Raw genomic sequence first — 60,948 nt, forward strand, 5'->3', positions numbered from 1 at the left:
CTCGTTTAATAACGGCTCTGGCACAGCCGGTCACATGGGAACAACCTCGCCAGGGCTGGGCTGGACCCAATGCCCTAGAGCAGGGCTCGCACCCCGGGGGGCATGAACTCGGAGGAGGGCCGGGCTAGATGGAAGGGAGCAGCAGGGTGGAGGTCCCAGTAAGGAAAAGGAGGCCACAGTCTGGAAATGGTGAAGACTCACAGTCCTGGAGGTACCATGACCAGTCTCCAGAGCCCTGCACCCCCTTTCAGCCCTGACATTAAGATATGTACCACAGGCTGGGCAGATGGGGGGAGAGAAGGTTCCAGGCCCCATACGGAAACAGCTCCGGTGTGATTGTCTGGTGAGAATCTGCCCCGTCCAACTCTCCCCACCTGGGTTTCCTGACATCAGGGCAGGGCAGGCCCCCGGCGACCCCCATGGTGGCATCAGCCCCTCAACTGCAGCAGACTCCACTGCGGGGAGCGAAGAGGCAGAACCAATCCTCTCCCTGCTGGCAGAGCACTGGGGGTGGACCCCGCCCGCCGGAGTGCATCGTGAGATCTCTAGTGGGACGGCAGCATCCTTTGTGCAGCTGAACGGTGCCGTCCTCACAGCACAGCCGCAGGGCAACATGCTCTCGCCCCACCTCCTGAGGCCCCCCTCAACCCAGGGACTGGCAGCGCGGCCAGAAAAGAGCCCTCCCATGGGCTGAGAAACCACCTGCACAGGGGGCGTTATCGGGGGCCGTTTGAAGGCTCCTTCTGCACAGCCAGAGAACTATAAATGGGCCTTGGTGTAACTGCGAACCAGGCCCCCACCAACTCCCTCGGTCTATCAAGAATCAGCTGCCTCTCCTTGCCCACGGCTGGCACAAGGTCCTGCTCCTCTGCAGCCCACGGCACCTAGCGCGGCCTCCCTCGCTCTCTGCTCCGTCAGCTCCCCAGCTTTCTCCCAGCCCGAACGCTGCCCTTGCCTCTGCATCTCCTCCTCGTGCGGCATGTTTTTTAAAGGGACTCCATCAACATCGAATATCCCCCTCCTCTCTGGTTACCACCCAGCGTGCCCGGCAGCGCCGGAGAGGCCCAGAGCTGAAAGAGACGGGGGATGGGGGGATGCATTTTTTTCAGTTGTTTCTTTACTCTGTACATGTAGCAGCAGTTGGTGGTTTTGTTTCCCCTGCCCAATCCTGTGGGTTGGGTGGGTCTTTGACCGTCTTTCGCACAGCAAGAGGGGAGAGGGGAAAGTACTGCCAAAGGCGACTAGAAAGCCACAAAAATTGGCCCTGAGCAGCCAGGGGAGGCGTGGCACCTGGGCTAGAGCGGGGCAGGGGCATGGCTAATGTTTATTCATTTTTAATGAAGAAGGGGAATGGTAAATGATCCAGGGCTCTGAAGTTGGGCCAGTAAGCACTACCCAGCAGGGCAGCAATGTAGCCTACTGGGAAGCACACTGGATTGGGACCCAGGAAAGCTGCAGTCCGTTCCTAGCTCCGCTTCTAGCCTTCTGAGTGATGGCAAAGCTCTGTGCCTCAGTTTCCCCACCTGAAAAATGGGGATAATGACACTTGGAGAGCTGCTGATGGAAAGCAGGGGGTAAAAGCCACGTATTATTATGTAACTACACTCTTGTATTGCTCTTACCCTCAGCCTCCCTCCTCTACGACCCCCTGTTGTTGCCATATGCACTCCTTGCTTCTTGGCCTAGAATGAGATCTGTGAGCCCTTGCCTTGAATTGGCTTCCATCTGGGCTAAGCTCGTTCCAGGCTCAGGGCTGTAGTAGCCCTAAATTCCGTGGGGCAAGGACTGTGATTTCCTGGGTATGGGCAACGCCCCGCATGCTGCAGGGCTCCGTTTGTAAAGGGGCCGCTCAGCACAACAAAAATCACCCTTTGCTCACAGGACTGGGGAACCAGGGCCCAGATCCTCCGCTAGCTTCAAGGGGAGCCTGGGGCCTGACTCCGTTTGAGGAGCTCAGCCTTGCTGCTGTGGTCAATGGCATCCCAACAACTGACCCACAGGCAGTGGGGAGGGTTGGCACGTGGCTCCATCCTCTAATACTGTGGCAACCCAGCTAACCCCACAATGACCACGCTACCGCAGCCCCAGTCCTGATTGCAGGGCGCCCTTGTCAGAGAAACGCTAGCAATAAACTTGTGCTTGAAAGTGACTAGATTTTGAGTTCACAGATCCCAAGGTCTGACCCCCGGTGTCACACAGGCCCCCACAATAATTCCTACAGCCGATCTCACAGAAAATTGTCCAGTCTTGATTTAAAAATGGCCAGCGATGGAGAATCCACCCCCACCCTTGTTAGTGGCGCAGGCCAGCTCCTTAACTGGTGTCAATCAGCACAGAAGTCAGTGAAGTCACATCAATTTACGCCCGCTGGGAATTTGCCCCGACGCGCTATGAAAGGAGGCAAGCGTTGTTTAGCAGTCAGAGCATGGCATGGGGAGCTGGGAGGCTGGGGCGCCGGAACAAGGGGGGAACAGACCGCCTCTTTTACCAGATGTAAGGGCGAGCGACGGGGAGAGGGCAGAGAGGAGCAAGCATGGGGCAGGGTCTTGGGGGGAAGAGGCAGCGAAGGAGCAGGGCCTCGAGGGAAGAAGCGGTACAGGGGCAAGGTCTGGGGGGGGGGCAGCACAGAGGGTGGGGCCACAGTTCAGACACCTGTGCCCCCCCCCCAACTTTGGGAGCACTTCTGCCTCTCCTGCAGGAGGTCTGAGGTCTCTTTCCAGTTGTGCCACTGACCTGCTGTGTGACCGTGGCCACGTCTCTTCGACGCTGTGTGCCTCAGTTTCCCTCCCCCCCCCAGTAAAATGAGAATACTGACCCACTTTTGGGAAGTATCTTGAACGGCGCCGTACGGTGTAAGTGCCAAGTTTCATTATTAATCATTCAGTCATGACCCTTAGGAACGCTGTGACAGCAGGTAGCAGTTTGGCGACCGAGCGGGTGCGGTTTGGTGAGGAGCGGCTCACACTGGACATGACACGATTGCGGTGCGAAGGAGCCCAAACTGTTGCTGTGAAGTGGAGGCCGTGTCCTTGTTATTTCAGCCGCCAGCATCACTGTTCTGTACGGGGGCGGCTGTTGCATTGCAACCTCTGGGTGAGCTGCCGAAGGAAAAAGCCGAACCAAGGTACAGCCGAGCCACCAGAACTGGGTCATAACTATCACACCGCCCCTTCGAATGTCTGGCTTCCAGCTCTGGATTGCAGGAGCGGCTGCTGCAGAGGCGGCTAGCTGGGCGGCAGAAGCCAGAGCAAGGCAGAGCCTAGCGCAGTGGGAATTACAGCGTTTACAGCTTTATTGAATGCATCCAGCCTACAGGCAGCGTGGGACCCTGTCCGCCTGGGTGGGCTGTCGGCAGAGGAGATTGAACCTGGGATCACTCACCATCCCTTGTCAGAAAGTCCAATGGAGTTGAACAGGGATGAACCCCAGCAGGGCCCCGTCAAAGCTAAAGAACGTGCTCTGCACAGTGGCGGATTAACACACGGGCCCACGGGCCCTGGCCAATCTGGCCGCCCTCCCTGGGGTGTGGGAGGCCGAAATGTGCTTTGTGCCCAGGACCCCAATAAATCTTAATTCACCTCTGTACAAACCTAGCGGGTGAAGGTTCCTGTTGAAGTCAGTGGGACTTTTGCCATTGATTTCAAACAGGGCTAGGATTCCACCTGCGGTGTTTAGCAGCCAGCGATCTCCTCGCTCTCAAGTTCTGTTCGCTGGTTTGTCCCTTCTCAATTCAGTTCTATGGGGCTTTTCCATAACGGGTGGCTGGAAGTGGGTCCAGTGCCCGCCGAAGAAGCCAATGAGGATTTGCACTGTTGAAGATGAAGAGTTATTCAAATAACATGATGAGTTCACCGGGGTGGCAAAGCCTATGCCAGGGGTAAGCTTATGGGTAAGGAGCTGGACTGGAATGCACAAAATCTGGGTTCAGTTCCTGTCTTGGCCACCAGTTCTCCTGTGTGACCTTAGACAAGTCTCTCTGGGGATTATATGTCTCTGCCCACCAAGGGGAGTGGGAGACGCTCTCCTACAATGTAGAAAAGCCACTGCGAACACACAAAGTGAGAGAGGATTGTGGGAAAGACATCACTGATACGGTCTTGGAAAAGCTATGGAGTAATAAGGCATTTTCAGTGACAAGTGAGGTGTGAAACCAGGGAAATGGAGAATCATTCCCTTTAACAATAAGGGATTATTGCATGTAGTCCAGTAGCATCTAGAGGTGCATTACACTAGGAGAACATCATGCACATGGGACAGTGACAACACAGCGTACAGATATATAGCAAGGGCCTGCCTCCACCCTGATGCGTGGAATAGACAAAGACCTTCAAAGGAAGATTTATTAGCCCCATTTTACAGGTGGGAAACTGAGGAGGGATCTAGGTGCCTAACTCTCATTGAAATAATTGGGAGTTAGGCACCTAAATACCTTTGGATCTGGGGCCGACTGACTTGGTGGAAACTCTGTGGTGGAATCAGGAATTGAACCCAGGGCCCCTGAGGTCTAGCCCAGTGCTTTACCCCAAGAGCACCCTTCCACATGCAGGCGACGCCTCCTTCAGGGGATGAAGGCACCCATTCTGTTCTAGTGTAGCTGTGCAGGGTCAATGAGAATTGGAAGAGGACTCCTTGAAGGGCTGGTGCGAGTGAGTGCACCAGTGAACGCGCCATCAGGATGGCTCTCCGCTCTTGTGAGCTGTCCAGCCTTCGGCAAACCAACAGGAATTGTCTTGTCCTGAACAATGTAGCCAAGGCTAGATGCAAGATTTCCATCTCTGATCAAAGTGTCACCAAAGAGCTGTATCAGTGAGTTTCCCACCTCACCAAGGTGGGTTCAAGAACTGAACGGTGCTTTGGTTCTTGTGGACCTACAATGGCCTGTGGCGTCACGTTCCCATCCAATGGTCGTTGGCTCTTCTAGCCACTAACCAGTTTCTCTAGAAGTGGAAGGTTTCCACGTCCTCCAACAAAGAAGAAACATACCCAATGGTCTAGAAAATCATCCCTGTCCAGGAACACAGACATGCTGGTGACAAGTGTAGTGTACCGAAAACTATGTTAAAATTACAAGCTATTGTATTGTATTACTTTGTTTCCTGGTCCTGCTTGAAGGCTACAGGGCTCTGTAGGGAAGCTTGAGATCTGGGTCATCTGCAAGCAGCTTGCAGAGCCAGCCTAGAGTAAGGAGGGGTGAGTTGTTCCTTGCTGCTTTAGGGAGCAGCCTGCTTTGTCTCTCTCTGGTTTGGGATCTTGTGTGTTAGAGTTCTGGATTCTAAGAAATAAAGTCATGCTATGTTGCAACCTTCCAGCAAGAGTATTTTATGTTTTTACCTAATGTCTCTGAGTGTGAACATGCCATGAACATAACAAGAAGGGTCTCGCTCTACCATAGGTGTTTAAAGTTTTTCTGGCATAGCTACATGAAGCTAGTAACCATAGCGATTGACATATGAAAGGGAAGCCACACACCGTGGTGAGAAGTATTGCAGGGTGCTGAGGCTAAGAAAGACCAACCTCCTGGTTGGAGGACAAGGCTCTTGGTCATCAAGCTGGCCACCGTTTAGTGACACTATGGGCTTCTGACCAGAAAGGAACCTCTCTGAAGCAACTAAAATCTACTAGAGGAGCCTGGAGAAGTCTAAGAGCTCACCTCTTAAGTCCTGCTCAGCTCAGATGGCCCATCCCACTTGTACTGGGAGCTGCAAGCAGCCAAAGGACACCTCAGTGGGCCCGAGTCAGTGGAAAATACCGTAAACCATGCTGGGGAGCAGATCCGGGGAGAGTTTTTTCTCATGAATAGCCTTTGGGTGTATCAGAGCAGGAGGTAGCTGGGGATCAGAGCGCTGGGTTAAAGTCAGCCACCAAATACCGGGTTGTGACGTGTACAAGTTGGTACCAAAACAAAGTCTCCTGTAAGCAGTGTGAGGGCTCCACCATCGCGCCCTTTACAGCGAAGGGACGGCTTTGGGCGAGTTCTTGGCCATTCGCGTTTCCTGCTCAAGGAAGCTGGACGCAGCAGAGCCTGGAGCCCAAGTGAGCTTCCAGACGCATTTCCGACCACACCTGAACTGCACCTGTGAGATGGGTTCAGACTGGTGTAAACTGGGGTAGCACCATTGCAGTCAATAATACTACATTGATTGACACCAGCAGAGGATCTGGCCCCACTGGAGCCTTGCTGACTGACACCAGCGGAGGATCTGGCCCTGTTGACTGTTTCCTTGTGATTGCGATAATAACGTTGTCTGGACTGTTTGCTGTCAGCTCCAGTGCGTTTTGTCTGTGGCTTTTAGTTTTATATCCGATGTCTCCAAACTGTGGGGCGCGCCCTCCTAAGGGGGCATGGAGGAACATTTGCAGGGGCGCAATGGGGCCTGGGCCAGTCCCCACAGGGGCAGGAAGGGAGTGCCACCCAGCCCCACTCCGCTCTCAGCTCTGCTCTGGCCCCACCCCCAGCCCTGGCGCCGGCTCCTGGCCCTGCCCCCAGCTGCGGCCCCAGTTTTGGCCCCCTTTCCCCTGTCCGCGTAACCCCCTCCCGCCGGGAGCCATGGCCCCACTCCTGGCCCTGGCTCCAGGGAGGCAGGGGAGGCAAGAACAGGGGTAAGGGGTGGGGTGTGATCCTGAAAAGTTTGGGGACCACTGTTTGATATGAATGTCGCTGTGAGTGGATTGAAGACGGGTCTACCAGAGAGTTTAGCCTCAGCACAGTGTGGGTCATAGGCTCATCGACTTTACGGGCAGAAGGGCCCATCTTGAGCATCTAGCTGAGTTACTCCAATGCGGAGACAGACTCCTCTGGTCATGAACAAACTACCGGGCAATACTGTGTAACCAAGGGCTTTGACTAGGTCCCCACTTCTTCTCTGTGGGCCAGATCTGAAATCTGTGGGTCGCTTCCCACTGCCTTCCCCTGGAGTTCACCTGCTCCTGGCCCTTACAGTGCCCCTCCTCTGCCAAGTTCACCCATGTGTACTTAGCACTCCCCAGGCATTGATTTGGCCTCACAGCCACTGTGTTAAATAAGCCGGTGTTATTATTCCCATCACATGGATGGGGAAACTGAGGCATGGTGGTCCCCAACTTCCCCAGTGTCGCATAGTGCAATACCCAGGGTCAGAACGTGGGTGTTGGTGATGCCCAGGCCTGTACACAGCCAACGCCCCTCCCCACAACATTAGCTAACCCTGGAGCCAGGCAGGGATTCCCACTCCATTCCCCGCAGTATATAGAGGGGTCAGCAATGGGAGGAGTTTCACAGAGGATGGGACCCCGGCAGGATGATTGGCCCCAGGGAGGGCCTCTCTGCTGCTACCACCGGCCTGGCGTTTGTAATGGCCAGGCCCCCTTGGAGTGCCCCAGGGAATAGGGCTACTGCTCCAGGCCTTGCTGGAGGAACCTCCCGCACTTGGTCCGCCATTGCCCTTCTCCTGGAGTGGGCCTAGGCCCGTGGCCCTGTGACTGCGTGCGTGTGTCTGAGCGTGTCCCCAGCGGTGTGACGGGGTGGCCAGCGCGGGCCCACGCAGGTGTGAGCCTCGGGGCTGGCGCGTCACCTTTCCACGGCTCCTTGCCGCACAGCCCTCTCGCCTCCGCCAGGCCACGTGCCCAGACCTAGGGCAGCCACCGGGCCCCAGCCGGCCACCGAGCCCTCCTGCGCTCCGAGGAGGGGGCAGCGTCAGGGAGCTGCTGTGGCCCCGGCTGATGCAATTACCCTGGAGGGAGGCCGCGGCTCTGCACGGTGCAGCCAGCGCGCTCAGTCGCTTTCTCCTCCGTCTCTCCCTCCTTCCCCCCGCCCGGCTCTGCAGTGCCTGGCACACACCCTGCCTCTCTACAGAGAGGAGAGGGGAAGAGAGAGAAAAAATCCTGCTGACATCATCCAGCATGACAGGGCTCTTCGAGCAGCAGCAGCCCCGTCCCCCCCCTCTCGCGCTGCACTAATGCACTGGCTCTCGAGGACCGCTACAGCGCAGCCTCCAGCCACATCTTGGGGCTGGGGGGGGAGGAGGGGGGCAGGTCACAGAGCCCATTCTGGGCTGCCGAGCGACCGACGCACTGTCCTCGCTGACTAGCCGTGGGATTCCTGCCTGGCCCGGAGAGCGAGAGCGCTGGCTGCAGCCGGAGACGCGCACGGGGCCTTCCCTCTGGATGACAGATCATGCCTGGAGAATCCGCCAAGGCTGAAGGGGCTCTGCTGCAGACGGACCCCGGCGGCCTGCGCCCGGCAGAGGCAGGTGAGTGCGGAGGGAAGCCCAGGCATCTCTCCTGGTGCCGGGAGTTGGCGAAGTGAACGCGCGCCCCATTGGGGAACAGCCAAGAGGTCTGGGGGCCGGGGGGTCCCTGACCTGGGTGTGGAAGCAGCTTCCCACCCTTAATACCCGGAGCAGACAGAATGGCCAAGAGAAAAGGGGGGTGGGAGGGAGGGAGGACGGTTTGGGTGTAGAAAGGGCGGAGGAGAAGGGGCTGGGTGGAGGGGGGAAGATGATGTGGGGCTGTAACCCAGCAGTGAGGAGCTGGGAGAAGGCAGTGAGCAAACTGGAGAGTGGCAGAGGAGAGAACCTACCTAGCAGGATGATAACAGAGGGGCTTGTGTTTGTCTTGGGGGAGATCAGAGGGGCTTTAATGTGGCGGGGACCTGGGGCCTTAACACCGACATTAGCAGCCAGCTTGGGGATGGGGGGCCAGCAGAGTTTGTGTTCTGGGGGTCTCTGCTGAGCCCAGTTATGAGGCAGGGGAGGTGGCTGTCATACACGTCCTTTCTGGGGACACGGGTGACAATATGGGCCCAGCCCCTTCCCCGTCTGCTGGGGGAGCTCACCAGGGACCCAAAGCACCCTGTGAACTTAGAGCAGAACACACTGCTCAGCTGTTTGACGTGATGCTCCCCCCTCTCGACCCAAGCACGGCCGAGCTGTCGGCTGCACTGACCTTCCTGCTGGGCTGAGAACATGGGGGCAGATGTCTCACAGGGCAGCCCTCCGCACCCATGCTCCCTCCTTAGATCTCCAGGCCCTCGGTATGCCTATCCTCATTGTGCAAAGAGGGAAACTGAGGCACAGGGAGATGGCAAAGTCTGGTCGGCGACAGGGCTGGGTCTCGTCTGACTCCCAGGCCAGCACCTGCCCACTACACTCCCCTGCCTCCCCAGCACAGTGTAGGCCTGAGGTCAGTATTTGAAGGGAACATGGGGTGGGGCTGGAGGGCTTTTCCATATCCTGCAGGGGAGGGGGGGGAAATTCAGCCTCCGTCAGATGCTTCCCAGGAGCCAGTGTCCGGCCCTTGGACTACACCAAAGGAATATGCCAGACCCCCGGGTTCCCTCTTGCCCTTCCCACCCATTCCCATCTTGTTCACTAGCGCCCAGGCCCAGCTTCCTGCTGCGTCCAAGCATTCATGACAGCCGCTGAATGGGGTCAGTCAGTGGGTTTTCCTGTCTGAGCCCTTCTCAGTCCAGTGAGCCTGAAAGTCATTCCCAGCCCCGCTGACTCAGCTGGTATTTCCAGGGCACCTTCCACCCACTGATCTCAGAACCCTGTAGTGGACCCAGGCACCCAGCTCCATCCTGGGTGCTCAGTCAAGATCACTAGCCCCATTTTATAGATGGGAAAACTGAGGCACCAGGCAGTGCAGTGACATGCCCACAGTCAGTGAAAAGGGACAGGACAAGAACCCAGGAGCTCTGGCTTAGTCTGAGGCCAGGGCTTGAACCGCTAGACCACGCTCCCTCGTGACAGGGCAGTTGTGGCCCTGGGACAAGCTGTGCACTGTGATCCCTCCCTACGCCTTTCCCTGCCCTGATCCCGGTGCTAACAGTACCCGCCCCATCATGGACCTGCAGCCACTGAGCTCTCACTCACGCAAAGCACACAGGTCACCGCTGCCAGGCCTGGCCCACATCCTAGAGCAGCAAGGGGCCAGAAGCGGGTGGGGAGGGGATGGTCCGGGGCTGCGTGACAGAGCTGAGGACAGGGGAGAGGTGCTACAAAACTGTGCCAGGGGCCTCCTGAAGCCACAGCCCCATGCAGAGCTGACACAAGGGGATTCCCTTCCCAGACACGTCGCCTCTTGTCAGAGGCTCGGATAAGAGTCTCCAGCAGCGCCTGCTCCTCAGCTCTCTCTGGTCTCCTTGGAAAGGCCATCGGCACCGGATCTCTCTCCTGCCCTGTATGTGGGCCTGGGGGGGCGTTTCCTCACCCCCCTCCAACGTCCTCGCTGAGCAGGGCTGGGCAGGGGCAGCCCCGGATGCCTGAGCAGTGCAGTTGTACCTGGACCTGGCAGCTCCCTCCCCTTCCTCCGGGGACCCAACACCATGATGTGTTTGCTCTGGGCCTTGCCCTGAATGGCGCACACACACACGCATGTCCCAGCCGTGTCTGGGCTGCCAGGACAACTCATCCAGTGACAGGGAGGTCGGGACCCACCAGATCGGCCTGTCCAGTACCGTAAGGGCTACATACCCGCTGTACGTGAGGGGGGATTTTTCCCCATTAGCAGGCAGGCAAAGGTCAAACCACTGGGCATAGCTTTGTATGTTTCTGTGTGGAGCTGTGCTCACCGCTCCCTGATGGGATGGCTCAGGGGAGTGTCATCTACTGGTGAAAGCAGGGGCTCTGGCCTGAGGCTACGTATTGTGTGTTTGGTGTGTACAGCACTGTGTGGAACACAAAGGGACATATGATCCCTGCCCCGAGGAGCTCCAGGTACGTCTCCTGCTGTGTAGTGAGTGTGTACAGATGTGCATGTATCTGTGTGTGCCTGTTTCTCTGCCCTTGTGGTGGGTGTGTACACAGATCTCTGTGTGTGTGTGTGTGTGTTTGTCTCTGGTTGTGTGGTCGGTGTGTATAGATCTGTGTGTGCATGTATTTCTCTGCCCTTGTGGTGGGTGTGTATAGAAGTGTGTGTGTGTGTATGGTGGGTGTGTACACCTCTGTGTGTGTGTGGTGTGTGTGTGTCTCTCTGCCTGTCTGATGGGTATGTATAGATCTGTGTGTGTGTGTGTTTGTCTCTGCCTGTCTGATGCGTATGTGTGTGTTTGTCTCTGCCGGTGTGGTAGGTGTGCACAGATCTCTGTGTGTGTGTGTGTGTTCTTGCCGGGGAGGAGTGTGTGCGTGTGTGCATCGGCAGGGGATGGTTTGGAGGCACCTGTGTGTTTATTTCAGTTGTCTGGGTTATCTGGGTATCTGACACAGCATTTAAAATGTCTACAAACCCACCACTGAAAAAAGCCTGACAGCCCAATTATTGCCAGGGTGGGCACGGGGCGGGAGAGAGAGATGGAGGAAACCCGCTCCTGGCGAGAAAGGCAAGCAGCCGTCTTGCAACAAAAGCAGCTAAGAGAAGAGAACATTAAAAAGCCAGGGGCTCTGGACTGAGAAGCCCCATCTCCCATCCTCTGGGACAGCAGCTTCTACGTCCCCTCACACCTGCCATGGTGGAACATAAGGTAGAGAGGGCCCGTCAGGTGGACCAGAGGACTTCAGGCTTTAAATCCCCACTAGGCCTTGAAGTAAGCTAGCTTAGAACTGAGGCAGTGTCCTTTTCCTCTCCTGGAAACCGTTCCCCAGTGTACTGTGGGGGCAGCCTGGCTCTGTGTATTGGTCACAGACAGGGCCTGCAAGGGTTTAAGCCCTGAGCCAAAACCCAATGAAATCAACAGAAAGGCTGGCTTAGACTTCAGTGGGCTTTGGATCAGGCCCTTAGTGAGTTCATCAGTAACGTGTGTCGATGAATGTGTGCAAGAGCGTTGTTCAGCACTGAAGGGGTTAATTTGAAATACATCCTGAAAAGGACTCTGGAGATTTTAGGCCCCACTTGTCCTGCTCTAAATGATTCTAACCAGAGGTATGTGAGGGGGGTTCGCTGGATTTGATACATCTAGTTGAAGGGGACGTTGTCAGGTTTGCCTAGGCTCACAGTGTAGATCTGGGGACAGTTTCCGAGCTGGAGAAAGATCCTGATTTGTAACAAAGTGATAAAGGGAAGAGCTATAATAACATAACAAACCTCCTCTTAACTGGGACAAGGCACCAGAGCCTGGATGTGAAACTGACAAGAAACAAACATGAAACTGACTAGCCTAGTTTCATTGTCCCAGCTGGGAGAAATTCCTTTTTGCTTCAACAATCTCATGTTATTTGCAACATAGATAAGGAAATGGGCTTTTAACTATGTGGAGCCCAATGCTGCAACCTTTTCTCACCAGATTAATACCCACGCAAATACCGCCCTGGCCTCAGCAGGGCCACGCACATAAGGATTACTTGCAAGAGAAAGGGTTTGCAGGGCCCGGAGTTTTAACCTGACAGTGCCTCTTTAAAAGAGAAAAAACAAACCTGCCACTTTTTCTGCTGAAAAACAATCATCATTTTAAACAACCAGCAACATAATAGCTTGTATTTTTTGTGGATCCTTAAAAAAAAAAAAAGTGTTTTCTTTGCTGGATTTGCAACAAAAGCAACTAACTAAAATCACAAGCCCCATCCCAGAGCAGTGCTGACTCCAACATCAGGCGATATGGCTGGTGCTGCATAGACAAAGAGGGGCCATTGCATAGAGTCACAGATTTTAAGGCCAGCGGGGCTGATTCTGATAATCTAGCCTGATTTTCTGTATCCCACAGGCCACAGACCTTCACCGTGTCACTCCTGCATCGAGCCCAATCCCTTGGGGTTGAATTAGAGCGTGTCTTTTAAAGATACCCACTCTTGATTTAAAGACCCCATCCCCAAACCTTAATGCATGCCAAGATGCCACTGAAGGGGGAAATGTTGTTAAACCCCAACAGCTGTGTTCTATGTTAAATGATCTCAAACCAGGAGTGATCTTTGTCCCATCCCCTTTCCAGCCTCATAGGTAAAAAACCCCGAGTTTGCCCAAGAATAAAGCATAACCCACTGGCCTGAGTGTGCCAGAGCTACACAGAATGTGAGGCTGTTTTATCTCTCAGCCGGAGAGCTCAGTTCTTTAGCAAGCAACCCATGGTCCCTAGCTTTGCAGCAGGATCCCATTTCAACCCCCAGTGGTGGCCTGCCTCTAAAATCAGCATGGTTAAGGTTGTCGATAAGTTGGACAAAAATCCACGGAAGAATTTGCAAAACAAATGGCCTCTAAAATCTTCTGTGATATTGTTGGTTGTTTTCCCCTTGGCGGAGGATGCTCGAAGGTCCTGGGGCACTCAAAATAGATACACGTATCGCTCTTCTTTCCCACATATTGCATATACAATAGGCTGCAATCGTTTCACTCCCCACTGAGATGCAGCCATCTCTAAGGTGGAGGACACCATTCCAACAGGACGTGGGAGACTAGAGAGGGAGCTAACCGGACAGGGAATTACTTCCTTTGCTCAGGCAGTAGCCGCTCACCTGTTCAGCCTTGACAAGCCCAGCTTCCAGGCCCTCTGATGGCTGAAGTAGGATCCACAATATTTATAGAAGGACGTCAAATCCCTGTTGTGTTGTGACAGGCCTTGAGGGCTTGGCAATGACCAAACATAGCATGGGGATCGTGGTTGTAAGGTCTCAGCTGAAAGATCTAGTAACCATTCCATGGCTGGAGAAGAGTTTATGGCCGTGATCAGGAGCAGAACTCAGGACCTTCTGCTCCAGACCCACAGGCATAGGCACCGACTCCGTGAGTGCTCTGGGGCTCCAGAAAAAAAATAGTGGGTGCTCAGCACCCACCAGCCACAGCTGTTGGGTGGGGCTGCAGGTGAGCTCGCGGGAGGGCTGCCTGCTCACTGGCCCGCGAGTGAGCCTGCCTCTCCAGCTAGGAGAGAGGGCACTGGTACGCTGACACCCAGCGGGAACACCCACCTCTCTCTCGGCCAGAGGGGCGAAGGCGCGAGTGCGTCCTCCCAGGATTTGCGTCTCCTGCGCGCTCTCCTGGGAGGGAGTCGCTTTCCGCCCGGCCTTGCGCTGGGCGAATCCTCATTTACGCCCCAGATGGTGCTAGGGATGGCACAAAGCAGGCCTCTGGATCGGAGCCCCCCTTGGGGGAATTCAGAGCTGGCCCCCAATTTGTAGCGCAGGCCCGTTGCTCCTGGCTGCCAGCGGCAGGGAGAGGATCCCGAGCAGGCCCGGCGGTGCCTATGCAGCAGGGGAACGGCTGGGCGGGAGCAAGGAGAGAGTGCTCCAGTTCTGCCCAGAGCAAGGCGCATTCATTAGTCAGGGGCTGCTTTCCACCGCAGATGGGAAGGGCAGGGGAAGTGCTGAGGGGAGGGGCAATTTTGGGGGGGGGGGGGGAATCTCCTCCGCCTTCCCCAAAAGCTTACTGTGGGATTCTTGTCCCCTAGCCCGGGAGCCAGGCATTGGAAATATCGCCTCGGCGTCTTCCAAAGAGCTCAGATCAGTAACGAACCTACCTGGGCTTCCCACCCGCTCGGCCAATGCAGCGGTGTCTGACTGGCAGCCCCCCGGCTAGTCCACAGCTGGGTTTCACCGCGTCTTCCCCGGCGAGCAGCCAGGAGATGGGAAAAGGCTGAAGGAGCAGCTCTTCTTCTGTTCCGCTCCAGACTTTTCGCTTTGCAACTGGGGGCAGCTTGAAGGGGGCCCGGGCTCCGCTGAGCCTTGGCCTCTTTTCGAGATACCCTCCCTTTTTCCCTAACATCCCCGGGGGGTGAATTCAGGGTGGGTGGAGGTGCCTGGCTGCCTGGCCTGGAGCTCTCATTAGCCCCAGAGACAGCAGCCGGGCTCGCTTCCCCCACACGCCGCCCCTGCTCAAGGGGTCTCAATCCAGGGGCTCGTCTCCAGGGAGAGTGGGGTTCAGTCTCCATGGCCCAGCCAGTCCGTGGCCTCTCTGCCAGCAAAGGGGCCGGTTTGGGGGTATCACAAGGGCTCAGTCAAATAGGGAGGTTTTTCTAAAGCAGCTCACAATGTAAAGCCAGGTTGAGGCCTTTCCCGGTCATGGTTTTGCCCTTATTAAAAATGGCCTTCATTTCCCACTGTTCTGGGCTGCCACATATTGCCCTCAGCCAAGATGGCCACCATTCTTTCCTCTCCCCCTCCCCCCATGTAAAGATGGCTGCCATCTCCTCTTGTCCTCAGTGGGCAGAAAGCCAAGCTGCCCTCAGAGGAGATGGCCACTGCCCATGGCCTTGTGTGGGAAGCAGGAGGCAGTGAGGGGCCACAGCAATGTGGAGGTGCAGGAACTGAGTGAGGGAAATGGGGGCACTGAAGAAAGACAACTGAGAGGCAGGGGAGTGCGGCGAGGAGACGGGAGACAGAGAGGGCACCGGGGAATGTGGGGCGCAGGATGGAGGCTGGGGAGAGGGGCCATGGAGTGTGGGAGGAGATCACCAGATCTATGCCCCGGCACAGGAAAGTGGCGAGCAGCCCAGAGGAGAGAGATGGGCAGTCCCTTTAATGAGGAGCCAGCCCTGAGCCCAGCTGGGTCTGCCATCGCTGCACTGATTCTGCAGGGCGCCGTCTGGGATGGGCCTGGTTGTTCCCCCCAGCAACTCGAGTGAAGGGAACCCAAACCCGGCAGGAGCTGGGTGGGGAGCACAGGCAGGAGCCGCACCTCCCGAGCATGCCGCCCTGGTTCCCTGGAAACCTCTCCCGGCCCAGCAGAGGGGCTGAGCCAGTTGTGGATGGGCCCAGAGTCTAGGACGAGGGCACGCTCCCCTCCTACCAGCCAGGCTTCGGCTATGCAAGCTGATAAGTGCAGTGGGCAGCCGTACGCCCCACTCACTCCGCGAGGAGCTCTGTCCTCCTCTGTGGGTGGCTGGTTCGCAGACAGAGGATGGGCCTTGGAGCTCAGGCACCAGCGGCTCACTCGTTAAGATCCAGAGGCCCCAGCTTCGAGCCCCAGTGACCCAGCTGGGGACACAGCCTTTGGTGAGGTCAGTAGAGTTCCAAGCAGCGTTAACTCCTGCATTGGGCTGGAGGACAGGGGTGGCAAGCCCCCCACAGCAGCCCCTCTGCCAGGTTACCCCAGTGTCTGCAGGGTTCATGCCCCCTCAAAAGCTGAGCGCATTGGTGAACCTGACGGGGCTCCCCACACCCTCCATCCCTGCTGCTGGCCCTTGGTTCCTAAAGTCAAGGCAACTGGTCCCACAGAGCCCTCGCACCCTAGGGGAAGGGAGCAAGAAGATGTCATGCTGGTACCCCAGATTATAGTTGCACAGGGGGCCTCAGGGATGGTGAATGGGAGTAAGGCCAGGCTCCTCCAGCTTTTACACCACTGAAGGCTGCAGAGTTGCACCAGAGGGGGATTTGACCCGCAGACCGACTCATGAGATAAGCAGCTGCAGACAGGCTAGGGTGTGATCCCTCTAACAAAGCAGGCTGATGGGTCCAAAGGCAAGCTAGCTGTGTGGTTATGACACCAGGCTGGGACACAGGCAACTGGGGGTCACATCCAGGCTGCCCTTCCCAGGGGTGCTGGAACAGGGGGGCCATGGCCCCATTACTTTTAAAAGTGGGAGGGCTAGGCCCTCACGCTGTTTACTGGCTGTAAGGGCGAGCCACAGCAGGAGGGGGCGGAGAGGAGCAAGTGGAGGGCGGGGTCTTAGGGGAGAGAGGTGGCATGGGAATGGGGTCTTGGGGGGAAGCGGCATGGGGGGCAGTGCCTCAGGGGGAGGGGCAGCGCAGGGGGGCGAGACCATGGTTTGGGCACCTGTGGCCCCCCACTTTTAGGGTTCTGCCACTGCTCCTGGCCCTGTCTCTCCCCATCTTCCCAGGGGCCATGTCAGCAGTGGAAAGGAATGGCCTTGCTGATGGGGTGAGCATAGGGCGACCCAGTGGCCGGCTAGCTTGGGGCAGGGAGTCCTGCTGGGTTAGCAGGGCTCAGAGCTAGCCGCCCACTGAGCTAGTTGGGTGCAAAGGAGCCTGGCTGCGCTGCTTGCTCACAGCAGCATAAGCTAGTTCTCCTCTCCATCTGCTTTTGCTTTAGAGGCCTGGAGCAGCATAAGAAGTTGGGTGGGAAAGTTTCTCCATATAACTCTGCTGATGCCCTTCAGTTCTGACCCGCAGCCCCCTCTGCTTTCCAGGCTTGGCCCCTTGCACCGCCACTCACCTCACTGCTGAGCCTCACCTTGCACCAGTGTGTCTCCACCCAGCCAGCTGCCCTGCACGGTGGCTGGGAGACATGCAGAGCTAATCAATTTGGGCTGTAGGCTTGGCGGGCCAGGGCATGTCTCTCGCTGTGTATTTGTGCCCAGCGCCATGGGGGCCTTGGCCTTGGGTGCACGCGGAGGTTGCCATGTAACAGACATAACAGTACAAGCTAACGCACCCCATCAGCCCTAACATCTCTCCTTCCCCTGGCCCTCATCCTGCAGCCCCAGCCCGGCTGCGTGTCCTCAGACCCCCCATCCCCGTGGGCCAGCTGACATGGGGCCCCGGAGGCTAATCAGCTGCCTTGGCCCATCCAGCCTTTTCCCGACGCCCACCTCGAGACAGGAACGACAGAGGCAGTCAGGGGTGAACCTTCGCAGTCCATAGCCAGGCTCAGGTGTCCTCCGGCCTGGCAGCTCCCCATGGCAACTGACCTAGCAGGGCCCATATGGCTTCGCAGCTTGTCTTGTGGGGAGGGGCACTGTAACCTAATCCTTTTAGCAGCCTCTTTTCCTCTGGAGCAGAGCAGAAGAGGGTATTTTACTGGCCAGCGAAACACAAGGTCCAGGCAGAACAGAGGGGGTTTGCGCTCCCTGACTGAGGTGTGGGCAGAAAGCGACATCCCCGAGTCCCCACATGGCTGAGGAACAACCCCCCAAGCCATGGGGAAGCGAACCCAGCAGCCTGCCCTCGATAATAATAATTAGCAGGTAACGTCTCCCAAGCGCTTTGGGAACATTAGCTAATTAATCCTCCCGCCCTGCCTGCTTTGGATTATCCACCTCCTCCCTGAATGGATGGGGGAGACCCCGGTCCTGAGAGCAGGTGAGCGTCTGGCTACGGAGGGGGCTAATTTACTGGCTCCTTCCTTGGGGAGAAAGCGAACTGCTGGCCTGGTGGATTCCCAAGGACACAGAGCCATGGTTACGAGTGCAAGGGGAGGGCACCACTGGGCATTGCTCTGCTGCAGCCATTGCTCTGAGCACACTCCTGCAATGTGCACGGCGCTGTACGCCTTACAAACGCATCCCAGCCTCTCCCTGCTCTGTGCTGGGCAGGCTGCTGGGCAGCTCTTCGAGTGGCTGCTCCATGCTAGATCACACTAATGCCACTACGGGGAAAACCCTGACAGCCAGGCCAGATTTAGCTGAGACCTAATTGCTTAAATTGACGGCAGCTGGTCCCCAGGGCAGGATGCTGCCTTGAGTGGCTCATAGAACTGGGCCCAGCAGCAGAGCATGGGTTAGCTCAGCCCTAGAGATGGTCTTCTCTCAGGCGGGGTGGTGGATTAGCTGGCTCATTGCTTGTTTTAGACCTGGTGCAGTGAGTAATGCACTGGACTACGACATGAACTCTAGCCTTAGTACTGCCAGTCACTTCCCCGTTCTCTGCCTCAGTTTCCCCATCTGTCGAATGGGGAGCATGACACCTTTGTAAAGCGCTTTGAGAACTGGCAATACAAATAAACAGGGTGGCGCAAGCTGGGATTACGGATATTCCTGGGCCGCTGCACCAGCCCCATCTTTGTTTCGGCTGACCCGTTTGTTCCCGGTTCTCTAGCTAGTTGTGGGAAGAGAAAAGCAGGATCAACTTGGTTCTACATTCTGGGGCCCCATGGGATTGTGGCAAGCCCACCTGCCTAGCCCAGCCAGTTTGGGTTCTCCAGAGGGGCCCCCTCATGTCATAACCCTGCCCCCCCCCAAGCCATCCATGGCTTTAGGGCCTGAAGATAACCCCCTGTTCTGTGCCTCTGACCCCAGGGTTTCCTAGATTCCAAGGCCAGAAAGGACCATTGTGATCATGTGGTCTGACCCCGTGCACAGCCCAGGCCACAGAACTGGCCCCAAATAACTCCTAGAGCAGAGCTAGGATCTGCTGCCCTGATTGTCTCACCCCCAGCAGCTGGGAGAGCCCCCATCTCTGAACAGGCCCCCATTTTCCGGCACCATTTTCCCTGCTTCGCCCAGAAATAGGCTCGGGATCTTCAGGCCCCACTGCCCGGCTCCAGGCCGGCCATATCTGGCCTAGCTCTGCTCCTGCTTATTCCTCGGTTCCTGGGCAAGGTATAGAGTGTCTGAGTGGGCAGCCATGGCTGGGCAGACAGGATCCCAGCAGCAAGTGCAGCAGCTCTGGCATAGACCTGCACAGCTGGGATCCTGTGACAGGCTCCAGGCTGCTTGGTTAACGGCAAAGTCAAGGTGACTGCCCTGCCCCAGGAGGCCAGAGGGAGGACAGGGAAGCCCTTGGTTCGGCCCTGTAGTACCAGGAGAGGAGGTGGGGTTTGGCTGGCCACTCCCCGGCCTTGGGAAATGAGCATGTGGCTGGGAGCTAGCAATCCCCAAGGACTAGTCCCACTGCTGTCACTTAATACCTTGAATTGCTAGAGCACAACAGCATTTAATTCTGACCCCCGACGAAGGGCAGCAGCGCAGTGACTGGGGCTGTGACAGGATCTAGCTACACTGGGGTCAGGTGTGATTCAGGGAGGTGACGTTACCATTCACTGATGGAGCCTGTGCACAGCCCCAGGCAGGAGATTGGCAGGGCCCCTCTTGTGTGTGAGAGGAAGCAGGGTTTTGTGGTTACAGAAAAGGACGAGGAATCCAGAGCTTTGGAATCTATTCCTGACTCTGCCACTGACTCACTAGGTGACCTTGAGCAACTCACTACCCCTCTCTGCCTCAGTTTCCCCATCTGCAAAATGGGGATAATGATACTGGCCGACCTCACCGGCGTTCGAGAGGCTGAGCTAACTAACGTGCGTCACCTGCTCCGGTTCTCTGGCGACAGTTGCTATGGTGAGACCTGTGAATGGAAGGTGTTCTGGAAATACAAAGCCAAGGCCTGGCCATCCCCGCTGCCACCTTCCTAGTATTTATTCCTGGGCTGGAAAGATTGCAGCCATTGTAACCCTTCCCCTTCCCCAGCAGCCAGGCTTGCTAGTGCTGAAAACCTCTTAAGCCCCCCCATACCCCATAGCTCAGGCTGCATACACGCTGCTGTGGAAACCAGAGGCCAGGTGGTTTGAAATGTTGCATCACCAGGCGCAATGCCATAGCAACAGATTCTGAGAAACCCTTAGCAGCCCAGGTACGTACCAGTGCTGCGGCTGACAGTTAGCCGACATGCTTGTCAAAGGCACATCTCTCCGTCTCGTGGAGGATGCCAGGGGTACGAGGTCAGAGTTAAGTTGATTTGGGTACCTTACCCTGCATTCACAGATGTTCTTTTTTAAATTGTGAACCTCACTTTGAATAGGCCAGTTTTCAGCTTGTGTTTCTTTAAACTACATTCATATTTTCCCTGTAAGTCCCTGCACTATATTGACTGCCTTCACCCCAGCCCCTGTGTTTTGCCTAGCAATGTATATGACATAAAGTGCTGTATACACCTGATCCAAAGCGAACCCTGGGCTACAGCCCCAGCAGATATTTCAGCGATAGGAACGGTACAAAAAAATCTAGGTAGAACAGAACTGGAGTTTGCTTTTTGAAATGTGCCATGCTCCCAAGACCCATTACGGGGTGACCTTGGACAGGTCATGTCCCCTCCCTGTGCCTCGGTTTCCCCATCTGTATAATGGGGATAATGATACTGCCTTCCTTTGTAAAGCACTTTGAGATCTACAGATGAAAAGCGCTATAGAAGGGCTGGGTATTATTTTTTCTGCCAACATCTTTCAGCACAAGGGAACTCCATCGAAATTATGCTCAAGAGTCACTTCAGTCCCCACTGCAGGGCAGCCACCTCTGAGGAGAAAGGCAGTAGCTGAATGACAACACGCAGCCACGTCCTATGACAATTTCGGTCAGAATAATTGAGTCAATAAAAACCACAGGGGAATTTTGGGAGGCAGAATGTAGTTACCCAAGTTGGAACAGAGAAAATAACTTGGCAGGATGCCCTTTAACTAGTTCCCTCTGTAAAATCTGTGGCATTGGTATGGGAAATCTGAACGGCAGATGAAAACCTGACCCTTGCGACTGTTAAGGTTGACATAAACACATCAGCCCAAATACTGGCTAGAAAGACATGACGGAGCTCTGAATGCACAAAGCTAACCAGGATAAAGGCAGGTGAGGGGTGTCTCCGTAGGTTTTCCAATAAGTACAGAGCCAGGTCATTGGCTAAGATGGTACAGCTTCATTCTTCTCCCACCTGCATCAGATAACCCAGAGTTTAAGTAAAGCCTTGAGCTGGGGCCAATCTTGCCAGGACAAAGGGAGGTTAGGACTGGGCCCAGCTGTAGGTTAAAATCCTCAGCCAACCAGGTGGATGATGCTGGTTGGAAAGGGGCTGTTTCTCCTGTTTGCCTAGTTTGAGGCCAGGCGTATAGATTCACCGATCCCTTAGCTCAGCCTATTGCACTGACAAGCAGCTTGGGGAGGTGGGCAGAACTTAGCTGGAAGCTCATGCGGCAATGGGCCAAATTGCAGCCCAAGGTAAGCAGGGGCAGGCTCCGGGCTAAACCCGTCGGCATGAGCTGCGACTCTTTTGCAAACCCACCCCATCACAGATGGGTGCAAAGGGAGGTCCCTTTGCTGCTCACACCCATTTTTTGTCTCACCTCCACCACCGCTGACTTCGGCTCATAGACGGAGCTACAGCAGGGTTGAATCTGAGCCATAATCACAGCGCTGGCTGCATTTACTAGTGCATGGCTCCGAAAACCTGAGCAGGCTGTTTATAGCAGGCACCCCCGTGGACACCCCCTGGGCCTCAGGGAGCATTGCTGAGCGAACAAGACAGATTCACCACAGCGACCCAGGGAAACCTACCTGTCAGAGCCGGTTCCAGAGCTGTCCATTCTCTCTGGTTTGGAGGGGACACCCGTACCCCCTCTCCCAAGTGCTCTGGGCAACGCCCACCTCTTAAAGAGCCAGGCTTGGCAATGGGGCAGCCCAAAGTCTTCCTTGCCAGGTTAGGTCTCTGGCTGTTCCCATGGATCTGCACTCACCCCGCAGCTCCGCTTCCCAGGTGTGACAGGGGTTTGTGCCCAACACACCTCTTCCCAGGATGCAATGCAAGAGTCACCACATTCCAAGCCCCGGGGACGGGATGTTCAGCAGCATGCACTGTAATACTCTATGGAAGTGACCCATGTGACTTAGCTTTTCTATGGCGCCTTTCATCCAAGGATCTCAGAGCGCTTTATCAATTAAACAGGCCCCAGAAATAAGGCTTAATTCAGCCTCACAGGGATAGCTAGCTATGTAGGTAGAGCCTCACCATTAATTGGTTTTATATAGGGAAAGATTAGTCCAGTCATCACTGAAATGCAGCCACCTCTGGGGTGGAACAGGGCAGCTGTCTAACAGCCCACATGATGTAATGGTGAAATGGGGAGCGGGGACTTCACAAGGGAGAATGGAATTACCTACATTAAGACAGGTTTCAGAGTAACAGCCGTGTTAGTCTGTATTCGCAAAAAGAAAAGGAGGCCTTGTGGCACCTTAGAGACTAACCAATTTATTTGAGCACGAGCTTTTGTGAGCTGTAGCTTCATCACATCGGATGGAGTGAGCTGTAGCTCACAAAAGCTCATGCTCAAATAAATTGGTTAGTCTCTAAGGTGCCACAAGGCCTCCTTTTCTTTTTACCTACATTAAGTTCAGGCAAGACACTGAAGCAATGCTTACAAGGAGTCTCATGGGATTTTCAGTGCCACAGGTGGTCAGAACCTTATTTCAAGACCCCGCCCCAAAAAACCCACCAGGTTAGCCATGGCACCACCCTGCGCTGGGCTGGGCTGGGCTGGGGGCTCAGTGCAGTGCAGCCTCAGAGAGAGAGAGTAGCAACAAAGCCATTCTCAGGTGTTGCTGCTGGTGGCCCATCCACCACCTCCCCCAGCCCAAGCTTGCTGAGTGTTGGAACAGGGCCAGGCTCCAGCAACCCCACCCTCACACCGCTCAGACTGCCTGGGGAGGCCGAGCTAGAGGAGCCCCATTGCCCTCTGCAGGGGTCTGGAGCCTGGCTCTCCTTCCTCAGAGCATGTCTCTGGAACCACCTCGGACCAAAAGGCACGTGCTGGGGGAGCCATGCATGAAGGAAATACAGCAAGGATTCAACTCCTGGGGAAAAGGGCAATTGCCTGCTCCCACTTATCTGTTCCCCTCAGTAACTCAACATCCTCACTCCCTTCTACGCCTGTGCCGGTGCCCAGTTCCCCCAAGCAAGGTGACTCTCACCAAACCAGCTAGCCACCTCCCTCCATTGCACTGTGCCCCCGCAGCCCCCCTCTTCTTCCCCTTAATAATAACCCAATAAGCTGTGGTTACATCCCACAACACTAGAACTAGCCTAGCAAGAGGGAGAAAGGCAGCATAGCCAGGCCTGAAAGGACCTAAAAGCAGCAGGAAGGGATACAAAAATTTCCCTCTTAAAGCTACCAACATGGTTTATATAAGGCAGGATTTTTAAACCATGCCCCCTGCCTCCCAGAAGTCATTGCAGCCCTCAGGCTCCACCCCTTCTCCTACCTGATAAAAGCTGGTGTCCTGGCTGGCCCTGGAGGTTTCTAGGGGATGATAGACTCCTCTTAGTGGCTATTGATTTAGAGAGAGAAAGGGGATCCACAGCCCAATTCTGTGCTGAGGCTACTGTGGGGCCCTACCCTTCCTGTTAGAGGGAGGGGGACTTCACTGCTTTAGCCCAGCTCTGGCTGGAGGGGGCTCTTTTCTTCCAGACTGGTGAAGGCAAAGGCTCTCTGAGTTTCCAAGGGTACTGGGCTTGGTTCCCCAATGTCTTCAGGAGTGAATCAGCTGCAGCCAGTCACAGGTAATCCCAAAGCACTGGGGTGAGGTGGGTGCTGGGAGTTAACTGGTTTTAGTTAATGGGCTATGCTGTGCAGTCTTGCCTTTCTCCCCCGTGGGGGTCGGCTGGGCAGATGCCACTATTTGTGGCTGTTGAATGGGCTCTGGAATGAGTGGCTGGTCCCAGTTCTTGCTCAGTGGAAGTGTGTTGCTCACTGTTTCTCTAGTGGTCTTGGGGGTCGGCCTTGCCCTGTAGGAACTTGGCAGCGGGCCCTGCATTGGAGGGGTTGGGGTGGGGGATGCCTACCTAGTGGTCTCTGCTGCTGGCTGTTGAGCCCAGCCCTGAACTGGGGCCAGAGGCTTCCAATGCTCTTTTCCCAGCCCTGTCCTTGCTGCAGGTGCTAATGGGGTGATGCCCTGGTGCTGCTACCCCTGGGGCTGTGCTGGGAGCTGGAGAGTCTCTGCAGCTGTGACAATCCAGCTGTACTCTGCTGGAGCTAGGGGTGTTGCTCGGAGTGACTGGCAGCTCCTCAGCCAGTGGGGTGGGGAATTCAGGGTAAGGATCAGCTGTCGCTGCAAGAGCCCCTGAGCCTGTCGGAAGGGCCCTCCATCTGCCCTGTGGTGTCTGGGAACCAAGGTGTCTCCGCAGCCCCAATGGCTGCCAGTGCTCCAGTACGTAGGCTGCCTGCCTATCAGGAGTTCACACCTGCAGCTCCCACTGCCCCGTCCAAGGCGTGATCCTTGTTGGTGACCTTCCTGTGGTGATGCCGCAAGCAGAGGATTAGACTCCCTTGCTTTCCGGAGGGCATCCCTGGTTCTCTAAGCTCCTTCTCTGAGCCATGTCCGTTTCCCGCTTTGCCTGTCCTAGGTGGCCCAGCTGCTTCGGAGCCCTGGGGGGGCGGGGGTCTGTATGGGGCGATGCTCGATGGCCGACTCCTGCATGTCTCGGCGCTGTGCACTGCATGTGTAACCCACACCTCCTGGGTGTGGTGCTCTGTCCCATCTACTGGCACCACTTAGCTAAGGCTGTAGCAGACTCATTAGTCGCTAACAACCAGCTGGCTTCTAGCTCATGCACTCGAGGCTCACGCACTCAGCTCCAGAGGTCCCAGGTTCGATCCCGACCACCAGAGTCTGACGCTGATACACATGCTGCTCTGTTGTTGGTCAGGAGCTGGCTGGCCCGTGCTCGCTGCAGCCTGTCTGGGCAGGAAGCTGAGGTGCTGGAGAGTGGCACAAACAGCCCAAGGAGACCTCAGAAGTGGGGTTCCCTTAATAAACCTCCCAGGCTGGCTGTGACTTGGCCTGGCAGCCTCGAGGCTGGAGCTCTGAGCTGCTATGTGGGAGGAAACTCCTCCCCACAGCCCTTGCCATCCAGGGGGTGTGAAGCTAGGCCAGGGCTACTGGGAGCAGCATAGCACCATCTCAGCCCTGCCTGTCCCTGGCCTTCCTACCCCCCTATATACCTCAAAGCACTGTAGGTGCACTGTAGTATCCTGGGGCCATCCTGCTGCGAGGGTAGAGACTCTGGAGTGAAGCAGGGATTGGTCTGGCACTGGGGTGGGAACCCTCCATGCAGGCTCTGCAGGGAGTGAGGCTAATGACTCGGTAGGTCGCCTTCTCTTTCTGGGTCAAGTCAGAGCCGCTGTGTGAGCCTGCGGTGATGACTGCCACGAGTCTCTGACAGCTCATGGTACTTAACACAATGGGGTTTGTCCCCAGTATCTTGGGCAGACACTGCAATAATTGTCCAGCTAGATTTGTCTGGGGCTTCAGCTGAGTAAGGCACCTGTCACCACCTCTCCACAGGCTGAAGGGCTGCTAGTGCGGGGTGATTGCTGTGATGTGGCTGCATGGGGGTGGTAGTTCTATCTGTGTAACTCTGAAGTGCTTTTGGGATTTTTCCTTCTAAAATTTTAAACTGGAAGGGACCTTGAGGGGTCTAATGCAGCCCCCTGTGCTGAGGCAGGACCAAGTAAACCTAGACCATGCCTGACAAGTTAGTCTGACCTGTTCTTAAAAACCTCCAGTGACGGGGATTTCACAACCTCCCTTGGAAGCCTGTTCCAGGGTTTACCCTGAGAGTTAAATTTTTCCTGATATCTGACCTAAATCTCCCTTGTCTGCATGTCCACTAGAAGTAAATCGTAGGACTGGAAGGGACCTTGAGAGGTCATCTAGTCCCCTGCACTCATGGCAGGACTAGGGATTATATAGACATGGAGAACAATAGATCACTGTCCTTTATGACAGTCCTTAATATATTTGAAGACTGTTATCTGGTCCCCCTGCTCCGTCATCTTTTCACAAGACCAAACATGCCCATTTGTTTTAACCTTTCCTCATAGAAAGCTTAGAAAACCTGACCTTTCGTTTTGTTGCTCTCTTCTGGAGTCTCTCCAATTTGTGCCCCTCTCTCTGGTGTGGACACCCTACACCAGCTGAGGACTTGCCAGTGCAGAGTAGCATGGGACAACTACCTCCTGAGTCTTGCCTGTGACACTCCTGTTAACACACTGTGATACAGTTGCAAAAAGATCAATATTGACTCATTCAATTTGTGATCCACTGTATCCCCAGATTCTTTTTAAGCAGTACTACTGCCTAGCCCAGTATTCCCCATTGGTTAGTTGGGCCGCTGATTGTTCCTTCAGCGGTGAAGTGTTCTCGGGGTGCACACCGCTCTCTAAACATGCAGCAATCTAATGCATCTTGGAGTTTTACAGACAGGCGAGATGCCATGGCCCCTGCCCTGGCAGGCTTACAACTGAAGTTAGTGTCAAAAGAGACTAGACATTTACACTGAGATGGACCACTCAGGGGAGAGGTTACGACCTTCTACTTTGGGGCATAAAACGGCTACTAATGGATGGGGATTAGGAAAACTACTGTGGAATACACAGTAGTCTCATATGCTGTTTCTTGTGCCTTTTGGAGCACCTGGTACTGACTCCTGTCAGAGATGAGATACTGGACTAGAGGGGCCATTAGTCCAATACAAAGTGGTGATTCCTGTGTTCTGCTATCTAAATAGACACAAGACGGTGCTGAATGGGACAAGCATCAGCATTGCAAACTGTCCTAAAAGCTGTCTCTCTGAGTTAGTATCAGCTCATCCAGTCTGCTAGGATGCTGAAAAGACTAAGATCTTACTCATGACCCGTTAGTTGCCGGGGAAAGGATATATGTGAATATCCACTTGTTGCAGCGAGAACTTTGCAATGACGTGCAGGCGTTTAGCCCGGTGTCTCCCTGATTGCTTGGGCTGGATGCGGAGCTGCTCTACACTAACCTGCAGATGCTATGTATTGACCTGGGGATGGTACTGCTGGAATATGCCCCTTTAGGAATAAGGGGTTGTTATGAGAACCAAACCGGAAGGAGAACAATGGCTCGGGATCCCCCACACCTCAAACACTGGAGTTGTGAGGAGACGGTGCTGGATGGGCAAAGACCTGGCAACTCCCAATCAAAAAGACCACAGCAGCTTAACGCAGGCGGTCCAGGAACTCAGACTGACACCCCCTCCCCAACCCCCCGTTCCAGGTATCTGCATGTGGGGGAAGGTCGGAAGAGGCTAGACCTGCCTCTGCTACCATCAGGCCTAGGAAGCCTAGAGTTACTCTAAACACAAGTTTCTCAAGCTTACAATCCACTTTCTCATATGCTTTGTTCTTCCTGTGGGAAGAGCCAGTCTGGTTTCAGAAGGCCAGCTGGTGGTTGTGGCTGGTCAGGCTCCCACAGGAGAACTGCTGGCGCCAGAACGCAGGTGAGCCCCCTGGGCGACTGAGATCAATACAGAGGGGGCTGGAGGCCTGGTCCACGTGGTAGAATTGCAGACCCTCACCCCAGGAGAGGGACCGGTGCAAGGCCTAGCCCCCGTGGGCATGCTCGAAGCCCAGGAAGGGATGTGTGCACAGACTGGGTTTCTCGCTCCTGCTATATGCTCTTGGCTGCGTTGCTGTGGCCGAATCACAGCTGTGGGGCTCTGGGGAGATGCCAGCCAAGCAATAAACAGGCAGCAGGTCATGCAGTTTAGCTGCAGAAGTGACTCAAGTGAAAGAAACCAACCTGGCTTCTCAAAGGTACCCAAGTAAATCTGTTCTCCCGCCCCCAGGAGGCTGAAGCCAGTGATCCAGCAATAGTCAGGGCCCTAGCCTAGGACTTAAAACAGGCTTCAAGTCCTTGCTGTGCCTGTGACCTTGGGCAAGTCCCTTAGTCTGTGCCTCAGTTTCCCATCTGTGCAATGGGGAGAACAGCCTTGCCCTGTTTCACAGTGGGTTGAGGATAAATACACTGGACTGTGAGGTGCTTGGATGTTACAGAAATGGAGGGGGGGAGCAGGCAGAGAAGTACCCTGGATTAAATTAATGACTAAAGGCCTGACAGCAGGAGCTGGCTCTAATTGGCCACTGACAGTTGGTGGCAAATAACTATCTTGCTGGAAGACCATTCCTTCCTGCCAGAGGCCACCAAACCAGTTCAAACTGGTCACTCCCCAGCAAAAGGCTCTGGAGAGCTACCTTCGAGTGAAGTTTGGGGGAGAGTGGTTCCCTGTTTCCTCTAATGGGGTCACTTGTCACTTTGGCTGCCTCCAGCCCTACCTTCCATGCAGCTCCTGATCCTGCCGAGTGTGTCTGCTCTGGTAATGGTAGCTGTCTCTGGTCTGTTGCACACCAGTCTTGTGAGCTGGGTGCTGCTCCTGGACTTGCTCTCCCTCTCTGAAAAGACCTTGATATCTCAGCTGGGGAGCAGGAAAGCTCCTTATGGGCACTTTACTGCAGTGCTAGATGGGGAAAGACCTGGCGACTCCCCAGTACAAGCTTTTTATAAGGCCATTTAAAACAAAAAAAGCTGAATACCTTTTAAGTCAGGGCGTGGTCTCCATAGCGAAGACCGAAACGATCATTTGTCTCTGGGGTCAAAGTTTTCCTGTAATGCTGATCACGCTCCCAAGCTTGGCATCTGCCAGGTTCAGTGCAGGCTCTCTGGGGAGGCTTTCGTAGCACAACATCCTGCTCAGGAATCTAGAGCAGACGTCAAGCCCTGCTCAGCAAAATGGAGCTGGAGTCGGAGTAACGCTGGGTGTGGGGCAAAGCCGAATGTGGCAGGGGAAGTTCCAGCAGCTGCTCCCATCAGTGCTTGGCATGAACTCGGGGAGTCTGGTCAGTGCTGATTTGGGCATAGATTTAAACTCCCTTTGCATCCTCCCTCGAGGGAAACGCTGAGCTCTGTAACTTGGGCTGCTCGGAAGCTAAGCCTGGAGGTAAGCAGGACTTCATGGCTTAGTATTGCCTGCCCAGAGAGCTTAGGGAATGGTGGTAGAGAAAATAGTCTGTCCTCTCCCTGACAGATATTAGTTACGCCAAATGCACCTCACCTTGCATGGGAGAGCAGCTGAATGTAAGCAGCAAAATCTTGGTAATAACGACACTATTACAGGACAACAGGGTAAGGGCAGGAGAGCAGGCTCCCTAGGTAGCTTCTAGCCTTCCAATGTGTAAATACCCGACAGTTACATTACTGGGCATCTGCCAGTGGAACCCAACAAAGGTCCTGTGTCACTAACACCAGGCACGAGTGATACCTAGACATGGTGAGTCAAACCAAACTCTCCCATCATCCCGCTGGGACAGGGCAGGCAGGAGAACTGCCCTAAGCCGAGTCCGTGCTACAGGACGGACACCACCAGTGGTGTTTCTTGCTTGGCTGGGGGATTGGAAGGGGCTGCAAAGCCGCTCACCATTTGGGGCTGGAGTGCCCAGAAGTGGCTTTCTCCTTGGCTGTCCAGGTGCCTATTGGATCAGGGTTCTGGTCTCAGGCCTGCCACAGCTTTCCTGAGCAAGCTACTGAATCTCAGTGGCTCACCCCTCACCCTTTGGGGTGGGGGAGGATCATCCTTTGTGTTGCAATCAAAAGAGCCACTTTGGGGGCAGACCCTCGCTGGACATATGCCAGGCACAATGGGGAGGAGGAGGGCGGCCTCTGTGCTACTATCCATCACTAACAGGGCTTTAAAAATCTATATAAAGGCAACCAAGTTAGTTTTAAGGTGGACCTGACCAGGGGTTTTCCCAAAGAGATCCTCCAGAGAGGAGACCTGGCCCCCAAAGTCCCTCCCTTTCCAGTGACGTGGGCTGAACGTGGACAGGCACTTTGTCGCTCCCAGGAGTGAAGGGTAAAAGCTTTCTGCTGGAGCGGTCTTCAGAGTGACCCAGCCTCCTTCCCTCGCTGGCTTTCTGGGGAAGCCCGTAGTTAGATGGCCCCAGCGCTGCTCCTGGCTGTGGATCAGGCGAAGGGGCGCGGTACTCGTGGAAGCCCACTGGTTCTTAGCAGCATATCACTGTGCCTGCAGGGATTAAGCAAAAGAACATCTAGGTTTGACTATTGGCTGAACGACAGTCTGATATTTTGCTGGTGGGACTAGAATAAGAGATGCCAGCTAGACCAGAAGGCCTTGAGCAGACTCTATTGTGAGTAGCAATCCAGTCCGGGGCTCGTCGGGCTGAGCTCCCTTAATGGAAGCTAGAGGTGGATCAGGGTGTTTACTCCACCCTAGGGGTCGCTGCCTCTCCGTGAACTAAGATGTCTGATTAATATAGCCGACTCCTTCTGGATGAAAGGGGCTGTGTGTTAAATGGTGACCTCCCTGCCACCTTCCTCTCTTGTTCATCTAACTTTAATACCTTCCAAATACTGAGGCAGGGGCTTAAGTGGGCTTAGCTGCAGGTAGCTCCTGCAGTCTGCGTGCTTCACGGTCCTGCCAATTACCTTGTAATCCCTGGGTTTAGTTTGTGTCTCACCTTCTGACGCACTAATCCACCCAGCAACTCCATTGTTTTGGAGTTTGAAAAGGAGGTGGGCTTGTGGCAGTCCCCAACTAGGGGAATGTCCCATCTGAGCTGCCTGCCTCCCTCTCACTTAACTTCCAGGGCGTAGTTGGAATGGAGCCTGTGCCCTTCCACTTCTTGTCCCCCCACCCCACCCCCCAGCTGTGTGTGCTTGGGACACACCAGTCCAGCTCAGACTGTCAGGGTGTAGGAGCCCCCGCTCTAGACAGGTGATTGGAGGAACAGATCCAGTGAGTCTGCGGCAGTCCTGGCCACAGAACCCCAGGGCCCGTCTTTTAACCAGAATGCTCTGCGGTGGTAATGGAGCTCTTGGGATGGGCAGTACTATGCGTACGTCACAGCTACAGCCTCACGGCACCGCTGGGACATGGAAGCATTGCCCTCATTGTGGAGGGGGTGAACTGAGGCGTAGAGTGGCCAATTTGCCCAAGGTCTCTCAGGCTACAGGTCTGCCATGTCCCAGGCCTTAACCTCAAGCCTGAGTACGGAGGAATAAACCCCTTATTTTGCCTTCTTACAAATTGTCTTTTGCTCCCTTAAATGTGCTAGGTAATCAGAAGGGATGAATTAGGCCAGGACCCAGGCTGGAAACACTTGGATTCTTGGAACCACCAGTTCCAACCCCCCGGGGTCATCTCCAGACCTTAATCCTTCTGATTTGGCTAAATGGAGCTGACAGGATGAGGATTAATCAAGTCCTGTCTGAGCTTCCTAATGCCCCTGGCACTTTATCAGGAGTAGCTTCTCCTGATGTCATTGGCTAACCCTGTCTCATCAGTTAGTTGTACTTCCCTCTTACCCCCCCACCCCAGAGATGGCTGCATGCAACTGAGGCTGCACACATGTAGATGTGCAGTACTTGGAGAGGAAAAGAGCTCTGTAAAGGCCCGTGTGGGGTGCAGGTAAAGGGGGGAGGAGGATGGTGGCTTTGGGGAGAACCTTGGAAGAGGTAACTTGGCTTTCCAGGTCTGTGGCTTCTCCGCTCGGTCGCTCTGTGACTAAGTCAAGCCATGGGGAGATGGTGGTTGAATGGGAAGCTGTTATCAGGAGTCTAGGATGCAGCAGGCCTTGGAAGGCCATTCCCATTTTACTATCTATTCCACAGCAGCCTCTCTTGTGCACTGCAGGACCCTATAGACCCCAACAGACCAGGCATTGGACATACAGTCCCTGCCCCCAAAGAACTTAGTCTAAACAATGTGGGGGGATGAAAATGGGAGATCACGTCACCTTTCTCTGGCTTAAAGTTCTCCAGCAGATTAGTAGCAGAGTTAGGAAGGGAGCCCCAGTCCAGAGCCCTCCCCATTAGGCCACACTACTTCCCAGCACCCTGGAAAACTTCCTGGTCTCGTGCATTCAAGGGGAAGCTGCATTCCTTAGTGCTACTTGACCTGATGGCTATGCCTGAAGGTTCAGTTGGGTGGGGTCAACAGTCCATCCGGCCCCCTTCTCCCCCTGGAGAGGTAACTGCCTTATGGAGTTAAGGAAATGCCACTCTGCAGCCCCTTCAGTGTGCACTGTGTGTGCTCTGGCTGCAGGCCTGGCCATCTCCAGCGGGATTCTTTTCCAGGCATCAGCTAAGCGGGCATGGGGGTGAGTCACCATTTTAATAGGAAACCTCTAGGACGCTGCAGGCCAGGCTCTGACTCCAGAAAGTGGCAGTGTTTTTTCTGCACTGGTACCGTCAGTGCCCTGGCACCATGCCACGAGCTGCTCCATGGGCTGTGCTCTTCGGGTGAGACTGAAACTAGAGTCTGCTGGCTTCGTCCAAGACTCCAGGCTATTCTGAGGCGTTAAAATTGAGCCAGGACACTGGTTTATAGCTGAATGACTGCACACTGGGGGATGGCACTGCTTCGGGTGGGTCAGGAAGCCTTTGTGTCCTGGTCCAATCTGTCCTGCAGTGCATGGCATCCTGGCACAGCTGCCGCACGCCAGTGCTGGGGAAAGTGACTGACTATAAAGAGAAGGAATTGGTGAGTTTAATGTGAGGGCACCAAGTGCTATAGCACTGAGAAATCTCTCTTGTAGCTAATTGCTGCAGCTCTCCAGTCAAACAAGGAAACTGCATTAGCCTCTCTGGACGCTTACGGGTAACTCTTTCTCTGCTCCTCTTCCTACCTTGCCCAGGGAGCTGCTGAGACCTGACGCGCCATCTCTAACTGCAAAACTGGGTTGGGGTGGGGGGGATGTAATGGAAGCCCATCTGAGGGGATGGGGAGTTGAGGCGGGGAGGGACTGGAAATGGGATCTAGAGCCATTCACCCAACAGCTGCTTTGGCATCTGGGCTAGATGTAGTGACTACACACAATCAACCTGTGGAACTCCTTGCCTGAGGAGGTTGTGAAGGCTAGCACTATAACAGGGTTTAAAAGAGAACTGGATAAATTCATGGATAAATCCATTAATGGCTATTAGCCAGGATGGGTAAGGAATGGTGTTCCTCACCTCTGTTTGTCAGAGGGTGGAGGTGGATGGCAGGAGAGAGATCACTAGATCATTACCTGTTAGGTTCACTCCCTCTGGGGCACCTGGCATTGGCCACTGTTGGCAGACCGGATACTGGGCTGGCTGGACCTTTGGTCTGACCCAGTGTGGCTGTTCTTATGACTTAAAGCTATTCACCATCCGATGGCTGTTTGGTTGTCAGCGTGAGGCACACTGCTGATCTCCACTCTGTTCCTAGTCTGCCAATACAGGAGACAGCAGTGGTGGGGCTGGTTGACAGATTCCATAGACCTAAACTATGGGTGCCAGTCAGGGCAGAGACTACAGCTGCATAAAGAAGTGAACAGAAGCAGGGAATCCATCCTGCTACTTATAGGTCCTGCTCTGTTCCCCTAGCCTGGCTGGGTGCTGGAAGTGGGTGAAAACGTCCAAGCCTGAGGTTTCACAATGACTGTGTTTGCCCAAAGGTGTCCAGGAAACATGTTCATGATTTATCTCCCTACCAATGACAGACACCATGAAGAGCCAGGTGCAAAGGTCTGAAGTGAACAGCTTTCTGAAATGTTTGTAGAGTATTTGCCAGTGGTTTATGCAAACTGGGATCAATCCATGAACAACATAAAGAGCTAAACTCCCAGTTAACACTGTAAACAACAAATAATTTGACCAACATGTTAATCAAATAGCTGGGAAAAGCTTGCTCCATAGAAAGAACATCTGGGTCTCCAAGGCTCTGTTGGTTCCTTTCAACAACACACAATTGACTTAGTTTCTTTAGCATGGATCTGCCACTCATGGCTTGCCCAACAATCAAATTAAGCACTCCTTGCCCAGTACTTACTTACTCATGTATCTGACTGTCTTACACTTACATTATCACACGCTGCTGAGAGATGCTGTCTTGTGTTCACATAGAACTTCAGACGTTTTAAATGGTAGCCATGTTTTAGCTTGGTTTGGTCGCTAAGCGGGTGCTTATGTTGAAACTGTCCACAGTCAAGTCTAACTGATTTCTGATCAACAGAAACCTGGTTAAAATCAGACACTAGAACTAATCAAACTGAAACCATAGGCTAAACTTTTCTAAAGGAAACACTAAACTTCAGGCTCATGCACTATTTGTATAGTCTATACAGCAAGGAAATTAATGAAATGGTACTTCTAGCTAGTAGAAGATGCTATCTACCCTCTGCACAGCTGAATGGGGTTGTACTTCAGCATTTGTGACTCTCTACTTCAAAAAGTGACTCTGTAAATGGCATTGTTTACTCTAGAGTTCCAGATCATGGGTGACTGCACAAGAGGGAGATGGTGCTTTTTGAATTGCCAGTGTTGCAAACCCTTGTGGGATCTAACCATCCAGCTGGCATTTGCCTCTCATGCACCGTCACAAATGTTCTGGAAGTAAAGTCCTGCTCCTGGGGACACCTGTGCAAGCCTGCAGAAGGCAGAGGTTGCACGAGTGTAACTGATTGGAACTCTGTGAACGATGCTCCTGCACAAGGGAGAATAGAATCAAGTTGGCTTGCTGTTCCTTAGCTGGGCAGGTTCTGCAGAGGGTTGTGAAACATTATCCATGCCTTATTGCTAAAGGGATTGGCTGTGACTGGATATGAATGGGGCTGGATCTCTTGAATGAGAAGGGGACAGCTTGGCATAGTCACTCTCCAGAGTAGAATAGCACTTGAGACAGGCTTTTGGGGTGGGAGGAGGTGTCCGTTAGCTAGACTTCAGTCTCCCCACCTCCCTGGAGCTGGTGCATGGGAACCAGAAAACAAAACTGCCACTCAAAGGCTACAGTGATGTGCAGACCCCCATGACTAGTGAAAAGTAAATCTGGGTTGTAATGCTTTAATCCAAGGCTATAGCTCCAAGTCCTTACCTCCCTGCCGGCTCCGCAGGCTTAACCCTGCTGTGTCATTGGGTGGAGTAGGGGAGTCCTGGAGCAAGTGTGAGACTCAATGTCTCTCCTTCTGATCTCTCCCCAGATGGTTCTCGGAATGCCTCCAGCACTTCCACCCCTAGTGGTGCCTCTTCACCCCTCTCCGCCCTGACTCCGCTGCAGGTCTCCCCGACAGCAGCCCCTGACTGTACAAGCCCTGCTGCCATGGACCCCACCCTCTGCAGCCCAGGAGCCCTGGCCTTCCTGCCGGCCAAGAAAGAGGACAGGCCCCAGCCAGAAGGAGCCAGCTGCGACACGGCTGTTGGAAGCTCCCCCGCTGGCCTGGCTGCACTGAGCGAGTGTGGCCAGGTCCTGCTGGAAACTCCTCCCAAAGCTTGTGCAGCCCCCAAAGGCTTCCAGGAAGCACTGAGTGTGGATATGCTGGACACCAGGATCGTGATGGGGGAGGAGACCCAATGCAGCCGTGACGAGATGGACACAGGGGTGGAGCCGCACAGCTCTCTGCTGGACACCAAGGCTCCTGTGTCTGAGGCAGCCGGCGCTGAAAGCCTCGTGGCCGATGCTGGAGAGAAGTCGAGTGAGGAGGAAAATCAGATCCTAGAGAGCAGCTCCAAGGCTGCTGGGAAACTCTCTGCCCAGGCCACACCAGGGGAATCTCCCTGCCCGAAACCCAGAGACAACAGGCAAGTGTCTCTCTATAGTCCTCCTTGTCCGCTACCTTGGGAGCCCGAAGAGCCGAGCGTGACGCTAAAGGAGAAGTTATTTTCTCAGGGTGAAACCATGGCTGATGTGCCTTCCCCATCTCCTGTACCTGCCAAAGACCCCCCTGATGAGCTGGCCGAGGCAGGGCACTTGCAACCCCCACAAGTCAAATCAGTCCTGGATCCAGACCTGTACTTCACAGCCCCGTCAACACCCATCAAAACAGTCTACTCCCACCTCAAGCACCTCCCCTACACCAAGGACAGCCTGAGCGAGGAGCAGAGCGATATGGACAACGAAGGGCTGTGCTCCCCGCCCACCTCTCCATCGGGATCCTACATCACCGCCGAGGGGGGCAGCTGGGCCTCCTCAGGCACCTCCAGCACATCCCCGTCTTGTTCTCCCAACCTGATCGCTGAGTCGGAGACCACAGACGCCCCAACTGCTTATGGGGAATCCCTGTCGGAGCTGGAGCTTTCTGAGGAGCCGGCTCGATATGCCAGGAGCTCCTGTCTGTCTCCTGAGCAGCTGGAGGAGGAGGAAGATGACCTGTCTTTGGACAGACTCTCCTCTGGAAACACAGCTCTGCCTTCAGTGCCGGCAGAGGAGGAAGGGGATGGTCAGACCACGCCAGAAGAGTGGGACTCTGAAATTGCTACCTCTGTTGCATGGGTCCCTCACACCACAGAACTGGAGGATCCAGGTGAGCTGCTGCCAGGTCAGGAGAAGGACCTGCCCCAGCCAGGAGGAGACTCTGGGGATGAAACCGAGCCACTGCAAAGCACGGTGGCCAGGCAGCTCCTTAAAGTGGATGTCTTCACCTCTAACCCAGCTGGTGCCAACCTGGGGCCCATGGATGCAGCAAAAGAGCCTCTGGAGTCCAGCCTGTTGTCCTTTTCCCCCATCCCCTTGCCAGGCCTCCAGTCAGAGTCCAGCAGCATGTCTGGGGCAAGCTGCTCATCAGATGCAGACACACCCAGCAGCCTGCAGGCCGAGACCACCGGCTCCTCGGCAGAGCTCCCGTCAGACTTCACAGACAATGACCAGATGATCCCTGCCACACTGCTGCCCTTTCAGGGGAGCCTGATCTTTGAGGCCGAGTCACTGGAGATAACACTCTTCCCCCAGGGGGAGTCCGTGGAGAACGATGTCGTCTACGGGGCAGAGGAAGACGACAGCACCTCCGCCTCCTTCCTGCACTCTCTGTCGGAGAACTCCATCAATGAGGGCGTGGATGAGTCCTTTGCCTACCAAGACGACACTTCCCAGTCCTCCGACTCTGCCTCCTACAATGGCGAGGCAGATGAGCGGCTGTACAGCACCGAGCAATATGCTGTGGTGACCCCCTCGGCTCAGGAAGGGGAGAAGCCAGCTGTGGAGGACTCTGAGCCAGGGGCCTCCCGCTCAGGCAGTGAGAGCGAGATGGAGACGTCGTCAGATGCCTCTGACACCGATGAGGAATACGCAGCTTTCTCGGCTCTGGACATGGAGCTGGGCGCAGTCCCCCACACAGAGGTGGAGGTCGGGTTTGAGCCAGAGGGCAACGTGGCTCACCAGGATGAGCTGGAGGGAACCATGGAGGAGGAAGAAGGGGAGGCAGAAGAGCAGCAGCCACCAGCCCAAAGCGAGGGGATGCCGAAATCAGAGGCACTCGCCGAACCCAAGGCAGTGCCGGTGGATGAACACAGCGACTCTGAAGACAGTCCAGGAAGCAGCAGTGTCTCGGCCGCAGGCCACAGCTGGAGCCCCTCTCTGAAACCAGACAGCACAACATCATCCGGGGAATCTGCTCCACGAGCCGAATCTGACCAGGCAGATGACTCTCCGGGGAATACTGGCTCCTCCTCGGAGAGCTCCCTAGAGCACCAGTCCTCACTGTCGGACATGCAGGAGGCCCTGGAGAAAGGGCTCCCCAGTTCAGGAGAGTGCCTGATTGCCTGCTTTGATACAGACGAGGAGACTGAGGCCTTCCCTGGGCTGGAGGTAGTCTTGGAGAACACAGAGCCAATAAGCCAGTCAGCTACTGCTGAAGTGTGTGGGGCACCATGGAGAGGCGGGGATGGAAGGGGATCCGTGATACCCTTGCCATGGAAACAGAAGCCAGCTCCCACCGAGCTCGCTGAGCCTACTGCCAGGAAAGCCAGTGATGCCTCTATGTTTGAGATAGGCACCAAGCTGAAGGAGTCTGAAGCACATCTCCTGGAGCTCCTAGACCAGGACAGCCCTCCTCTGGGAGGGAGGATGGAAGGTCACTTCGAGGCCCAACTGGGAGCCTCTGACACCAGCTTGGAACAGCCTGAAGTGGCCAGAGCTGACAGTGAGCCAGCAGGAGAGTGCTTGATTGCCTGCTTCTCCTCCTCTGAGGAGGATCTGGAGGAAGCCTCCTCTCTCGATCAAGTCAACAACAATGAGGAACAAGGGGAGCTGTTCTTGGAAGCCAACCTGGATTCCCTGCCACCTCTGGGACAAAATGACATGCAGCCAAACGTGCTCACGGAAACAGCCAGCCACAACGAGCCCATGTTGGCTGTGGTGGCGGATCAGCAACAGGAGCCCCCTCTCCCGCCTGGGGATGCTGAGTCCCGGAGCCTGGACCTCCACGCAATGCAGAAAGGCCTGCAGGAACTCCAGAGGAGGCTGGATGGGAGCAGCCAGCTCTTCAGGCAGCAGGAGTGTGGGGAGCTGGACATGAGCTCAGAGTCTGAGATAGAGACCTATGTGAAAAGGTACTTCAGCACAACAGAGTTCTCACTGCTCCCTCAGGCCATAGCAGCTCCAGAGAGCACTGAACCAACCTGGGGGCAAGAAGCCCTAGGCAAGGAGCTGGCCCTGGCAAACAGCAGCATCCCGGAGCCAGCCTGGCTATGCTCAGGGACAGGAGAGACCAAAGACTCCAACTCAAGAGAACCTCAACTGGACAAGAGCACCCCTGCCTCTCCTGGCAGCTGGATGCCAGCAGAAACGAACAGCAGAACAGACCAGAATCAAGAGGAGCTCGGGGCAAGCACAGAGAAGCGGCTCACCACTGAGGCTGCAGAATCTGACTTGGAATCCAAGTTTGGTGCCTCACCTGTCACTGCGATGGAAGAGACCCAGCCAAAGGCAGCTGCTCAGGCACTGGAGAGCCTGGGAGAACCTGTGGAAATGGTAACTCCAGCTCCCCATTCAGGCACAGTCAACCATGACTTGCAGACCAGAGCTGCTGAGGAAGCCACCGATGCATCTGTATCAGGAAGTGAGGCATACAGCCAAACAGATTCTGTCTTGGCTCTGGTTTGCCCCCTAGGAGACCAACTTGAAATGGTATCTCCCACTGTAGCTGCTCCGGGCCAAACCCTGCCCAAACCAGGGGCTCAAGTGTTCCAGGCCCCACATGTCTGCAGCTTGGATCCAGATGTGCCTGAGTTGAGGGACAGCAACATGAATCTACTGAAAACAGCTGGCTCAGAGTCTCCCTGGGAGCCTGAGTGTGGTGCTGAAGAGGATCAAGACTGGTCTGTGTCAACAAGCTGCAGCGAGAATGTCGTGCTCAAGGGGGGAATGGAGAACACTGATGCAGAAGAAACAACCAAGAAAACTGGAGACCAGCCCAGCCACAACAAGCTGCCTGGTGGGAAGGGGACCTCTAACCAAGAGGAGTGGGTGGATAGCACCCAGCTTCCTCAGGAAGCAAAGGCTGCTGCAAAAGATGAGCCAGCCACTCCGCAGCAGAGCGAGAGACTCGGCAACATGCCGGAAGAGGAAGCACTTGGCTCTGAGGCTACATCCGAAGAAGGGGTCTGCCTCACTGACGAGGAGAGGGAGGCCGAGGCTCAGCCCGAAGAGAGTTGGCCAGAAACTCCCCCGCCCAAAGGAGAGAGGGAGGTGGAGCTGGCAGAGAGTGTGGAGGCAGCTTCCGAAGGCAGCTCTTCCGCAGTCAGCGATGACCTGCCCAGTGGAGACTCGCTGGAAGGCAGACGAACACCAAGCTGTGCAGCAATTGGTCTTGATGACAAGACAACCACTGCGGACTCTACATGGGAGGAACTCGACAAGGCCGCTTCCTCCAGAGGATCCTCCCCAGAGCCACCGGACACTGCACAGTCCTTCATGCACACGGATTCCAGCTTCTTCCTGCTCTCTGAGGAGAGCACAGGAGAGATCACCAGGCTGGTTGAGCCAAAATCCGCTGGGGCACAGAGAGAACTGGACGCTCCCGACCAAGCAGCGAGCCAGTTGACAGAGCGGCAAGAGAGTGACATTCCAACGGAGCTGAAGGAAGCAGTCCTACAACCAGAATATCGCCACATGGGCATCTGCAGCAGAGACTCTCCATCACTGCTTGGGCACAGCCCCTCAGGGGTCTCTTCAGCTGAGCACAGCCTGGCCCCAGAGTCCCCTGAGCACAGTCTAGCTCTGTGTTTGCACTATTCCTCCCTGCAAGAAGCTCCACATTCCACTTGCTCAGAGCGCACCAGACTAAGAGCCGACATGCTGGTGCCTAGCAATCAGCTGCTGCTCTTCATTGCTTCTGAAGAGGAGATCTTCATAGGCGAGCCTGCTGTTCCTGGCCAGCCCCCCGCAGAGGCTGGGGACAGCTGTCCCAGCGCAAGCCTGGAAGCAGAGGGTCCTGCTGAATATTCAGGGCCAACAAAAACAGGCCCTGACTCGATGGAATCCAAAGCCATTGTTGCAGAGAGCCTGTCAGTCAGCCTTGAATTGCTTGAGCCATCTGGTGCCTTGGTAGAGAACCCTGCTGACCCACCAGCAGCATCTCTCGAACGGCAGCAAATCACCGCCATGTTACAAGGCTCCTTCGGGAACCTCCAGGCCTCCCAGCTCAAAGTGGGGCCTCTTTGTCCTGCAAGCAGCCAGATGGTGACAGAAGCACAAAGTGTCCTTGCCAGCCTCAAGGAGAGGGTCTTGGAGTGCCCCTCAGGAGAGGCCACCCCAGACTCCTTGGAGGCCAGCGAAGCACAAGAGGGGGTGGCCGAAGCTCGGCCTGAACCTGAAATGCCCACTCTCGAACTCACCACTGGCACCACCTCTCCTCAGCCCAGTGAGGACCAGGGTGCTCAGCAGCCCTCTGAGGCAGAGAGCACTTCAGAACAAGCGCAACTGGAGAGCATCTGTGAGATGCTGCTTGCCGCGGAGGTGATGCCCAGCCCTGTACGACTCGCTTCCTCTGTGGGCAGCAGCGAGTCAGTGACCCCTGTGCTAGAGGAACAGGAGCTCTCAGCAGAGGAAGACTCCGGCCTGCATAGTGAAGGGCCCTTGGAGGAAGAGGCAGTCCAGGCTTCCTCTGGAACTCATGCCAAAGACCAGGACCAGAGGTCACTGAGCCTGGAGGAACCTGCAGAGCTGGGGATCTTGCCCAGGGAGGAAGAGCCCTGGGAGAGCCCCAGGGAGGCAGGTGTAGATGTTGCCATGCCAGAGGCCAGCCAAGCAGGACACCTGCAGAGTCCACAGCATCCAGCAGATGAGGGTAATCGGCAAAGCCAAATCCCACTGGAAGATACCGAAAGCAGCAGAGAGAATGAGACACTTCCAACTACAGAAGCAACCAGTCCATTGATACTCAGTTCTTCTCCTTCTCCTGAGTCCTCAGCAGCTTCCCTGGCTAGTGATTCCCAGCCTCCCAAGTCTCCTCCACCGGAGCCTTGCCCCATCCCTCTGGCAGCTCCCCTCCAGCCAGGTCAGCCTGCCTCTCCTGAAGCAGCTGTGGAGGCTGCGCCTTCCCCTCCTCCTTGCTCTGACTTCATAGAAGTGCCTCCTGCTTTATCCTTCCCACCACCTTGCTCAGAGGATCCTATCCAAGGCCAAAAAGACACCTCAGGACTCCCCGCATCTGAAGCGCTCTCAGTTGCAGAGGACGCTCAGGCTGAAGACCAGCCATCTCTCCTGCTGGATTCCAGGAAATACTTAGAAGGTAATCATAGAATCATAGAATATCAGGGTTGGAAGGGACCCCAGAAGGTCATCTAGTCCAATCCCCTGCTCAAAGCAGGACCAATTCCCAGTTAAATCATCCCAGCCAGGGCTTTGTCAAGCCTGACCTTAAAAACCTCTAAGGAAGGAGATTCTACCACCTCCCTAGGTAACGCATTCCAGTGTTTCACCACCCTCTTAGTGAAAAAGTTTTTCCTAATATCGAATCTAAACCTCCCCCACTGCAACTTGAGACCATTACTCCTCGTTCTGTCATCTGCTACCATTGAGAACAGCCTAGAGCCATCCTCTTTGGAACCCCCTTTCAGGTAGTTGAAAGCAGCTATCAAATCCCCCCTCATTCTTCTCTTCTGCAGGCTAAACAATCCCAGCTCCCTCAGCCTCTCCTCATAACTCATGTGTTCTAGTCCCCTAATCATTTTTGTTGCCCTTCGCTGGACTCTCTCCAATTTATCCACATCCTTCTTGAAGTGTGGGGCCCAAAACTGGACACAGTACTCTAGATGAGGCCTCACCAATGTCGAATAGAGGGGAACGATCACGTCCCTCGATCTGCTCACTATGCCCCTACTTATACATCCCAAAATGCCATTGGCCTTCTTGGCAACAAGGGCACACAGCTGACTCATATCTAGCTTCTTGTCCACTGTCACCCCTAGGTCCTTTTCCGCAGAACTGCTGCCTAGCCATTCGGTCCCTAGTCTGTAGCTGTGCATTGGGTTCTTCCGTCCCAAGTGCAGGACCCTGCACTTATCCTTATTGAACCTCATCAGATTCCTTCATAATATCCCTTCTTCCCCCTCCTGCTCCCTGTATTAGGGGTTGGAACATCTGCCAGGAATGACCTGGTCTGACCAGGTCAGGGAGGGTAGAAGGCAGGTGCTTCTCTAACCCTCTCCCTTATAGAACAGGCTAATATCAGCGTAGGCTTAGTGGACCTAGTGCCGGTGATCTTGGTGGGCACTCCGAGGATAGGCTTCTCCAACATGAACATACACCAGCATATCTGGCCTAGTCCTATGGAGATTTCAGAATACGCTTAGTCTGTATTCGCAAAAAGGAAAAGTACTCTTCCGATGAAGTGAGCTGTAGCTCACAAAAGCTTATGCTCAAATTTTTTAGTCTCTAAGGTGCCACAAGTACTCCTTTCCTATGGAGATGTTTCTCTAAAGCACATGGCATCAGACCTGCTCCCTTGGGAAAGCATCACTGAGTCAGAGCAGGGAGAAGCTTGCAGTGCATTTGACCAAACGTACAGCTCCTGGGGGCTGAACAAGAGCTTTCCAGCTTCCCTTGTTGCCAGCCCTTAACCTTCACCCATTCCCCAACATGCCTAAACCCAAACCCTGGCCATGGGGCAAGTGTGAAGGCCCCCAGTTCTGCTTGGATGTGGCTCATGCAATGCCTCTCAGGTTCTTGCCCAAGTCCTGTGTTTTGGACTTGGGATTCCCATTCCTCTCTTGAGCAGGCTAGACTTGCATCCTGTAAACTTCATGTGAGCCAGGAACCACCTACCCCAAGGTAGGCATGATACAGTGGTGGGAATGGTTAGCACACTACTACCTCAAATGTCTCACACACAGACGGCTCAGCAGATAGCATCCTTCCCTCCAAGTTGGTACTGAATCAGCATCCATCCAAAGCACAGGGGAAGGGGCTTGCCCTGCTGTTGGTTGCCCCTAACTGATGCTCCTCAAGACCTCAATGTCCTGACTTCTTTAGGCCACGAAGGATCTCATGACGCTCCTTGCAAGAGTAGGTGATGGGTTAGCCAAGCTCCAATTGAATTAATCTGCAGCTTCAGCTGGGAGAATGTCCTTGACACACTCTCATGCTGGTGCTAGTAGACACCTCATTCCACCCCAGAGAGAACTGCATTTCTGGCTATGGTGAGGGAACAGTCTCAAGTATGCGTTGCAAAGGTCACTGGCTCTTGGACTGGGAGGAAGGTTCTCTCAAACAGAAACAGCTGCATTCCTCATCCAGGGAGTCCCAGACCCTGAGGCTCTTATTTCCTGCCCCGACCATGTCCCCTCTGCCATGTCGGTGATCTCTGCAAATCTCTGAACTCTGTTAAAGTGCTGGGTGATGCCGGCATCTCCCAAAGGTGGCAGCCCTTTCAGCTTAGCCTCTTGGCAGGCAGCCCTGCTCTGCTAAAAATTAACTAGACCACTGCATGGTGGAACAGCTGGAATTATTAGCCAGTTAATCACTGCTCTTGAAGCCTTCCCAAGGGGGCAGATCTGGCTGTCCTCCCAGCTGGATGACCATGCCGTGCGCTGCAGGAAAAGTTACGCTTAGTCTCTGGACAAAGGGCCAGATCTCCAGCTGCTGTTAACTGTCCCGTCTGATCTCCGTGGAGCTTTGCCACCTTGTCTACTCTTCAAACTGTCCGTGCAAGTCCCAGCTTGAGGGGCCATACCCTCGCTAGCCTGAGCAGTGCTAGTGGGCTTAACAAGTGTAGCTACGGCAGTGCGAGTCTTACCCACACTCTAGGGCAGTGGTTCTCAACTGTGGGTCTGGGGCCCCTTGGGGAGCTGCGAGCAGATTTCAGGAGGCCCATCAAGCAGGGCCAGCATTAGACTCACTGCAGCCCAGGGCAGAAAGCCGAAGCCTCGCTGCATGGGGCTGAAGTCAGGGGTCCTCAGCCCCGCCACCTGGGGCTGAAGCCAAAGCCTGAGCAATGTAGCTTTACAGGGGGCCCTGTGGCATGGGGGCCCAGACAATTGTCCTGCTTGCTACCCCCTAACACTGGCCCTGGCTTTTATATGCAGAAAACCACTTGTTACAGCACACACGGGCCGTGCAGTTTTTTATAGCATGTTAGCAGTGGTGGGGGGGCCTCAAGGAGCAGTTGAGAACCCCTGCTCTAAGACACCTCACCTTTACCTTTCCATGGGCTCAAGGTGGAACCCGGTTAATTTAGGCCCGCCCCCCTGACATAGTTCCTAGGGCTGGGAGTTTACAGGGCTTCTTATCAGTGAAGTGGCCTTACACAGTAATCTCCTTTACCTCTATTAACAGCTACCAAACAGAGTGCCCATGCTAAGCACACAACGCTTCCCACTCCCAATAAAGCAGATTCGTTTTCTTGGCCAGTCAGGATTGAGGCGGGAGGGAGCTCCTCCAGCTTCTTGCACAATATGGTTGGCAAGGTGTTGAGGTCTGGCAGCTCTGACCTTGGGTTGTGTCCTGGAGTTAGGTTCCAAAAAACTTCCTTTTGGACCCCAGTAGATATAGTTAACTTGAGTCCTGCTTAGCTCTACCTTAACCAAAGTCCAACCAAACAGTATCTTTCACCAATCGCAGCCCATTACAAAGCAATTCTTTACCCAATCAGACCCCACCACCTTAGCTGACTTAAATCTTGCAAAATTAGTTATGCCATAGACCAAAACAATCCAAGAACCAGACAAACAATAGAGAAGTGGGGCCCAAAAAAGCAAAACAATGGAAGTAAATTTCCCACACACAGCTGTTAAGTGATTCCTTGCTTGACAGAATACTGTCAAACAAAGATCTTAAAATGTTTAAAGAAACTTTTCTTTAATTTGGTGACGCTGGGGTCTATTAGGACAGGATCTCCTTAACAGCCCAATATTTCATTGTTTTGATGCAATTTAGATGGAATGTGAGGATGTGACTCTCTGCTTCTTAGCCCAGGGCTGCTGCTGTCCTAATGTGGCTGCCGCTGCCTTACTAAAAGGCTTTGGACCTTACATGAGGGGTTAGTCAGCCCAAGTACATACCTAGTGTCTTGGATGGATCATCCTTGAGCTGGCTAGCCCCCATGGCTACATACTAGCTCAATGAGAGCACCAAAGGGTAGATCTCCTTGAGCAGGAATTCACACCACCTGCTTGAAGAGTGGACCCATCCAGAGGGCTCTGGCCTGGATTCTCTTTGTAATGAGCTGGAAGGCTGGGTGGAGCAGGAGACTGGGAATAAGACCCCTGGGTTCCGGTCCCAGTGCTGCCACTGATGGGAGAAACATGTCCCTGTGCAGCTGGCCCAGCAGTGGGTTCCACTGGGCCCTGCTCTGGAAACACTAATCTATGTTGGGGGTGGCAAGAACCCAGCCTAATGAAATTCCTCCTTCCACTGCAGCTCTGGAGAGCTCCACATCCCCAGTCCCATGCAGAGACCCCTTCCCCAGCAGCCAAGATTCCCGAGGGAGACCCCAGCTCCCGGGGAACAAAGATGCCAGAGGGAGGGGTTCCGCATCCGCAGAAGAGAGGCGAGCCCACCGCAGCTCCATCCAGTCGGAGTCAAGCTCTTCCAGTGAGAGTGAGCTGCCCTACCACTGCCCAGAGATTGAGAGCCTGCGGGAGGCAGCTGGCATGACACTGCTGGAGGACAAGCTGCCAGTGGGGCAGAGAAGCTGTGAAGTTAACCATAAAGGTACACATGCTGTGGGTGGGAGGAAGGGGAAAGGCCTCCTCCCCAACTCTACTGAGCTCCAGGCAAGCCTGGCCTGGCCTGGCCTTCCCTCTGCTAGTTTGCCTGAGCCTGACAGCTCTTCTGCAGCAGGCCCGCTTCAGAGAGGCGGGTGTCTCAGCAGAACCTCTGGGGAAAGCACCCTACAAATCCTGGGGCAGAGCCTATGCTGGTCTCAGTGGAGCTCTCCTACCCTACTCCAGCCCCTGGCACTCAGGACTACTGTGTACCTGAGCCAGCCTCCAGGACTAACTGCCAGGCTACGGCCCAGGGATCGGGGCGGGGGAGGAAGGGGGCAGTGGACTATTGCTGGGAATGGCGCTTGCCCTAGGAGCTGGCTTGTGGGTGCCCACAAAGCAGGAAGGCTGATACAATCCTCGTCACCAGGCCAAGTGGCAGAGCTGCAGTGGGTTCCTGGAATAGCTGCTGGACAGCGTCTGACCCAGCTCTAATGGGTCTGCCTGCCCAGCGCGGCCTCCTGCGTTGCACAGCTCAGTGTGCGCCGTGGGGCGGGGGAGGCAGTCTCCAGCTGGAGCTGTTGCAGAGCAAACCCTTTTGAGTGCAGCTAACAAAGGAGAGCAGCTTGGCTGGCTGCGCTGCCCTACGGACCAGCTGCGCGGCAGGGCTTTCAGAGCTTTCCGTTTCCCCTCTTACGCAAACAGGCCCGTCCCATTTCCAGTGGGAACCAAAACACAACCGGGGGAGGGAACCATTGCTGGATTCAGAGCTCCTCGCCAGGCGATTCCTGGCACTGCCTCCAAGGCCCAGTGAAAACCCAGGTCTGCCTTAGCCTTGCATTGCTAGCCCTCCCTAGTCCCAAACCACGGGCTTGCTGTGTCTGGTCACCAAGGGCTCCCTGGGCCTGGTGCCTGTGCCGAGGATCCAATCTCTCTGCTCGGACCGTGGTGCTGTTAACCACTAAATACCTGGCGGTGGGTGGGGTTCTAGGCTGGCGGGCTCGATTTAGGATGGTGCAATATAAAGCAAACAAGGGTGGATGGGACTGCCTGTGTCCCTACCTAGCATGGGGCATGTGCCCATCCCACTCCATGCTGGGGGGTGGAAGCCTGCAGCCCCACGAAGGACATGACCAGGGCAGTAAGTGCCTGTAACCAAAAGCTGGGGCAGAGGCCCAGTGTGGGTGGGAGGCTGCAACTCTGAGCAGTGGCTCCCATCCCGTCCCCCTCAGTGAAGAGGCTGGCAGCTGTGGCATGAGCCCTCTGGGACAGGCAAGAATTGAGATGGTGCCTTGGGTGTCAAATGTGGTGAGCCCAAGTGTGGCAGGAGACCCTTGGGCCCTCCCTGGCCAGGACGGAGCCTCTAGAATCCTCCCAGGTTCTAGGCTTAGGTCTTGCCCAGAGCAGCTCTCAGCACTTGGGCACATCCAGGAATCCATCTGTCCCCCAACGCTGTCAGTGACTCGTGGGGGCACGGTGCTCTTACCTCTGGGTTGGTAAACCAAGGCCTTGAAGTGCTATTCTGCTGGCTGGGCCCCAGCTTAGCAACATGGCCATGGTATGTCTGGCCCAACGGCTTAGGGGCCCTAGTGCCAGGCGTTACAGGTACCCTAGTGGAGATGCAGACCACAGTGACCGAAGGGTTTGCCATTGGGGTAGGAACCATCTTCCCAGAGTGATGGTAGCTGGGTCAAGAGGGACATTCCTTCCTCCGCCTACCCAGGTCCCGACCTGGGGTTAGGTTGGCACGACACTCGGAAGTGGGATTTTCCACACTAGGAGTGCCAGATCTTGCATTGTAAGGGAAGGCTGGGTCTTACTCCTGACCCCAAGGGACTGGGTCTAAACAGATGAGACAAAGGATGGGAGGGGAAGAGAGCAGCCCAAGGTCGCTGGTGGAGCCAGGAAGTCACATGGCCTCCCTCAATGAGGCTTACAACTGAGGTGCAAAGCACTCTGGGTAGCAAAGATCCCAGGGGCAGGGTTATTTCTCAGTCATCTTGGCCAAACTCCAACCTGAGGTGTCCCAGGACTTGAGGGAAGTGGAATGTCTCAGTTGAAGACAGGTGACAATGAGCTAATGTTGCTGGTAAATAACTTCCCCTTCCACCCCAGAGGTTGCTGCACTTCACTTCTAAAGTAGTCAGGATCCATCGGAGATGGAAAGGGCTGTGTAAATGCAAGACACAGCACAGCCCATGAACAGGGCACAGGTCTCCTGGCTCTGCCACTGACCCACTGAGTGACCTTGGGTGTGTCCCTTCCCCTCCACCACTTGTCTGGCTTGGCCATAAGCTCCAGGGCTACATATATCCAGCACCTAGGGATGAGTCCCTCCTGGAACAGAGCCAGGTGCGTCCCACCCACTGTCCTGCATTCCTGTCCCTCGGATGCCCATGCCCCTCCTGCCGAGAGATGGCTTCAGGGCTGCTATCAAAAGGGAAGCCATGTTGTGGCCTCAACCTGGGAAACAACTTGCATGTGCAAGTGGCCTTTCCACAGACATCAGGACTGTGCCTCAGTGCTGAGAAGGGAAGGGATTGAGTGTCCTCACCGCAGTTGATAGGCCAGGTTAGACAGTTGAGGCGCCCAAGTCCTGGCACTGATGGTCATCTCCTCTCTTCCAGGCTCTTGTAACGACTCGGAGAGCAACGACGAGTCTATTCCGGAGCTGGAGGAGCCGGATGTCTCAGAACCCCGGACAGCTCAGACTCAGGTACAGGGCTGCCCAGGGAGAAGCCAACATGGCCTGCAGGTCCCAGTGCACGGGCTGGGCACAGTAAATGCCTGAATAATCAGCTCCCTGGGGGGCCCTTTGCTTTCCCAGCCCCCTGCCGGGAAAGGGGAGGCCTGTGGTACAGGGCTGCAGACAGGCTGAGCTCTAGAAACAACAGGCCCCGGGAGATGGTGGTGAAGCCCAAGTACCTGGCATCCAAGAAAGACCACCCCCAGTCCATGGCAAGGGGTTGTGAACAGATCTCCACATCAGGCCCACCCCAGCTATAGAACTAAATGGGAGGGAGAGTGTTGTATGGCTCCCTCTGCCTGGGTAAATCTGGCAGGTGGGGGGTGTGTGTGTGTGCCAGGGCTTACCAATGGGTGTTTTCACCACCCATTGGTATCTGAGCACCCTTCTGGAGCAAAGAGACCTTGGAAGATGGCCTCTGTAGCCCTGGAACTCCTCCTACAGCTCCTGGAGTTGCCAGGTGTCCCTGGACTGGGAGCTGTCCCTAGCTGTGCCCTGTGGTGACCTGGCTGCAGTATGCCCATCTCCCAATCCTTGTCTCTGGCCTTTGGGGCAGGAGCAGTGTCTGACAGTGCTGCAGTGTCCCCACCCATGGCAATGCAGAAGGACAATGAGCCACAGCCAGCTTCCTCCCCTCTCCCTCCAATGCTGTCCTGTTCCAGGAGAGGAGTATGTCCAGCGGGCAGCGTCCTCCCTTGTGAATCACTCCTTGGGGGTCCGGCTTGGATCAGCTGGGCTGGGGAGATCCTGCTCTGCAGACTGTGCCCTGTCTCCATGGAGTGGGGCCAGGGGTGCAGGCAGAAACAGTGACGTGAGGCAGGATCTGCAAGTGGGGCAGGCTCAGCTGGAGCCCGGCAGGGTGGTCTCTCCATGAAGGAGACACAGGCTCACTCTGATTCAGCTAGAGAACGGGGCTGCAGCTTCTCTCCTAGCACTACATGCAGACCTAATGGCCATCCTGCAGCAGGAGCAGCATCTGCCCCTCCGTGTGTGACACAGCTGAACGGTCTCTTCTCTTCCCCCCCCCCCACTTCCCCCGGGCAGATGCCACCTCAGGGTGGGGCTCCAGACTAGTCTGGGGTCAGGGCTGGCTGCCAGGAGGAAAGCACCTGAGGAATGCTCTCCTGGTGAAATTCACAGCTGGAGGCTCAGACTGAGGACCAGCCAAGCAACCAGGCTAAGGCACCAGGCACATGCTTAGTGCTTTAGAGTGATTTGCAGCGGCATCAGGCACTCTGCAAACCCGGCACCCAACTCCCAGCTAACAGCAATGGGGGCAGGGCAGGGATAAGCTGCTGTAGCTTTCTTCCCATGGTGGCTTTAGACCCACCTCTCGGCAAGAGCCTTCCCGGAATGCACGAGACACACTGGGGTTACTGCGCCCCTCTCTGGGGAGGGGTGTAAGAAGGCAAATGACATTTGAGGCCATTCCTACCCACCCTGAGGCGGGGGAGAACTTGGGATGCTGGCACAGGTGTCTGGTACGTTCGTATGGCACTCAGATCCCATGGGGACTGCGACACACACCCAGACAATCCGGGTCTAGTCTGAGTCTCTGGCTGTGGGGTAAATGACTTAATTTGTGCCTGTTTCCCCTGCTGGACACACCATCCAGGGGGCAACCGTTCGGGCCTAACCAGCCTGGCGCTCTGCTGAAGGGGCCATATTCTGGCACCGCTCAGGCCTCAGTCAGGCTGTGGCTGGATGCACAGCTGTCCTGCCCCTGCATGTGGCTCCAGTCTTCCCTCCAGACACCAGGATGTCGGGGAGCCACATTACAGGGCACTTGTGTCTTGCAGGCACAGCTAACGCACTCGCTGAGCACCGGGGAGGAAACCATCAGCAAAGCCAAGCAGAGCCGGAGTGAGAAGAAAGCCAGAAAGGTCAGTGTGGCATGAGGGGAACATGGGGGTGCCACCCCTTGCTCGAGGGAAGAGGCCAGGTGAGCCAGCCCCTTGCCCCCAGGACCACAGAGAGCTGGTCTGGCTCCCTGGGTGAGCTCCTGCTGCAGTGCTCAGAGCAGCCATCTGGTGCTGGAGTGGGAGAGGGAGGCCTCGGACTGCAGGCTCCTGGCAATGCCATGTCAGGTCTCTGGGCAGGACTCACCCGCTCTGCGCCAGGGCGGGGTCTCTAGCGGCAGGGGCTGGGAGTTGGTGGCTTTACCAGCCTGCTAACAGGGACAGGGCCCTGCTGGGGGCTGGAAGAGAAGGTGGGAAGGTCTGACCCAGGCCAGGCCTGCATCCAACAACTGTTTCCATCTGCCTGGGCAGTGACTCGGGCTTGGAGCAGCCAATGCTGCGTCCAGTGCAGCAGCTCCTGCAGGGGGCTGCTGAATGGGCCAAAGAATGATCAAAACACAAACTGACCCTGGCTTCGAGTGACGCCTTAACCCTCAAACCGCCCAGCGCGCAAGAGCCCCTCGGGGCACAGCTAGTCCCACTCCATCTGCGGGGCAATGCTGGAGGGACAGAAGGCGGCTCAGCGGGGACGCCAGCTGCCAAGGGGAAGGCTGAGGCTGGGTGGAGAGCGATGGGGAGCACGCATGTGGGGAGCCTTTGAACACAAGGCCGGGCCCTGGAGCCGGATGGCGAGCAGGGGCCTCTTGGAGTGGGAACACTGTCCCACCCCTTCAGCTGTGTGATGGCACAAGGGGCTGCAGAAACAGGGAGCCCCTTGTGGCTGAGATGAGACCCAGGCTGGCTGACTCACCACAGGTGTAAGGGGGGATTAGGGGCTGGATAAGCCTATCTGTGTTCGTCACTGGCTCTGGAGATTAGCCTTGATTAAAGCACCTCTGACCTGGGGCAGGTCTCCAGGCAGCTCACAGGCGTCTGCGGCATGGGGCTTTGCTGGGTCTGCCCAGGATTGTCTGAGTTGCCTCTGGCACCATTCCCCAGGGACAGGATAGCTCAGGATGCCCCTGGAGCTACCCACAGCTGGAGAGCGCACAGGGGTCAGGGTGGAGGCAGTGAGGGGTAGGCTGTGCTCCCAAGGAGCCTGTGGACTCCTAGAGCTCTGGCTTGTGATGCAAGGCCAGGCCTGTCATCTCTGCAGCCCCCTGCCCCGTCCATGCAGAGGCTGGGCTCACAGCCCAAGCCCAGGTCCCCTCTGGCAGTGCCTACTCACATCAGACCCTGGGCCAATCCCAGGGAGGATCTGGGGGGTGGAGCATGTGCCTGGGGGTGGCTCCAGTGTAACACCTGGTACAACCGCTTGTGTGTCCTGTCCGCACAGAGCCCCATCAGAGAAGCTGCCCAATTAGCCCTGTCCTGCTGTCCCCAGACTCCTTGGGGCTGGGTGGGAGTCAGGGCTAACCTACCACTGGGCACAGAAAGGCCCTTGACAGTCTGGATGGTTGGTCTTGCTGGACAGGGAGCTTCCCAATGCCACATCACAGCAACTAGGGATAGGGAACGCTCACCAGGCTGCCCAGCCCTTCTCCTGGCCAGGGCAGGGTCACACCTACTTCTCCCCAGCCTCTGCTTCCAAACACTGGCTTGTAAAATCCCTGGTGGTGCAAGGAAGTGGCACCAGGTGTAATGCAAGTCTCAGAGGGTGGGTTCTCTGGAAGGGCAGAGCTTGCATGGGAAATGGAGAAACACCCTGTGACTGTTAGCAGTGGGTGTCTCCTGCCACCCATCAACAGCCCATTCCAGCACAACATCCCCTGCTCCTGGTCTGTGAGATTCGAGTCTGGCATCTCCAAGGAGCAGAACCAGGAATGGGCCAGCAGGCGCTGCCCATGGATGTCCCAGGCCTGTGCTGTTCCAGACAACACAGCCCACACTCTGAGATGGAGGCCATCCAGCATCCCTGGAGACCCAGCTGATCAGAGACAAACTAATGGCCAGTCAGCCGTGGTGATTGTCCTGGCATCAGCACTTCCACTGCGCCAGCCAAAGACCTCCGACAGGTCACCGCACAAAGGCCAAGGGCCAATCCCGTGCCTTTGTCCGTGAGGCTTTGTTCCAGGGTCCCCGTTCCATCTCTCCAGCTGCAGTGGCTGGTGCTGCCTGAGGCCGCTGTAACATGTCATCTGTCTTCCCTGTAGGCCATGTCCAAGCTGGGGCTGCGTCAGATTCACGGCGTCACCAGGATCACGATCCGGAAGTCCAAGAACATCCTGTTTGTGATCACCAAACCGGATGTGTTCAAGAGCCCTGCTTCTGACATCTACATCGTGTTTGGAGAGGCCAAGGTGAGGCTCTGCAGAGCTGGGGGCACCCCGACCCCTCTACTGTATGTGTCCTAGATGCCCTGCTGTATTTCACCTGCTCCCCGCACACCATGGCCCAGAGCTAGTCACTTACCTAGGCGGGCAAATCCTGGATTCCAGCTGGTGAGTGACCCCCATGAGCTGCCGCTCAGGTCCTGCGGCGAGGCCTGGAATCTGACTAGCTCTTGCTGGCCAGAGTCTAGTGCCTGGCGTAAATGGGAGCCCCACTAGCCTCTGCTCCGGGCTTGGCACTAGCCTGGCCATCAGTTGCTCACTCCCATGCCCCATCCCCGATGGGGCTGTTCTGCAGGGGGGACCGAGGCTGAACTCAGAGCTGTAAAGAAGGGAAACTGGGTCAGCAGGGTCGCTCACTAGAAGAGTGCATTGCTCAGTCTAGGCTTAGACCACCCATGGGGCAGGGACTCCCCCTCCTCTAGGAGACCAGTCTGGACACAGGAGTGTCTTCCTGCTGTGACCCCCTCTTCCCCCCCCACATCCTGAACAACTCTTCTCTCCTTGCCTGATCTGCACCATGGGGTTCCTGCCCACCCTTGCTCCTGGGGGCACCATTCCCTGTGACATACCCTCCTCCGTGTCCTTGGAGCTGGAGGCAGGAGGGCCGTCTCATCTATTTCAGACAGGTTCCCCTGCTCTCTCCACCCAGCCCCTGGTGTGGCTGGCAAATCACAAGCCTGCTCCCTGGAGTCACAGCAGGGACTCCCCAGTGGGCAGCATCTCCACCGGCCTCCCACGCTAACCACTGCCCCCCGTCTCGGGTCTGTCCCGGCAGATCGAAGACCTGTCGCAGCAGGTGCACAAGGCGGCTGCAGAGAAGTTCAAGGTGCCGATGGAGCACTCTCCTTTGATCACAGAAACAGCCCCGGCCCTCACTATCAAGGAGGAGAGTGAGGAAGAGGAGGAGGTAAGGCCTGGAGGAAGGAAGCTGGGGGCAGTAGCAGTCTGGTTCCACACAACCTGGGCACAAGCTTCAGTGCTGCGAGTCAGGTTGGGGGTGGAGGGCAGAAGAGATTTTGCTGATACCTTGCCCCTCTCCAGGGCCCAAGGCCCTCCAGCGTAGCCCGTACAGCGGAGGGAAGGAGACTGCTGCAGCACTGCTCACTGTCAGTCCGCTGTCGGGTCCTGGACTCCACCCCCATCCCTAGTGGCCTGTGGTGAGCTGCTGAGCTGGCCCTGTGCTGGGAGGCTGAGGTTAGGAGGAGATGTGAACCAGCCCCAAGGCAGAGAACTCTGTCCATCTCTTGGTTGTATTCGGGGTGCCTAGCCCCCTGAGCCCCTGGGTCTGAGCTCGGGTGGCTAGGCCAGGCCTGGAGACTCGTTCGGCCGGCCAGATGCTGTCTGTGCACTACAGTCTATCCTTCGCCCTGCCTGGGTGCTGAAAGCTACCCAAGTTTACTAGGTAGCCAGCTGGGGTGAGGACCACTTCTTTAGAGCAGCAGGGGGAGAAAATAGTCCAGTCTCTGCCTGGGGGGGGAACAGACCTAACTGGTCAGCACAGACAGATGCATTGTCAGGGGTCAATGGGAAGCAGGCAGGATGCCACACCAGCCACTAGAGAGCAGCACTGAGTGCCATAGTGGACCCCAGGGTATAAAGACCAGATTCTCTTCTCTTGAGAGAAGATCTCTCCCCTACTGAGCTACCGGAGAACTCGCATCCGTTAGCCCAAGTCTGCCTGCTGCCTCCAAGACAGCTGCGTAGCTGTGCCTCAGGACAGGACTGGAGGCAGAAAGGTGGCCGAGGAGTGGGCTCAGCTGGCTTGGTCCGGCTTGAGGATACAGACCTGGGCAATGGCCAACCCTTGTCCAGGGCAGATCTGTACAAGTGACCAGCAGGATGAAGTGGTAATAATCCTGCCTTCGGAGAAATTCCTCAGCTCCCCTTCCAAATGTATTCCAGTGCTGGGGGTGTGTGAGCAGGGTCTGGGGGTGGCCCTGGGCAAGGGGGCACTGCTATAAGAGAGACTCCCAGCAGTGCCCCCTCCCTGTCTGGAGCGTGACTATTTCCTCCTCACCTCCCCAGGTTGATGAGACCGGCCTGGAGGTGAGAGATATTGAGCTGGTGATGGCCCAGGCCAACGTGTCGCGTCCCAAAGCCGTGCGGGCTCTCAGACACAACAACAATGATATCGTCAATGCCATCATGGTAAGAGCCCAGGGCCCAGGCTGTGCCTGGCTGCCCGCCATGAGATCCTGCCCTGCTGGTGGGGACACGGTCACAGACTAGTCTCCATCAGGGGAAGTGATGCCCTAACTTCAGCGGGGGAAACTGAGGCAGAGAGCAGCACATGCTCCAAGGAGGGAGTAGCTGGCCAAGCCAGGATTAGAACTTGACACCTCTTGGCTCTCAGTGCTGTGCTTGACCTACTAGACCTCCCCTGCCTAGAGAAGCTCTGCTCCTGAGCAGAAGGCTTGTAGGGGGAGGTACTTCCAAGGCAAGGCCAAGATCTGATGGATACAGCTGCACCAGGGGCCCTTTCACCTCCCAGCCAGGCTTTGTCCTGCGCAACAATGCTGAAAACAGGTGACTTAAAGCATAAAAGCACTAAGCAAGGGCCTTCCTGTAGCAATGCAAGGGAAAACCCCTTGCGCTCCCCTCCTTGTACTCTGCAGTCCCCATCCAACCCTCTGCTCTCTCCTACAGGAGCTGACCATGTAGCTGCTGGCCCGGATGTGCAAACAGACCCACCCCTCTGTATAGATGCACAGTTACTCCTATACAGTACAGCTGGTATTAAATACTCTCTAGAACTGCAAATATTCCTACTAGTCTGCATCTCTAATGCTGCTCAATAAAATGGCCTCATGTATTCACTTGAAACGCACACTGGTTTGGTCTCCTTCCTTCTCCTTCAATCTAGGTCACCCAGGAGCAGGCAGCTCCTGGTTCAGACAGGGTAGGGGCAGGGCTGCAGGGCCCCTGTGGCTGAAGCTCCAGTTCAGCTTGGTGGAAGCTGGAAAGGAGGGCAGGGCCTGTCTACACTGCAGCTGGGACCAGTCCTCCCAATCTGGCAAGAGGGGCAGGTGCTAGTTCTTCTCAAGCTAGAATAGCAGAGTGGATGCTGTGGCCTGGCCTAGCCCCCTGAGCTCAGACCCAGGGGCTTGGGGAGGCTTAGCACCCCTTCTGCCATGGCCACACGAGTTTGAGGCACTGGCATGTCTCTCCCTGGGCTGCAGGGTGGATATCCCTGGCTAGCTCTGCTGAGTGCTGAGAGAACTGGGCTGAGCTTCTAGAATCCTAGAATATCTGGGTTGGAAGGGACCTCAGGAGGTAATCTAGTCCAACCCCCTGCTCAAAGCAGGGCCAATCCCCAACTAAATCCTCCCAGCCAGGGCTTTGTCAAGCCGGGCCTTAAACCTCTAAGGAAGGAGATTCCACCACCTCCCTAGGGAACCCATTCCAGTGCTTCCCCACCCTCCTAGTGAAAGTGTTTCCTAATATCCAACCTAGACCTCTCCTCACTGCAACTTGAGACCATTACTCCTTGTTCTGTCTTCTGCTACCCCTAAGAAGAGCCAAGCTCCATCCTCATTGGGGAACCCCCCTTCAGGTAGTTAAGGCTGTTATCAAATCTCCCCCTCACTCTTCTCTTCTGCAGACTAAGTCCAGTTCCCTCAGCCTCTACTCAAAAGTCATGTGCCCCAGCCCCCTAATCATTTTTGTTGTCCTTCACTGGACTCTCTGATTTGTCCACATCCTTTCTGGAGTGTGGGGGCTAAAACTGGTTATCACATACTCCAGATGTGGCCTCACCAGTGCCTAATAGAGGGGAATAATCACTTTCCACGATCTGCTGGCAACGCTCCTACTAATGCAGCCCACTATGCTGTTAGCCTTCTTGGCAACAAGGGCACACTGCTGACTCGTATCCAGCTTCTCGTCCACTGTAATCCCCAGGTCCTTTTCTGCAGAACTGCTGCTTAGCCAGTCGGGCCCCAGTCTGTAGCAGTGCATGGGATTCTTCCATCTTAAGTGCAGAACTCTGCACTTGTCCTTGTTGAACCCCATCAGATTTCTTTTGACCCAATCCTCCAATTTGTCTAGGTCACGCTGGATCCTAGCCCTACCCTCCAGCATATCTACCTCCCCCACACACATCTTAGTGTCATCCACAAACTTGCTGAGGGTGCAGTCCATCCCATCATCCAGATCATAATGAAGATGTTGAACAAAACCGGTCCCAGGACCAACCCCTGGGGCACTCTGCTTGATGCCAGCTGCCAACTAGCCATCAAGCCGTTGATCACTACCTGTTGAGCCTGACAATCTAGCCAGCTTTCTATTCACCTTGTAGTCCATTCATCCAATCCATACTTCTTTTAACTTGGTGGCAAGAATACTGTGGGAGACTGTATGAAAAGGTTTGCTTAAGTCAAGATATATCATGTCCACTGCTTTCCCCATATCTAGAGCCAGTTATCTCAATCAGGTTGGTCAGGCATGACTTGCGCTTAGTGAATCGATTGACTATTTCTGAGCACCTTCCTCTCCTCCAAGTACTTCAAAATAGATTCCTTTAGGACCTGCTCCATGGCTTTTCCAGGGACTGAGGTGAGGCTGACAGGTCTGTAGCTTCCCAGATTTTTTTTTTTTTTTTAAAAAGATGGGCACTATATTTGCCTTTTTCCAATTGTCCAGGGCCTCCCCGATCACGAGTTTACAAAGATAATGGCCAATGGCTCTGCAATCACATCAGCCACCTTCCCTTCCCAGCTAAGGGAGAGGCTTCACCCCCTTGGCCTCAGCCAGTGCCCATGGGTGGGGTAGGGTTGCCAACTTTCTCATCACAAAACCAAATGCCCCTGCCCTGCCCCTTCTCCAAGGCCCTGCCCTCACTTGCTTTTAGCAAGCTGAGGCAGGGTGGGTGGGGTGCAGACTTTGGGGTGGGGCCAGGGATGAGGGGTTTGGGGTGCAGGAGGGGGCTCAGGGTTGGGGTGCAGGAAGAGATGAGGGCTCCAGTTGGGGATGAGGCTTTTGGGTGTGGGAGAGGACTCTGGGCTGGGGCAGGGAGTTGCGGGGGGGTTGGAGTGTGGGGTTGCAGCAGCACTTACTGCAGCTCCTGCAAAGCAGCCACAAGGTCCCTGCAGCCCCATGGCACATGGGGGGCCAGGGAGGCTCTATTTTTGCCCCTGCAGCTCCCATTGCTCAAAGTTCCTGGCCAATGTGAGCAGCGGAGCCGGCCCCTGGGGCAGGGGCAGGGGCAGGGGCAGGGCCAGGGCATGGAGCCTCCCTGGCTGCCTGGACCTGGCAGCAGCTTCTGGGAGCCTGCCTTAGCCCCAGGCTCCTACTACACCGCCAACCACACTTTTAATGGCCCAGTTGGCAGTGCCGACTGGACCCGCCAGGGTCCCTTTTAGGCTAGGTGTTCCAGATGCCTGGCAACCCTAGGGTGGGTAGAGTGCGTACAGGGGGGGCTTCAGCCACAGAGCACTTAAGACAACTCAGTGTCTGCAGATGACGGGGAGGGACTAACCCAGGGGCAGCGTGGGGAAATCACAATACCCTAACTCCACGGGGCTAATCTAGGGATATCACTGCCCTACAGAGAAGGGGGTCTCTTCATGATGCTGGGCCCTCATCCCCAGTTCAGTAGGGTTGCCAATCCTCCTGGTTTTGCAAAGAGTCTCCCAGAATGGGGCTTTATCTCCTGGAGGCTACAGAAGCCAATCCAGGCGCAGCAGGGCTGAGGCAGGCTCCCTGCCTTCATGCCACTTGGGGAAGTGGCCTGCGGCCCCTGGGGAGAAGGGCAGAGGGGTCTTCACATGCTGTCCCTGCCAGCAAGCACCACCCTTGCAGTTCCCATTGGCCAGGAACTGCCAGGGATGTGCTGGCCACTTCTGCAAGCAGTGCAGGGCCAGGGCAGGCAGGGAGCCTGCCTTAGCCCCTCTGCACCGCTGACTGGGAGCTGCCAGAGGTAAGCGCTGCCTGGCCAGAGCCTGCACCACTCACCCCCTGCCCCAGCCCTGAGCCCCCTCCCAGAGCTTGCACCCTACACCCTCTCCTGTACCCCCTGCCCCAAGGTCAGCCAAGAGCCGGGTGAAAGTGAGTGAGGGGAGGGGATGGCGTGAGGGGGACAGGGCCTTGGAGAAGGGGTGGGGGCAGGGCAAGGGTGTTTGGAGTTATGATATTAGACAGTTGGCAACCCCACAGGTCAGTAGCAAGGTGGAGCCAGCCCTCAGCAATGATGACAAGGCTGAGCACAGGGCCCCAGGCCAGGGTGGGATCCGGTTTAAAGGCCACAGCGACTAGGACAGCTTCCCCTCTCCACAGTCACAGGGACTTCTCCTCTCCCCCATGGCCCCTGCAGTGAGCTGGGTCCTCTACGCAGGGGCCTGCAGGCCTAGTAGCTGGATGCAGGCCCAGTAGAGCTGTACAGGGACGTCAATGAGCTGTAACCTGGTTGAAGCTCCCAGCTGCGGGGCCCTCACACCTAGAGTTGTGTCCTCCCCACCGCCTCCTTGCCAGAGTTCTAGTATAAATCTTCCTCCAGGGAAGGGGGTGCAAGTGAGAACTGAACAGACATGGGGGCACTAGCTGGGCTTGCTCTATCTCCACTGCCTGCTAGCTGGGGCTCATGGAACCCAGCAGCTGACTCCAGAATTCTTCCCCTCCCCTGGCTCAGGAGCTGCTCCATGGTGCAAGGAGGACTTCTTCCCAAAAAGAGAGCTGGCAGGCTCATCCCCTGCCTCAGGCAACAACTAGGGAGAAGGCAGCCCTGTGCAGTGTGGCAGATGCCACCCCCCACCTTCCCCTGCTGACACTGGGTCCCAAGAGCCCAGTACAGCTACAGGGGTACATGAAGGACACTAGCCCATGGTGCTTGTGCTTTGGGGCAGCCCAGAGCTGCCCTCTGCAGTTGAGGCTTGTTTCTAATTTCACCCCGCTCACACCCATGCTTAACTAGCTGAGTTCTTCTACCCCTCACCTGGCATTGCCCCCCTACCCCGTACCAGCCCCTAGGGGCCTGTACCTCCAGAGCACTGTAGGAAGTAGCTCTGCTGTAGCAGTTTTCTGCTCCCAGGGTCAGGATCATTATCCCCAGTTATAGGTGGGGAAACTGAGGCACAGGGGTGACTTACCCAAAGCTACCCCCCAGGCCAGTGGTAGAGCTGTGAGTGAACCCAGGTCTGAGTCCTAGTCTAGTGCTCTATCCCCCAGGCCACATTGCTTCATGTGCCAGTTCCCATCTCGAGCCCCAAGTAAGTAAACTGGCCATCTGCTCTCCCTGGATCAGGCTGGCTGTGGTTTTTTGAAGGCCTGAAAGTTTGTTTAGTTGCAAAAACAGCTTTTTCTGCAGCTCAGAGAGATGAAAGGCTTTTTGGGGTGGGTGGGTGCTGACTCCACACTCCTCAGAACTGCTGAGCCTGCCATTGCCAGTAGAGGCCACGCCAGGGGCAGGGGGAACATGCCTGCTCTAGGTTCTTCCCCCGCCGCCGTCTTCTCCACCACATTACAGATAAGAGTTGGGCATTTTTTAAAAACAAAAATAATTTTCTAACCTGTTGAAACCAAAAGGGTTGGTTCTGAAGAATTTTGTGACAAAGTTTTGAGATGGTCAAAAATCCCCTTTCTATTTTTATACTTTCAAAATTAAATCTTGGGGGTTTTTTTCCTGACTTGAGAACTTTTTGCTTCAAAATTAAAGCTAATTATGGTAATTCCCCCCTGCCCCTTTTTAAAAGTAATAGTTAAAATCAAAACCATTTAAACTTTTTTTGGATTTCAGCTCATGAAAATGTTCCTTGCAGTTCATCCCAATTTGGGATGGGAAAATGTGTCCCACGCTTGAATTTTTGCAGGCTGGGAAAGCAGTCTCCAGCAGTGCAGGTGATCAGTGATCATCCTGAGAGGAACTCAGGGCAGCCCCCAGTTGCTGGTGTGGGGATCAGTGAGGAGGGTGGTTGCTGGATGCTACATGAGCCAGGGGCCATGAAAGAG

General features: G+C 55.5%; 1 protein-coding gene across 1 annotated transcript; it reads left to right on the forward strand.

Moving 5' to 3' along the window:
• Positions 1 to 7,824: 7,824 nt before the first annotated feature.
• Positions 7,825 to 55,830, forward strand: LOC140907893 (uncharacterized). Its single transcript, XM_073334889.1, has 9 exons — positions 7,825 to 8,228; positions 35,092 to 41,616; positions 45,744 to 46,037; positions 48,658 to 48,746; positions 50,576 to 50,659; positions 52,828 to 52,974; positions 53,783 to 53,914; positions 55,033 to 55,155; positions 55,654 to 55,830. Exons 1-9 carry the CDS (start codon positions 8,153 to 8,155, stop codon positions 55,666 to 55,668), a joined length of 7,485 nt encoding a protein of 2,494 aa, XP_073190990.1. The 5' UTR covers positions 7,825 to 8,152; the 3' UTR covers positions 55,669 to 55,830.
• The last annotated feature ends 5,118 nt before the right edge of the window (positions 55,831 to 60,948 follow it).

The sequence above is a fragment of the Lepidochelys kempii genome, chromosome 2 (genome assembly GCF_965140265.1).
Source record: "Lepidochelys kempii isolate rLepKem1 chromosome 2, rLepKem1.hap2, whole genome shotgun sequence".
NCBI classification, from domain to species: Eukaryota; Metazoa; Chordata; order Testudines; family Cheloniidae; genus Lepidochelys; species Lepidochelys kempii.

Excerpts from the sequence above, each read along its gene's own strand:
- LOC140907893 (XM_073334889.1), top strand. The coding sequence starts at position 8,153 with ATGCCTGGAGAATCCGCCAAGGCTGAAGGGGCTCTGCTGCAGACGGAC. Across the intron at positions 41,617-45,743 it reads TTCCAGGAAATACTTAGAAG|CTCTGGAGAGCTCCACATCC; the intron begins GTAATCATAGAA and ends CTTCCACTGCAG. Across the intron at positions 48,747-50,575 it reads CCCGGACAGCTCAGACTCAG|GCACAGCTAACGCACTCGCT; the intron begins GTACAGGGCTGC and ends TGTGTCTTGCAG.